Here is a 72089-nt window from a genome sequence, read left to right as displayed (position 1 = left end):
AGATGGATTCAGACTCTTTAGAACTCAAACAATTGGTCTGTGTTTTGCTGTATAAAATCCTGTCACAATAGACACAGAAAATGTCTTATGAATCCTATAAATCTCTTCTCCCTATTCCATTTTGTGTATAGCTTAAAGGTAAAACAAAATCAGTGATGAAATCATGCGATCTGAAATAAAAATGTTAAAAGTGAATAGACCTACAACAGACATTTGGTTTCCTGTCATGGATGGCCCGGCCTGGGCCAGCTTCTCGACTTAGCGTTGGCCCGGCTGACCTGGCTTGTTCTGTGAGGTCCGGACAGCTGTGATTGCGGTAGAGATTTCACACAGTGTAATTACCACACTGACACCAGGGACTGAGAGGTGGGGGGAGAGAAGGAAAAGTGGGCTCTACTCTACAGGTTATTAGCACTAAACACGGAGGGAAATCAAATGGCGGAGTCAACGCGTAATTTGAAGACCTATCGAGCCTCATCAGGAACAGCGGGGAGGAGAGTGCCTCACTTCATCAGCTCCCTCTCCGACTTCTAGGGGAAATTACAGTAATTAAAATTGCAGCTAAGTACTGCAGCCGGGCCTGGCAGCCAGGGGATCCTTTCTTCGCCCATCACCTTCAGCTTGGGCGGTTGATTTTGCATGACCTTCCTATCCCCTGGCGCTGGCCTGGCGGGCACTGGATCTTTGTCTGTGTGGCTATAGAGAGAGAGCGAGAGAGAGAGAGCGAGACCGAGAGCGAGAGAGAGAGAGGGAGAGGGAGGGAGAGAGAGGGAGAGAGAGAGAGAGAGAGAGCGAGAGCGAGAGTGAGAGTGAGAGCGAGAGCAAGAGAGAGAGAGAGAGAGAGAGAGAGAGAGAGAGAGAGAGAGAGAGAGAGAGAGAGAGAGAGAGAATGGAGATAATTACTGGGCTTTGGGCTGATGCTGTATTGATCAGGTGAAGAGGTGCCCAGGCAAAATGAGAGTCCCAACACTGTGGACCTCGGCGAATCGAAAGGTAATTCCAGCCTTGGTACAACTCGGCTCTTCTCTCCCCTCTCTATCTCTCGCTTTCTCTGCCCTTCGCTCTCTCTACCCTTTCATTAGAAAGCAGCTGTGATATTGCCAAATCAATACACAGCACTGGATTGATTCTGCTGTCGGCGAGCCTTTCTTTGGGAGACAGGCTCAATCAGTGGCCTCTGACTTACGGCCTCTTGATCCTAATGTGTGCTACTGTATGAGTGCACGTGAGTTTCTCCTCTCCCGGGATGGGAGTGGCGAAGGAGGGGGAGAAAATAACCCCCGTACCTGGCCGGATGATGATGCTGTTGTGGCATTTTAGCCCTCTGTCAATATTCCTTTTATTTACTTCACTGGAGAAGAGATGCAGGCGATTGGCTATAATCATATCATTGTGGATGCTTATAGAACCTCTGGTCAAATGACAGCAAAGAGAGATGAGCTCAAGTGAAAATTCCCCCACAAATCAATGCGACATATCATGTATTTTTTTTTCTCCAGAGGTGATAGGCTGTGTTTGAAAAGACACTTACACAAGACATGCATGCAATAAAAGATTAGGAGTCCAACAACCTCTGTCAAAACACTGAGGACGAGCACATTCACTGAAGGGAATCTTAATTAGCTGGTAACAAATGCAGTCCATGCCTCGCTAACACTGTAATTAGAATCACTCCGGAGTGGGCTTTCATCACCTGTCTGTACTCCTAATAATCTGTTCACCAATGGCTGCCCCATATGTCCATGTGGATTCTCTGAAATCCAAATGAATTTCACAAGCTGACAAAAAAAAGCTAAAACTTCTCACAACAAATAAAGAGTTGCTATAAGTGTAGTTTTAAGAGTGTTAGAAGTTGTGATTCTCTGCTAAAAGGTGCAAATCGGTATTCCCCTTCCCCCAAGTCAAAAAATCAAAGCAATCCGAATGAACAGTCTTTTTGGTGTACAGTATTCTGACATTACGATTTCGACATCTTAACTTTGTGAGTATATGAAGAGCTTGGGCCTGAGGTCCAGACAAGTATTTACCAGACCCTCATGACACAACCTCATCCTAGGCTGGCTTTCACAGTCTAACATCGCCATGGCCGAAGCTAATGAAGAGACGTGTCCGTAGCAGAGGCCTTACCAATCCTCTTCACAGCTGAAGAGGCCTTGAGGGGCGTCGAGGGGCCAAGCAGCACTAGAGGAATATTTAGACAGAGCCTCTTAACTAGAACAAAGGCCTCTTCATCTCTTCAGAGTGGCTCGTCATTACTGTCTCCAGCTACTGTCTTTGAGAGATCAACAGACATACTCCCTATTTTCCGATTGGAATATGGGCTTTTAAAGACGGGCTCTTATTCAGGGCCGGCCACAGCTGAATAGAGTGCACGTCTTAGCTCGCTTATTGAGGGATAAGAGGGGAATCATTTTAGACTCACACTACACAAGTAGAGGAGGTAATTAAAATGGCTGGCCTGCTAACGAAAGTAAAAGGCCAGTGTATAGAAGGGAGAGCTATTATAGACATCTTACAGGTCTCCTAGACTATGACTCCTCACTTATGTCAGCAAGGATGATTACGTTGGGAAAACTTTTTTGAAACCGAAAAATGGGAGGAAAATGTATTGAAGTGGGGTGACTTCGTCCTTTTGTGTCACCATTATTGGTCTTTATTTAAGGAATCGATTCATATGACTGTATAAGGAAAGCACCAAGAAGAGTTCAAAACAAAAGGAAATGGCATTGCTACATCTACAAAACATTTGAAAGAGATGAAAGCACATAAAAGAACGATCCCTCTTTAGCATTTTCACTGTCAGGCATTATGAACGATACAAAACTCATCTGAATCCAAAGAAAAAAGGACATCTTGATTATACAGTGGCTTATAGCTGGATATCATTATGAACACCATTAGACACATGAGTTAATAGCATCCCAAACTCCAAGGGATTATGTTAAAATACATCAATTATTCAGGTCAGCAGAGGTTTTTAACTGTAATTGAAAACAAAATAGCCCTTAATCCCATAATATGCTTTCTCCCATATCTTTCTCTCTTTCTCTCTCTCTCTCTCTCTCTCTCTCACACACACACACACTCACACACACACACACACACACACACACACACACACACACACACACACACACACACACACACACACACACACACACACACACACATTAAACATAGACATATAAAGGCTTACTTTGGCATAACTATATTATAATTGTTGCCTGGTTTTGGCTACGTATAAGTGTGACGTGGTAAGTAACTATGTGCGGCATGTTTTGCAGTGGGATGGGAGTGGTAATAGTGCCCCCCTATACTCTCTACCCCACCCTGTCCCTCTTTTCAGCTCGGCCTACTGCAAGTGATTGGGGTGATTCTGCGCCACTCTATTGAGACCATGGCAGGTGTTCACTCAACATCCCCTCTCCTCTCCCTAGGAGCCACTAATCCCATTCAGGAGGTCTGGCTACAACCCCCCCCCCCCCCCAGCCCTCCCCGGCCCCGGCCCACAAACAAACACCCACAGCCGCTGGGCTTTGATACCCACTCCCCAGCCCCGCACCGTGGACCTGGGTGAACATGAGAGAGACTGGGCGGAGGAGCAGAGCGGGTGGAGGGGCCACAGGCTGGGGTTTAGCTAGATATACTCCATACTTTCATCTCGGAGGGCAAGGCATCATACATTGAGAGCAGTTTTACTGTTTGATCGAGATGTTATCGCTGTATATGAAACACTCCATTAACATTGATGGTGTTAATAGATTTGAGTAGTGCTCTAAGACTCTTACATTGGTAATGGGAACATCAAAGCAATGACAAATTCAAACACATTTTTTGACCCACGCCAATCATTCAGTGTGATGCATACTGTGTGCAGGTGCTGGTAGGTATACATACTGTAATCTTCATACTAGTAAGTATATCTATAACACTCCAAAAGATCGCTTGATAGGCAAGAAGGATACATGTCAACCACTTGGATTTCAAGCTATCCTCGTATCAGTGGAGTCTCCTCAGAGGAAGGGGAAGACAAAATTGCTAAACATTTAAGGAGTTATCCTTTTTAGGTAAAACTATACAAAATATAATTACGTCACCAAATAATTTATTAAAACACTATTTTGCAAAGAAGGTCTACAGTAGCCTCATCAGCACTTTGTAGGGTAGCACCATGGTGTAGCTGGAGGGCAGCTAGCTTCCGTCCTCCTCTAGGTACATTGACTTCAATACAAAACCTACGAGGCTCATGGTTCTCATCCCCTTCCATAGACTTACACAGTAATTATAGACAACTTCCGGAGGACGTCCTCAAACCTATCAGAGCTCTTGCATCATGAACTGACATTTTGTCCACCCAAACAAAGGATCAGATAATGAATCTAGTACTGAAAGCATAAGCTACAGCTAGCTAGCACTGCAGTGCATGAAACATGGTGAGTAGTTGACTCAAAGAGAGTGAAAGACAATATTTGAACAGTTTTGAACAAATTAAAGGAGAAGCAAAGTGAAGGAGAAGCAAGAGAGAAATAGAGAAAGAGAGAGAGATTTACAAAAAAATCCCCTTTCACTTTCACTTACTTAGCTAGCTAGTTTAGCCTACTGAAGCACCCTACTCAAACAGAGGGATGCTATGTTAGCTAGCTGGCTATGACTTTCCAACACAACAATATAACTCTTCCAAGTCAAGGTAAGCTTTTGGTTTTACTCATTTACTGCCAGCAGGGCCCACCGGTGTAACTGCTCTGACTGTACACTGTAACATTACTGCATGATTGTAGCAGGTTTACTAACGCGTTATTTCTATTAGCTAAGCTGACCATGATGTTAATTTAGCTAATATGGTGACAATGATGTAGGCTGTGTGTAGAGGTTTGGCTTGGAAAGTTTTTTTTTGCCTGGTCACATACAGCTGATGTGTTGTGCATTGAAGTCCACAAATGAAGGGAAAAGGTGTGAGGAGGAGAGTGCATAGATGCGATAAGGAATACAACGTGACTGCTATGAATGTGAACTGTGTTTATGTGTGATCAGGGGTGTATTCATTCCACCAATTCTGTTGAAAAACGTTTCTTAAACGGAAGCAAATGGAACACAACGAGGATAAACATACCTGAATTTGTCCAATAGAAACTCTTGTTTGCAACTGTTGGACTAAAGATTACACCCTATATCAGCAAGATGCAGGCAAGAGTGTGCAAGGTGGTATTGAATGACACTGTCTGTCACCTAAAATGTGTCTCTCAATATGTTGTAAACTTTCATTCATAGGCTAGGTTGTAGCAACCTCGTGATGGCTATAGGAAAATTTCAAGTACCATGTAGTAGCCTAAACCTATTGCTGTTACATTGAACTGGGTGAATGGAAAAGGGAAAGGGGGATACCTAGTCAGTTGTACAACTGAATGTCTTCAACTGAAATGTGTCTTCCGCATTTAACCCAACCCCTGAATCAGAGAGGTGTGGGGGACTGCCATAATCAACATCCATGGTGCCCAGGGAATAGTGGGTTAGCTGCCTTGCTCAGGGCAGGAGGACATATTTTTACCTTGTCAGCTCGGGGATTAGATCCAGCAACCTATCGGCTACCTTCCCACCTGAATATGAATGAGAGTCATCCAATATGCTGTCATAGAACGTTCTACCACCTAAATATTGTTATTCCCTGTTTAACCTGACTACTTGCCTACTTGAACTGTTAAGGTGCTCTCGGTCTCCAGACACTCCCTGAGCTGTGAACACTGCAAAACACTACCCAGGAGCAATTATGTATTTTATATCTGACGGCCACAGAGCCATTATCATAGCCTGTCAATCACCATGTCTCAAATTACAACTGCAGCCGTGTGTTTGCAGTCATAATAATGTGGGAGTATCCACAGCAAAAGTTGTCAATATATATATTTTTAGGCCCACCCCAAAAATTAACATTTGTTAATAACACTTGTCTGCTTGTGCATTAACATATGGAAATAAAGCAGGGAGCTAAATGGTGAAAATGGAGAGGGGATTCATGCATGGCACCCAGATTTTCCCCTCCTGCTGGGCAATATTAATGTTGCTTCTTCACACTTCAGAGGCTGCCATTGTGTTGACAAAGAGGCCACTGTCAGGACAACAAGGAGCAGGTCAAGCAGAGACGCGGGGAGGTTTCCCAATCGTCTGCTGGAAGACACGTCTTCTCTCTGTCGTTAGACCATCTATACCTTTTACCCCCAAAACACACACAAGCACTCACTTCTGCGTGCATGTACACACATGCAACGACACACACACACACACACGCACACACACGCACACACACACACACGCACACACACACACACACACACACGCATGCATATACACAACCTGCGTTTAGCTCTCCCTATTGTTTGTTGGCCTTCCAAGTCATTTGACCTGAAATCAATATAATTTGTCGACTAATAATTACATCGCCATTACTAGTCCATGAGAGAGCTCAATAATTGTTTGGATGTTTTGTAAATCGTGGTTAACAGGCTGCGCTTTAGGAAAACCGTTTATACACCGAGTTTAATTCATCTTTTTTTTTTTTTTTTTCATTGTTACATTTTACAAACAAATGATAACACCCAAGTTCTCTGTAACAACGTATGTTTTTACTTCTAATAATAAATAAACAGTAGCCTGGCCATGTCATACGATTTTCACTGCTGTTCATTTTACTTTACGAAAAAAATTGAGTGAGTTTCCTTACTGGTCAATCAATCAATATGCCCCAATGCACATTGTTTGATATGCCAAGACACACGTAACACGCCATGCAACATATGTACACAATTCATACAATTCTACAGTTGAGATATTTCTTAGGGTCTCACTTCACTGGACCGTGATAACAGAGCTGATCTCAGTGGACGGAGGCAGTCCGAGCCTGGGTGAGCGGGGAATAATATGTTTTAGAGATACGCAGGGACTCAGGCTCCAGCTGAACCTAGCATATGCACCTGGTTAGGAAGAGAAGACTGCTAGTATGGACTGATGACCCAGTTGGTCCCCTACCAGCCACGACAGACCCAAGGCCATCGTCACCCATCTGGTCAAGTGGATGATTCAAACACAAATATAACGTTACCATACAAAACACTTGTTTTCCCTATTACAATACTGACATTTCACTCAATCACACCAGTCAACCAATGATTGAGTATTAACGTTACTATACCTTTACAGGACTTTATTGGTCTGTGAAATGCAGTTAAAGCTACTGTACAGTACAACTCTTACACCATCCCTAGCATTTCCCCCGTGAAAGAGCTTTTGACTCCCTCCTCCACTTTGAGCGCCAGCTGACAGAACTGGAGACAGGATCTGCTGTATGAGGAGTATGTCACATGGCGGATGGATGCTAATTGTTGTTATGTTTCAGGTCTAGCAAGCATGCCCCCCCCCCCCCCTGCTGCTCGGAGAATGTCTCTGACTTTTGATCCTGACATCTGTGTCGAACAGGAATTTCACTCTACCTCCACTTCCTTCTGATGTTGCTCCAGGAACTAATGGATTGTGAAAAAGCTGGCAGGATATCATCTCAGAACACGTTGTTCTTTCACAATCAAGTATGTGAGAATAACTTGACAGCTTCACACAACTCTTGGCAAAGAAAACAAGTGACTTGGAAGTTTTGGAGGTTCACAACAAGTGGCAAAGGTGATGGTTGGCGGTCAAATGTCAACTTTAAGTTTGGAGAAATGTTAATAAATTAAAAATGAAAAAAGGATAACACGTTTAATGTTTAATCATATATATCAAAGCACACTGTACTATTCTAAGCAGGAAGCTCCTTCCATAATCCCACCAACCTGTGACTCTATAATGAGTCTCCATAATTATCTGTCTGAGAATTTCCAGTAGACATGCTATTCTATTTTCTCTTACAAGAGGAGTAATAGGGTTTGAATTCATTCATCTGTTTAAAAAGAACATGTTGGATGTTATGCTTTTCTTTCCATTCGTTTTAATTATGTAATTAAACAAAGCAAGTAAAAAACAATGCATGATCGTCATTGTAGAGTTCCTGTCTTTCCCAATCCCAATCATTAGCACAGACATGTAGCCAGTTTTGTTCTGGACATGTCGTTGATGTCAACATACTAATGAGTTCAGATAGCCTTAGAAGGACCATGCAACGGTAATACCAACAATGGAGCGAATAAAATATCCATCATTAAATAATACAACATAAATAGTCATGTTTACTACTTTTTATCTAATTAATTGATGAACATGAAATTAGAACAAATAGCTCATTATTTCAATTAGCTTATTATGTATTTACTTATAATATCTGTTAATTATTGACGACAGGCAGCTTTGCGCTACTAATAAAGAATGTTTCGGAGGCATTACTGAAAATCTAAATAATACTAGTTATTTAATAATGATAATAATACATTAATACTACTAGTAATGCATATTTTAGATTCATAAGGTCAATGGCTATGCTAAAAAAGCAGCATATTCCACAGTGGCTTGGCCTACATATTTGACGTAAAGACAGATATGTGAAATAGCCTCCAGCAAACATCTGCTTACTGATTCTCCACCACAATAACCCCCAAATGTAATTCGCGAATGAATTACCCTTCCGCTAATTAATAATCCCTCTTACTTATACTGCCATTGCTATGATTGTCTCCACAGTCCTGACAAAGTGATACACATGGTCCTATACACAGGAACCGAGCAGAGGAAGAAGCTGTATCTTCAACGCGCTACACAGGCCACTGACAGACTCTGTCTTCCATGCCCTCCCTGTTAAAAACAAACAAGACCTCTGAACAAATCGGCTTTCATTTTGGCCATAAACAGTGCAGGACTGGGACAAGTGGAGTAGACCGAACGCATGCTGTGGCTGACAGGGTGACGGGGCTGAGCTGCGGTGCGATGACCGTGTTTGTATGGGGACCGAGGCTGCCCTGTGACCCAGACAGCCATCAGGCAGTGTTTGACGGAAGACTTGGCGACGGATTCTGATTCCCCCAGGTGCTGTAGAACGTGCTGGGAAGTGACAAGCAGCAGACGGAGCCCATCTCCTCTTATGCCCTTCTCATCCCAACTACAAGACTTAAACTGGTGTTAGCTCAATTGGATGACAGGGGGAGAGCTAAGCTGCCCTTTCGCAATGTGTTGTCGTGTAGGCCCTAAAACAGACCATGAGGAACTAAAATGTTTAAATGTGAATGAATATCATGGCTATAGAAAACTAAAGAAAAAAACACATTTCATCTCGGCTAAATAAATTCATTATTCTGAATTCTTCTCATGGGGGTAATACCCCCCAAAATATCAATAGCAAGCACATGCCGGTATCAGAGCATACTTGTCAGTCAGCTTCCTAACTAACTTCAGTTTAGTTCCATGCCTCCCTGACAGCTTCAGCTAAATAAACAGCACTTAAAAGCCTTACCCTCTGTCCCTGCTTGGGCCCAACACTATTGTGCTCTTGACGTTTAAAAGACAATGTCATTTTGTTTTCGGCCTGCAGCTGGGGATGAAATGACCAGTGAAATCCTTTGGCTGGTGTGTTATTTCACACCCTGGGACACGACTGCACGTATTTATTTTCCACACAATGGAGACTGAGCCAGCCTGCGCTTTCTTTCATTCAGTTCCACGGGGTGTTAAGTCTCCACAGAGTGCAATTAGAGGTCGTCACTTCCCCATCGCACCCCATGTCCCTCTCCAGTTAGACAGCATGGTAGTGGGCCGCTGGGCCGGCCTCCCCACAGCCTGACATTGATCCTGCGGAAACCCCCTTCTCACATCTTAAGACTGATACCACTAAGTAAAAATGCAAACAGAGCTATTTTTTTTACTAAGAATCTAAATAGCAGTTATTTGGAGCACGAACTCTGATATCCAGTTGAAAAGAAAAGTATGCTCCTGTAATGTCCATTGTGTGCTCTAAGTGAGATGGGTGTTGTTGAGTTGCTATCTGCATCATGGTTAGTTTGCTGAGAGTTTTTTTTTTAAACATGCCGGTCCAGATGGACAATACCGAGGCTGACTACTTGGGATTGAAATGACGGCGAAGCTGACCTCTCGAACAACGAGGAGGTGTGACATGTAGTTTACAGAACATCCGTTTGGCACAACGGTGGAGAGCAGCATCGAACTGGGTTGTTATGTTCAACAGAAAGAACAGTAGCGTCTTAACAGGTGACTGATCAGATTTTGGGCTGCTGTAAGTTATCAACTGACAACTTTACAACTTACAACTTTTGAGTGTACAAATAGCCTGATGTGGAAAGGTGTTCCAACATCCTGTCAAAAGCCTGGCTCAGAGTTATTATTAACACATAGCCCATCTTAAAAAAAAGTGAAGTTGAACAAATGTCTACATACAACGATTGTATAGGAATAGATCTTCGGAACTGACTGTGATCTTCTCATGCATTCGAACTATTCTGCTCCTCAAAGTACTCTGTGCTCACTGACATTTTGCTGCCATCCACCAGACACACTACATGGCCAAAAGTATGTGGACACCTGCTCGTCGAACATTTCATTACAAAATCATGGGCATTAATATGGAGTTGGCCCCCCACTTTGCTGCTATAACAGCCTCCACTCTTCTTGGAAGGCTTTCCACTAGATGTTGGAACAATGCTGCGGGGACTTGCTTCCATTCAGCCACAAGAGCATTAGTGAGGTCGGGCACAGATGTTGGGCGATTAAGCCTGGCTCGCAGTTACCGTCTGAATTCATCCCAAAGGTGTTCGATGGGGTGGAGGGCAGGGCTCTGTGCAGGCAAGTAAAGTTCTTCCACACAGATCTCGACAAACCATTTCTGTATGGAACTCACTTTGTGCACGGGGGAATTGTCATGCTGTAACAGGAAAGAGCCTTCCCCAAACTGTTGCCACAAAGTTGGAAGCACAGAATTGTCTAGAATGGCATTGTATGCTGTAGCGTTAAGATTTCCCTTCACCAGAACTCAAGGGCCTAGCCCAAACCATGAAAAACAGCCCAGGACCATTATTCCTCATCCACCAAACTTTACAGTTGGCACTATGCATTGGGGCAGGTAGCATTCTCCTGGCAGCCAGATGGTGAAGTGTGATTCATCACTCTAACTGCTCAGCCATGGAAACCCATTTCATGAAGATCCCGACGAACAGTTATTGTGCTGACGTTTCTTCCAAAGACAGTTTGGAACTCGGTAGTGAGTGTTGCAACCGAGGACAGGCAATTTTTACACGTTACACGCTTCAGCACTCAGTGGTGAGCTCTTTTTCTGTGAGCTTGTGTAATGGCCTACCACTTAACAACTGAGCCGTTGTTTCTCCTAGACGTTTCCACTTCACAATGCCAGCATTTACATTTGACCGGGGCAGCTCTAGAAAGGCAGACATTTGACAAACTGACTTGTTGGAAAGATGGCATCCTATGACAGTGCCACCTTGAAAGTCACTGAGCTCTTCATTTAGGCCATTCTACTGCCAATGTTTAGCTATGGAGATTGCGTTGCTGTTTGCTCGATTTTTTTCACCTGTCAGCAATGGGTATGGCTGAAATAGCCGAAACCACTCTTTTAAAGGGGTGTCCACATACGTTTCGCCATGTGCATACCATTGCTGACACTATATATATATAGTGCATACCATTGCTGACACTATATATATATAGTGTATACCATGATATATATATAGTGTTTACCATGAACCCGGGTCTCCATGCCACCTCTGAACATCCATTGCCACCTTTCCCCCTTTCCAATTGAAGGAGAGAATATCTGACAGAGCATGGCAAGGCCACACAAAGTCTACAGTCAAAGACAAAGATAAAGCCACCCAATATATCAGAACCAGAAGAGGAAGGATAGCATATCTGATGCATCTGTACAACAGGTTCAGAGCTTGACGACACTGTATCAACAGAAGTGCTAGTTAGAATGGCGAATGCACATCATGAATCGATGGCGACACATTAATAATCTTAGACAGGGAGGGTTCACATGTCCCCTTCAGGTAGACACTTGAACCCTTTAAATGAGAGCTAAGATAAGTTGGTGGCCTGTGAGGATGAACACTTGCGCTGTTCTGGTTGGGCTTTGCCCGGGGACGCACAGTAAAAGGAGTGGATGTGACATTTGGCACTAAGAGTTGAAGACCCTCTGTGCCTCCGACCTCTTCTCACAGTGGAGCCGTCACCAGGCTGGACGTGTATGGAGAAAATTGAACCCGGAATGATTCCTTCTGACCAGGGCTACAAGGCCATGACTGTTTAGTGACTCACAAAGCCCACTGACCACAAGATGTGGCATGTTACAACAGCCAGAGAGGGTCCTCTGGTTTTAATGGAATTCACACATGATCTACTGTATGCCTTTAAACATATAGATCAACCTAAGATCCTACAAAATACAACTACATAAGGACACCGTGGAGAACAGACTATAGGCTGTGTACTGTATAATCATTCTTTATATAGACATCGGACTCAGCTGCCACAATAAATGGCAGATGTCTGGCCAGCTCCCTTCCTTTGATATCTCATTCTATGTGATTGTCCTGTGTATTTGTCTCTGCCCTCTATGGAGGCATGAAAGCCTGGTCCCTCCGAGCAGATGGCCTTCCTTACCTATAACACCAGGGTTCCTATGGCCGCTAATCAAACCTAGAGCCCTCTCTGGGCCTCGGCTTTAACCTGCCTCCACCTCTCAGCCCTTCCCCATCAGCCCCAGAAACCCACCACAACCACAGACCCCATCAATGGCTCCATCCTCTCCCACACACTGTGGAGGATGCTGCTTCCCTGCCTGTGACCTGTGAACTGTGAGCTAGTTGGCACAGGGCCCAAATACCTTTCGTTTCATCTTCAAAGCACCAGAGCCCATCTACAGGGTTGGCCCAGCTGAGCTTTGTTCCTGGACTTGGAAATCAGGTTTCCTGAAGCTCCTATGTTGCTCAGACCCGCTCCCTGCCTCCCTGCCTGGCCTGCTTCTCCCCCTCTCTCACCTGGGTTAATCACGGGATCAGATGGAATGAGGTGTGTTTGCCCTGATTCCGTTGCTGGATGGCTGAGTTCACAGTCGTCTGTATTTGGTGGCCACTTCACCACCTGACAAACCCTCTTGTGTTCCTGTGAAATGAGTTCATGCTCGGCCCCAGAGAACCAGCATTGACTTGATGACTGATGGAAAAAGTGCAACATATATTTGATTTTCTTTACAGACTTCATCTAATAACACAGCTCTCATTGATACAACAGAGCATTATAAAAGTCCATTACAACGGCAGATTAAATTGACTGTCCTAATCCATTGTGTTCTATGTTGTACTGCTATATAATACTGACTGAAAGAAGTCTCTATTCTGACGCATGTTTCTCTACGCTTTGTTCAAAGGCCAAGCGAAATCACTTTTACCAACCAACAACAAGCAACAACAAGCCATTCAAGAATTCACAAAACATGCTAAGAGCAGGAGCATTACATAAACATCGCAAGTGTCTTTTACTTTCCGTTTCGAGGTGAAAAGTAAGTGAGAAAGAGAGCAGCTGTCTCGCACAGACGGTGAGTTTCTGTTGTGTAGCCGATCGCCTCTAGGTGGCAGTATTGTCATGTAAGCGGCGTCAGAAGTCCTACACCATACTGACACTTTGAGAGACCGAGATCTATACCCTCTCACGACAAGACCAAAGGAAGCGCGAGGCGATGAAGTCTTTCATTGATCACATATATCACACGTTTTTTTCTCTCTCTCTCAAAAGCCCTTCTCTTCTGTCACGGCAAATATTCACCTTATCCACTGAAGCAAACTGCCGACACCTTTTTAAGAAGTGACAACTGTGTAGCCTATATTTCATGATCACAAATTCCATTTTCATATCAAGCCAGACGAGAATGCAATTTTCACTTCATTTAATCGGCGTGGGGACTTGGGTGGGTTGGGGCACTCAGACCTGTCAGAAGTTTAAGACAGCCTGATGCTGTCGATCTCTCACTTCGATACCTAACGAGCTAGCGGCAGTTCCAGCCGGCGTTCCTCCAATAAGTTTGCTAATTAAGCTCCACACCAGGGTTTGGCGTATGACGACAGGGACAGTAAAAAGGACACCACCGCAGGAAGAGACTTGCACAAATCCACGAGCAACTGCACGCAATCTTAATATCTAGCGATGGACTTTTAGGACTAAAAATATGAACTTGGGACAAGATAATATACATGACAAGCTAAAGTAAACTATTTCTATTGGACTTATGAAAAGCATTTATTTGAAAATAAGAGACAGGTAAGGGGACTGTGCATGCTCGAATAATCCAAGACACGTGTCATCTTCCTCTGAATAAACGATATGAGACAATACTACCCTGTTTTTAAACCATCTTCACGGGTCTACTTGATGCACCTTTTTGGTCATATTTTAGGGTGAGAAACATAACGGAATACCATGTCTCTTTTGCCTCCCCTCCCTCTCTCCCTTTCCCTCTCAATCCCTCTCTCTCTCTTTGCCTCCTGGAGAACGGAGCATTGAGTGACAGCTCCCCAGCCTGAGAGAGGTGGTCCTCCCCAGCCCCTTCCATTCAGCGTCAGAGCCCAGGTCCTTTCACACTCACCCCACTGTGGGCCTGTTTGTCCCCAAACATTACCCACCAAACCCCACAATGGCATTCCGGGCGTCTCAGAGCCTCCATTGCCAGCCGTATCGTAATGGGAATGTTAATGTGAGAGGACAGCCCATGTCACCAAAAGTGTTAACTCATTTAAAAAAAGAAAAAAAATCCTACAAACATGTACATACACACACACTATATGGATGACTAGACACATACGTAAACTCACACGCACACACTCCCAAACAGTCACACCCTGGCATAAACATGTTCAAAATAAGACTGTGGCCTCTTTTTCTCCCCGTCACACTGGAGACAGAACTGAAAAGAAAATGCAACAGGGTTGACACAAGGAGGAAGTCCTGTCTGTCTGCTTGCCTGCATGTCCCTCTGTCTGTCAGTCATTGTGGCGCTCCAAGGAGCTGAGACGAGGGCCACTTGTAAAATTAGAGGGATAGCCAAAACAAACTATGATTCATTGACATATTTCAGTATGGGAAATGTGTTGATTGGGATTTTGTTTGATGAAGGTTCTCTGGAATCTTTGCACCCATAATACAAATATTGAAATAAATCTGCTAAAATATGAGTCACTCCTATCTGAAAGGCTCTACTGTGACCGTTAAGTTCCCTGACCCTTGAACTTGTAAAAGCCAAACAAATGGAAATTAATATATACACTTATATCGCAAGTGAAACTCATCTCAAATACCCTGAATATTTTAACCCTGAGGCTTTTCATTCACAATGAATAATGTTTCTCCTCTGAAAGAAGTAAAATCATAATTGCATGGAGATTTGCAGAAGAGCTACTGAATGGTTGATTAAGCAAATTTAAAATGCACCTAATTTCCATCGCGCAATGTAAATTATTTTTTCCCCTGACCTTCCTTGCCAAAATAATCTACGAGGTAATCATATTTGAAAGTATTAGCATCTCAGCTTGTAAGCCACTAAACCTCCGTTTACCTACGCTATTCTACATACAGTACAGTCAAGGAAGGCAGCTCTATTTGGAGAAAGGGTGGGAGGACAAAATGACGGAATTACCTGTGAGATAGGAAACCAATGAGGCAAAAGAAACAAGCCCAGAATAAAACAAAAACCCAGGAGAAAAAAAGAGAGGAGCTGTAACATGAAAGGGAAGACAGACACTGCTAGGTTCACCTACAGTAATCCAGTTCACTCCACAATAGAACAGTAATCAAGGCCAAAACCATGGCAACGTGGTGCAGCTGAATCTCTCTCTCCTACTCCTTCTCTCACCTGTGTGTTGGTTGACCGCAGCCTTGCCCGCAAGGCCCCCTGGATGTAGAGCCTGACCCCGTCTGGGCTGAACTTCTCCCTCCCCCCCTGGACACCCACAGTGGCCCCCCGCAGCAGGGTGAGGGAAATCTGCAGACAGCCATCCAACAGGGAAACTGCACCATCAGGAGAAACACATGTACAGGCAGATGAGTCCACTCTGCCCTGGTCTGATCCACACATCTCCTCTGGTGCTGCTTAGGGAACAACCTACGGTCCAGGTTTGCAGGCATTTTAGATACCACTGACGCAGTGGGGCCTGCTGCACACAAAAAGATGAGCATAATAAGGAGAAAACCGAATAAAGTGGCCACCATCAGGGGTGTGTGTTACATATATATATATATATATATATATATATATATATATATATATATATATATATATATGAAGGCTCCCCCAACCGTAGGGCTTCACAAGCACACCTGAGTGGTCTCAAAGTGTGCCTAACTAGCTGCACACAGTGTCATGGTGTGCACTGATTGCCTTATCTTCTCATTTATCACAGTTGAATTGGAACCAGCCTTGCTGAAAGCTCCTTTCATTGTTGGGCTGGAAACTGTGTGAGTCTCGGTGTGCATCCGAACAAGGGGCCTCCTGCTCAGGAACTCTTAGTGGGAGAGGAAAGGTGAATGGGGAGGGAGAGAGGGAGGGAGAGAGAGGAGGATGAGAGACGAAGAGAGTGAGAGCAATGATAGATCAAATAAAATAGAGGTGAAACATGGGATTATATAAGCCTCAGAGGTTATCGAGTGTGTTCCTAAAAGGTAACAAGAGCCATGATGCTTAACAACCAGCTCCACTCAAACCAACCGTGGACCAAGTGAGCATGTTTCCGCTAAGTCAACCCCCTGCTTAGTTCCCAAACAACTGCTTTCATTGGCTAAAACGTGACGCGGGTTGCTCCCACAAGACGTGAGGTGGATGTTGATAGGTCTAAGATCTCATACAGAATATTTATGATGTTCCACTGTGCTCCAGTCTACACCCATCTCACTTCTTGGCAGGTTTGTGGTTGAAATTGAACTACTGCTGAAAATGTCAAATACATGCTTTGCTACACAGTTTACGGGTACAAGAGGAGGAGATACTTAATTGAAATATTTGAATAATCATAATATGTAAATATATAAGTACAATTACATCCCAGACTAGAAAAGCAAAAATAACTATGCAAAAGGCCAGATCTTCAAGATGTCTGGAGTCCCAAAACAATTCTACATCCCTCAGTCTAAAGACACTAATTTGACAGCTGTTCTGTTTTGTTGACAGTTTCCGCGGTGGCCCTATTGTCCCCAGGTGTTTGTTTTACTGCTTGTTTCTTAAACATTGATGCCTCTCTCAATCTGGATCTCCGTGGTGACGAGCGGAGTGACAAGTGCACGACGGACGTACTTGAAGCAATCTCTCACAGCGGCTTTGCTTTCCAGTGATCCCGTTCAATTGACAGCGTTCACCCGAGGGGGCCAGCAGAACTGCAGTACAGTCTACCACAGCAAGCTAGCGATTTGCACATTGAGACCTAATGGGACATACCGTAGCTTTATCCGCATGGTATAATTATAAAAGCAGAGGAACAACTAATGGTAGAGAATCAATGGATGTGGTCTTTTTATTGTACCTGGGAGCATGTTTTATAATTGGATGAGGAGTGTTCTCTGCAACTAATTGATTAGTGGGAACTGGGAAGGAAACTGTGTAACCCTCTTCCAGTGCTATAGAATTCCTCATGAGTCACGCGTTCCTTTAAATTGAGTGAGAGAGTTGTGCATTAAATATGCCGGCTGATCTTCTGCTCAGGCGAGTGGACTGAAAACGATGGGAATTCTTAATGCATTGACGCCTCAGTTCACGCCTGGTGATTGATCACTTGCAACTATATCCACTTTCTTCCATTAAGTCTGGTGTGTGTGTGTGTGTGTGTGTGTGTGTGTGTGTGTGTGTGTGTGTGTGTGTGTGTGTGTGTGTGATAATAGGTTCATCAGATTTCGGCTTAAATTGAGAGTGAAGGGGTTTGCTGTGTGGGGGAACAAGAGGGGACATGTTGGGGCCCTGCCTCTAAGCAGCATGGGCGCAAAGGGAGACATTCAGAGTCACTCCACCAATCACACGCTCCCTGAACCCCAATGGGACCCAAATTACAAGGGATGTGTGGGGCTTTTCCGACATATTTATATCTTTTACTCCTTACAGACCCACTCAAACGGGTTTGTATGGTGATGGGGTTTACAAACAGGGACAGTTCTGTGGCGGTATAGGGGGCTGGAGAGTGGGGGTTAAGAGAGAAGTAAAATAACGGACATTTTTACTTTGGGAGACATGGCACTGTCTTATAAATTATTCATGCGAGTGTATATCAAGGGGGGGGGGGGGGGTGAGCTGTGACTTGTTGCATTGTCTTTGATTCTATAGGAAGGCGAGATTGACAATCTGTTTTATTTTCTCACGAAGGTAATTACTAGAGAGTGGGAACGAACGAAGAGTTTATTTCCAAAAACAATAATCCACCAATTTTTCACAGAAATGAATGCTTATGGGTACCTTTATGTGTGTGTAAAATATTACTGTCCTCAGATTTTTTAATTCATAGGAATATGATGTGTATTACAATTGAGTTTGTTGCAAAACGCTATATATCCATTGTTTAGCTGGAATGGAATCTTCGTACCCTGTATATTTAACATATAAATTAAACACATCATAAATCGAGCCTCATACTATAGTGTTTGGTCAGAGTTAGGCCTTGTCCCAAATGGCACCCTATTCCTATATAGTGCACTACTTTTGACCAGAGCCCAGCTCTCTTATTATTGTATTGATTGATTTTTAAACATATACATTTTAAAATATTGATGTCACAAATGTATAATTTGAACAGTTATTTATTAAAATTGTAATTATTTGTCACATTTGACAGTATAAAACCTTGCAGTACTACTTGTTTCTGAGAGCGAGGCGGATATACAGTATGTTCATTAATTTGGCTATTTCAGACAAATTATGACTACATTACAGATGTATATACTATCAAACAATATTTCCCATGCTTTTGATCCATTTCGATTAGATTTGAATAGAATTTCATAGTTTTCTTCACACAATGTTCAACAATCTTGCATTGTTGCATTTTTGCAACATTTCCAGAAAATAGTTTAACAAACTTGAAATAAAGAATATACATTATTGTCATAATCAGAGGCCTATTGCAAGTAACATGTTTTCCTCATTCGGATCTATGCTTTGGTCTAACAGGGTTAAATAACCTCATGGCAAGATTCATAGGGAAAAAGACACACCAACCTCTTTCTTATTAAACAAAAAAAGCTAATTAACCAATATTTCTGTAAATGTATATTTATCATTCCAAAACACTATACATCATTTTCATAAATCTTGGTAATTTAGCTTTTTTTTTGTTTAAAGAACATATGAAAGCGATTGATGTGTTTTTTCCCTATTTAATCATGTATTTTATATATTTAATATATAAAGGACACACCAATATACAGTCAAGTGTCTTAATAGGGCGTTGGGCCAACCAAGCCGCCAGCACATCTTCAATGTGCCCTGGCATTGATTCTATAAGTGTCTGGAACTCTATTGGAGAGATGGAACACTATTCTTCAATGAGAAATTCCATCATTTGGTGTTTTGTTGATGGTGGTGGAAAACGCTGTCTCAGTTGCCGCTCCAGAATATCACATTTTTATACATGACCCTAAGCATGATGGGATGCTAATTGCTTAACGTGATGCTCCAGAACTTTTGTATAATTTCAGCCAGTAGTTTTGAAAGTGGTGCTCATGAGCCAAAATGGGTCCCCATTTTTTTGTATACTACGTCATCCATTTCATTTGATAGGTTACTTCCTGCTAATTCTAGAATTTTTTGGTCATTCATATGATATGTTACGAATCCAATTCGTACATTATGTTATGAATTTGTTGTGCTTTGAGATCCCCGATTGCATCTTTAATTAACTCAGGAACTACACCTGTGTGGAAGCACCTGCTTTCAATATACATTGTATCCCTCATTTATCCTTACAACTCTATTTCTATCCTGGGATGATATTGCATCCTTACATCTAAAGAAGAAACACAGGCACTGCCACTTCTCATTTAAAACATCAAGGGGACGCAGCATGTGTGTGGCGTGGCAAAAGAGACTGAGAACAAGACCAAGAAGTGTGAAGACCAGAGCAGGTGACAAAGTACAATTCACAGTGCCAAATAGCACTCGAAGGAATTAAAATCAGAGGTTTCTGGGTGCGTGTTTGTGTGTGTGTGGGGGGGGGGGGGCTACTCCAGTCAATAATCACATTCACACTCTGCTCCAGGGCAACTAAGCGTGGCAGGCAGGGCAGTGAGAGACGGTTCAACTCCCATATGTAGCTCCACGCTGTGGAGGCGCTATGCTGAAGTGTCAGAGAGAAAAAGAGGAACCCTGGCACAATACCTGTTCATACTGAGGGCCTCTCCTGACATGCAAGGCACAGCGCTTGTGGCCATCACAGCAGTAGGCAACAAAGATGGCCCCTGGCCACAGTATCCACAGCAACCACTTTCATTAGATTTTTTTATATTTCAAGTATAACTAGACCAGCATTTCCCCAAACTCGGGACTCCAAGGGGTGCATGTTTTTGTTTTTGCCATAGCACTACACAGCTGATTCAAATAATAATTTAATCATCAAGCTTTGATAATTTGGGAAACCCTGAGCTAGGCTGTCTGAACAGTGACATGTTCAGCCTGAGAGGGATTTGAAAAATCGAATTTGTGGAATTGTTGGGGATAATATTGAATTGGGAATTTAATTCCTGGAATTTACCTAACATTGGAATTGAGAAAAATTCAATTATTCCTGAATTCAAAGACTGATCTAGAATTTGAATTGAATTCAATGGCATTTACAGTGAGACTTTGTTTTAAATCATTAGGGTTTACCAGCGACGATGTACAACCTAATGTTATTCTCTGATTTATTTTCTTTCACATGGTCAAATAACTTGAGCGTAGATTGGTAACTTTTTTCTAATTTGGAATGAGGCCATGAGTAACTTCAACATCAAAATGAATGGCACCTTTGATTTGATTTATTAGGATCCCCATTAGCCGAAGCCAATGGCGTCAGCTAGTCTTACTGGGGTCCAACACATAAGGAAAAATACATTACAAACAAAATACTTTACAATTGACATATATTTAAAAACATTAATATGTAGTGTGTGTGTGTGCATCTATCAGTTACCATACACATCTGTACATACACACAACAAGTAGGTCACATGGGGGAGAGGCGTTGTGCCATGAGGTTTTGCTTTATTTGTTTTTTGAAACCAGGTTTGGTGTTCACTTGGGCTTTATAAGATGTAAGGGAGTTCAATGCTTCCATGGCCAATGTTCCCTCAAATTTCTTTCAGCACAGAGTAAATTTCAGGTCTGGTTAGCACAAACTTGAACATTGTGAAAATTCTGTGCAACTTCCAGTGCGGGTTTACTGTGAACACTGAGGCTGTACCTGCTTAAAGTTACAGTTTTAATAGTGCCCAAGTAGGCTACTGTAGCTATTTGATCATAATGTAGGCCTACCAGAGTGGCCTACCATCAAAAATAATGGAGAAAATGCATCCCTATACATTTTAACATGGAAATAGCTGTTCTATCATTCACTTTCAGCCTACAGTAGCAGCCAATGTGTGTTGTTCAATGTGGAGTAGGCCTACATTCCATGAGACTTTTGAAAAAAATATGCAGGGCTTGACATTAATCTGTGTTCTACTTGTCCCTCAGACAAGGAGGTGACAGAAAATGTTGTTGTGTTGTTTGATGCAAGACACCACTTTACAAAATAAAATGCATTATTATTCCCATACCATTATAACAGAGAATCAGACAAATTATGCAACCCTCTGCCTATTGGCTACTTAGCTTAGTCAAGCGTGTCTCAAAATACAACACCCCCTTTAGGACAAAAAAAAAGCTCTATACCTGACTTGCTTTCCAAAGATCTAGAAATGTACACGTTTTGTGCTCTTGTAGGAAGCAATCACTCCCCTTTTGCTGACTACAAATTATCTATAACTGGGCTAATAACTCGCAAACTAACGAGCAAAGGATCTCGCTTTGATCTTAAAACAAGCGGATCTACTCACAACCGCTCATGCTGTAAACACAGTCCAGTTCAAAGTAAATGGCACAGATCCATATATGGAAAATATATATTTGCATATTTCCCTAGTGCAGCTCTGATTGTTTATGCCTCACCGGTCTGTGTGGAGTATGGGCTGAGTTATATGTGTCAATGCAATAGAATCCTACTTCGACGCATTCTGCCTACAACAAAATCTCTTGCAGTTTGCTTTGTTTTGGTATATTGCATTGAAAGTGGCTAATATTGCGTTGATTCGATCACAATAACCACAGTAAAGGGAAAACGTGTTAACAGGGAAAACTCTAGAACATTGGTCACCAACCTTTTGGGAGTCAAGATCACTTTCTGAGTCAAAAAGCAAGCTAAGATCTACCGCACAGATTTTTTTGGAACAAGATTTTAAAAAACATAATCCCATGCAACATTAACCAATTAAAACAGTAATGTAGCAATGAGGTTTGTGCAGTATGCTATAGGCCCAATACATTATCACAGCATATTGGCTTTGCTTGAATTGCCCTGCCAATGCATTGTTGTTTGGGCAATTTAAGTAGGCTATACAATCACACCGGTTAATAATGTGCTTTTTATTTTTAATTTACTGGGCTGATGGTGCCTGCATCTGATGGTCATTCTCAGTGGAGGGAGAGAGCAGCAGACGGAGGGTCCGTCTCTCAACATCCCTCCGCACTCCCTTTCCTCAACTGACAATGACCAAAAAGGGACCCCGTCTTCCAGCTGATGGCGAAACCCGAGTCGCTCCGCATTATTTCTGCCTCATGCACAAATTCATGTTGTTACTCCTAACAAGAATTGACACAGTCAGTCTTTCATTAACTCTTAGCCAAGAGCGACTGGCATGCATAGTATCAATATTAGCCCTCTGACTACAATGAAGAGCAAGATGTGCCGACTCTGTTCTGGTCCAGCTGCAGCTTAACTAGGTATTTCTTTGCAGCACTTGACCATATGACTGGACAATAATCAAGATAAGTTTCCAAAAAAGCAAAGCATCTCTTTATTACGGACAGACCTCTCCCCATCTTTACAACCATTGAATCTATATGTTTTGACCATGACAGTTTACAATCTAAGGTAACACCAAGTAATTCTGTCTCCTCAACTTGTTCAACAGCCACACCATTCATTACCAGATTAAGCTGCGGTCTAGAATTTAGGGAATTATTTGTACCAAATACAATGCTCAGGACCAGTTTATTACTGGCCACCCATTCCAAAACCGACTGCAACTCTTTGTTAAGGTTTTCAGTGACTTCATTAGCTGTGGTTACTGATACGTGTATGGTTGAATCATCAGCATACATGGACACACATGCTTTGTTTAATGCCAGTGGCAGGTCATTGGTAAAGATAGAAAAGTGTAGAGGGCCTAGAGAGCTGCCCTGCATTACACCACACTTTGACATTAGAGAAGCGTCCATAAATGAAAATCCTCTAAGTTCTATTAGATAGATAGCTCTGAATCCACGATATGGCAAAGGTTGAAAAGCCATAACACATATGTTTTCTCAACAACAGGTAATGGTCAAAAATATCAAAGACTGCACTAAAATCTAACAGTACAGCTCCCACAATCTTCTTCTTATTAATTTCATTCAACCAACCATCAGTCATTTGTGTCAGTGCAGTACATGATGAGTGCCCTTCTCTATAAGCATGCTGAAAGTCTGTTGTTAATTTGTTTACAGAGAAATAGCATTGTAATTTGGTCAAACACAATTTTTTCCAACAGTTTACTAAGAGCTGACAGCAACGCTGCTTTACCACTCTTTGGAAGTGGAATGACCTTGGCTTCCCTTCAGGGTAAAGACTTTCCTCCAGGCTCAGATTAAAGATATGACAGATAGGAGTGGCAATCGAGTCAGCTACCATCCTCAGTAGCTTTCCATCTAAGTTGTCAATGCCAGGAGGTTTGTCATTATTGATCGATAACAATAATTGTTCCACCTCTCCCACACTAACTGTACAAAATTCAAACTTGCAATGCTTTTCTTTCATTATTTGTTTTTTACGCATGAGTATGATGGCTCACTGCACAGATTGGCCTATACAGGGCGCTGTTATAAGCAAACTCACTTAAACCCTCATATCCGTCGCCATGTTTGACCTGAGATACTTTTTATTTAGGTGTCTTTTCTCATGCTCAACAAATTTGCCTCAAGGACCCATAAGTTCCATCAGGATAGATTTTCCACCATCTTGGTAATTTTGGGGAACCTTTGAAAAACATATTCTCATGAACCTCATGAAGTCCAAATAACGAAAGCATCTCTTAACATCTCTTAACTTAGTTTTAGAAAAGCTAAGGGAGGGGTTAAGAGATGGCCATTGATAAATCAGGAAATCGGATTGTATGTGTCCATTTGAATCCTTTGTAAATCCACTCCACAATGGCCTATCATCTTGAAACTTTTTAGGGTCATCAAAGACATTACCATGATGAATCAGGATTAGTTTGGCATTGATAGGGAAAATACAGTATAACAATTCACTTTTTTGACTATGTAACGCTAATGCTTAAAATAATCATAAAAAATCTTCTTCTCATGTACAAAAAGTCAGATTCACTCCAAATGTGGTGTTTGGAATCATCACAATAGTCCCTAAATCATTTGAGAAAATAATGTTGATGGATTCAAAGAGGGCCACTCTATACCAGTAGATGCATATTAGCACATACACTAATATGTGACCTGTTTTAAGAAGCTAGGCATATGTCGCACGCCACTACTTCACAAGAAAGGTATTTGAATGTATTTATTTATTAACTTTTTTAAAAATCAAAATGCGTTTTTTGCCAGAAATGTCTTCTGGAATGTGAACTTTGATGTGCCTTAATAACAAACTTGTATGCCATTTGTAAGTACAAATACAATTGTTAAATTACGAGCCTAGTTGGTTTAGCCACGGAAAAAGACAGGAACCTTCACGCTAGTCATGATTGACTGAGATAATGGATGGGCTGGACATGCCGAGAGATGAGTTCTACCATGGAGCAAGCTTCTGTCTATAACATCAGCTGCTCAGTATGTGCAGATAATCCTTGCTACTGAAGATTTTTAAAGATCTAAGGTTAGCATGGAGAACCTCAAAAGTGTTGCTACTGCTCTCAACAACATTGCTGCCCAGAATTTAGCAGGAGCTATCAATGAAGATCAGTGGGAAAAAGTTGTGATGGACTACTTTCTGCACTTGGTCAGTGTGAACCAGAGTGTAGCTAGCTACAAACCAAACGTAAAGACACACTGGCGTGAAGCATTCATCCACGTATTCGGGTAAGAGTCTAGCTACATTTAAGCTATAAAGCCAGAGGGGGTGTGGTATACGGCCAATATACCATGGATAGGGGCTGTTCTTACGCACAAAGCAACACGGAGTGCCTGGACACATTCCTTAGCCATGGTGTATTGGCAATATACCACAAACCCCCAAGGTGCCTTATTGCTGTTATAAATTGGTTACCAATGTAATTAGAGCAGTAAAAACAAATGTTTTGTCATACCCATGGTTTACGGTCTGATATACCACGGCATCAGCCAATCAGAATTCAGGGCTCAAACCACCCAGTTTATAATTTCAGATATTATACGTTTCTAATTTGGTCAGAAAGTAGTTTTCATTGCAAGTTAAAGCGTACTGTTAGCTAGCTTAGTGAATGTTAGCTTGATGGCTCGCTAGCTAAAGTTAAATGTATGATCTGTGTTGTAATATTATTTGTATCTCAGAAAACCATTTGCATTGCTTTTAATAGCGTAATCTTAGCTAGCTAGCTAACATTGAATCTAGTTAGTTAGCTTTAGCTACCTGCAGATTCATACGCTAGCATTTCATGCATGGTGGCTAGCTATGACAATCTGTTTGTACTGTAGCTATGGGTTGGGATTATGTTTCATTGTTTAGCTAGCTAGCATGTCTAAACAAAAGACTACACTTCGCAAGAGAATGATTACACTACCCATCAAGTTAGCCAGTTGTGTCTGGGGGTGATTACGGCCATATATTGTATTTCATAAACATGTGTACATGTCTAGACAATAGTTACCCATCCACTTACCTAGATGTGGCTGGGGGTGGTTATAGCATTTCTTTCACATGACCTAACAATTTAGACAATTGTCTGGGTAAGCATCATATAATTATTATAAAATATGTATACAATATTTTTATCTGGACAATTTCAAAGTAATATTAGGATGTAGGCCAAGGACTACATAAAGTGTATTTTTACTTGGAGTTTTCCCTTATTATAGGCTACTACTTAAACCACTTTTCGTCTTGAAATCTTTGGATGTTTACTACACAACCTTACTCACTCTGTTTAGCAAATGGCCTTATATGTGAATCCTTAAAGAGATGGGTGGGGCTAAGGCTTAAGAGGGTGTAAACAATACTGAATAGCTCAAGACAAAGAAGAGCTCTCCAGTAGGTGTACCAAAATATTCAAACGCCATTTTCTCAAAAGTGGGGTTACAAGTTTATCAACTGTCAAAGCACAATAACTTTCCCATTGTTCCTCAACTGTAGTGTATGATATACCATGTTCTAGCTCTGAGTCTCTACTTCTATCCAATGTAAAACAATTATAACAATGTTGCTACATAAGATCGAATCGAGGCGGTAGGTTACGTGTGCGAAAATATGTGTGCTGTATGTCTCTGTTGAGCATTCTTGCTGTGTAAGGAGACAAAGCTGCTAATGTATCATTTAGCATACAGTACGCCAAATCAGCAGTAATTGCTTTAATATGGTCACTCATTTATTACAAGCAAATGTCCAGTAAATGTAATATTGACAGTGGGGACTACATGGTAGAACGTGAGGTATACTGTACATTGACTGATGTCCTTCATGTGTCTCCCATCCCAGTCGTAGACCAGCTTAGCCACAGAGGTGAGATGCAACTTGCTGGTGCACAGATCCAGCAACTGCAGATTAGGGAGAAGAGCAGCATATCATAAAGCATGCACTATACTTTAGCAAAAAAAAATTAAAAGAGCCAGTGTTTCACTATACTGTCTGTCTGGCAGCCCAGGCTATGATAGCTAGAATATAGGATAAAATGTTACTGTGTAGCATGGGACTGTGGGGCACCATGCAATTAAGACTTGATGCTTTCTCTCTCCCTCTGTCTGTGTGTGTGTGTGTGTGTGTGTGTGTGTGTGTGTGTGTGTGTGTGTGTGTGTGTGTGTGTGTGTGTGTGTGTGTGTGTGTGTGTGTGTGTGTGTGTGTGTGTGTGTGTGTGTGTGTGTGTGTGTTAGTCAGTTTTCAGGGCCCTTAGATGTCAGTGGATGAGGCCCTGTCCTCTGTGAAATAGTAATTCATCCTCCGGGATCCCACAAAAGGTTGCAAATTATCCCTTGAAATTCATAGGTCTGGAAAAATTGCATTACATATCAGGGGGCCACGGCGCTAGCTACAGCAGTAGCAACCTTGTGCGGTGGATACCACAGTGAGAATAAAGCAGTGTGGTCGAGCAGAAGGAATGCGAGGCATCAGGGAGATGTTCTGCTCCATTTTAACGCATGCTGAGGAGAATCCTCACCAAACTCTCGGAGGACGCCAGACAGAATGGACGTGAAAATTGACTGGCAATGGTTGCAGAGGCAGTGTGAAGAAGTCAAACACCACATTCTCCCAAAGAGCTGTTTGAATTCCTGAAATCCACACTTCAATATCCCACTATTGTGGTCCTGTCTACACTTAGAGAAAAAGGTGCTTTCTAGAACCTAAAAGGGTTCTTTCCACAGAGGGTTCTACATGGAACCCAAAATGGTTCTACCTGGAACCAAAAAGGGTTTTACCTGGAACCAAAAAGGGTTCTCCTATAGGGACAGCTAAAGAACCCTTTTGGAACAATTTTTTCTAATAGTGTAGGAAATGTTTTAACACACACACACACACACACACACACACACACACACACACACACACACACACACACACACACACACACACACACACACACACACACACACACACACACACACACACACACACACAGACTTTGTTCTAGTTGGATCCCCTCAGTCGGTTAATGGACTCCATTAGGCTCAGATTGGGTTAGTCCACTGGAGGAAGAAGAAAAGGACAAGAATCCTATCACCCTGTAAATTCACCCACTCAAACCTACAGTAGGATCAGATTACCCCAAAAAGAGGGGTTCCACTTCACAGATCAAAGCTCTCCATTACATTTAACTCGTTTTATCTGGGGCAGCTCCGTGGGCCAGGGGATTTCCTTCGTTGCACAGAAAAATTAATTGTGTTTCCCCCCACGTATGTTGTAAATGATAACATGAGCAAATATGTGCACTTCAGTGTGATGATTAACGCAAATACCACTACAACAGGAATACACACATCAAAAACATTATTATTCGATTGGCACCTTCTTAATTCTACAAAACATATTTGAACAAGACAAATGACTCCCAACATGCAATGAGCCCCAACCTGAGCTAGAGTAAACACAACCCGAGTGATACTCCTCTAGTCCTCATGCTGTGTGAATGTGACTACCTGTTCTAAGTGGTCAGTGACAGAGGACACCACGCACCCGTTGCTGCCCGTCTCGTTCTGAAAGACCCAGGACCCTCAGGGTGGCCGTAGCCTGGTACAGGCTCTTCATCCGCCTGGAGAGACTGGCTTTGGTGCGACCCCGCCCCTGGTCCATAGGAAGCTCCACCCCCTCCAGCGTCCAGCTTGACTGCTCACACAGTGACAGATAGGCTGGGGAAGAGGACAGGTGAACACACACACACACAGTTTGGCTAGAAAATCAGTAAACTGCCCCCTCGCTTTGTGATCACTCCATCTTAACGTACACAGGCCATCCTACACACGGTGGTGCTTATCGTAGCAGCAGTACTGTCGTCTCTCACTAAGTTTAACATAAACTGCTGCAGCAGGCTGGCCGCACTGATAGGGACCATAAATCACTAACCCTGAAGGGAGCAGATGCCGCTGGTATCGGGGAGTATTACCACAATTTAGCCCTAATTAAAATCCACCTTAGCATGCCTCTGCCACTAATCAACTGATTATTTCCCTCTGATTCAATATTGTGTTTGTTGAAAGGGACTCCTCCCCGCTAACCCCCCCTGCTCCCCTAACCCTCCCTCCCATTGTGTGTGGAGTCATCCCACGTGAATACCTGAACACGTCACCACTGCAAGAGGCCACACCGTCTTTGCGGAAACACCTAGCCACTTACAACACACTGTTTGTCACATCTTTGTACATTGCATTGCATACACAGTACATCTCAGTCAGTGGCCTCTTTGTCAACATCCAACTTGGTGTATTTTTGCATGTCATTCTCTTGTTTCGACTATACCGCAGTTTGCTTACAGAAGAATCAGGTCCACCTGCTTCAATGTTGTGACAAGGGGTTGAATTCTTATCGGATTACAGATTGTACCTCTTGAGGAAAAGGTAACTGACACGCGTAGGCTTTTGTCTGGAACACTGAGAACACTATACAGGTAACTGCTAAAATAAAGGAAACACTAACTTAAGGTGTCTTCATAGGGCGTTGGGCCACCACGAGCCAGAAAAGCTTCAATGTGCCTCGGTATAGATTCAACAAGTGTCTGGAACTCTTTTGGAGGGATGCGACACCAATTTACCACGAGAAATTCAATCTTTTGGTGTTTTGTTTATGGTGGAAGAAAACACTGTCTCGGGCGCCAACCCGGAATCTCCCATAAGTGTTCAATTGGGTTGAGATCTGGTAACTGAAACATGGCATATGGTTTACATTGTTTCCATGCTCATCAAACCATTCAGTGACCACTCAGGCCCTGTAGATCGGGGCGTTGTCATCCTATGGGGGCATAGCCATGGTAGCCAAATTAATAGGCAACTGGGCCTGCCCAGCATTTTTATACATGACCCTAAGCATGATGGGATGATATTTGCTTAGGAATTGCTTGGGAACCTGCTTTCAATATACTTTGTATCCCTCATTTACTCAAGTGTTTTCTTTATTTTGTTACCTGTAGGTGTGTGTCTGATTGAGAGATACAGTACATAGGGAAACTACCATGGGCATGGCCAATATTTGTCTATGAGAGGGAGATTAAAACAAATAGAGGCCATAAAAGGTTCATAGAAGAGTTATGGAAGCCCTGAGGCTTGACTTGTGAGAATGCTGCCTTTAATAACTTGGCATGGTCTCTAGGCCTATGGGACTGACATTGCATTCAGGCCATCATTATTAGCAGCCCATTAGCGGTGCCAATCAGCTTGTCAGATGGAGCACAGAGCCGTAGCATTAAAGGTAGGAGCAGCACATTCTTTAAAAGCTTTCCCAGGTGAGCCTGCCTGCCTGTCTAGCCCCAGACAAGACAGTTGTGAGCCTTACCTCAGACCTAGTGTCTTTCACATACACACAAGCATGCATGCCAGATGAGGCTTGAGGGGAGGATGGCTCTTATTAATGAATAGGATGGAGTGAGTGGAATGGTATCAAACACATGAAAACCAGGTGTATGATGTGTTTGAGACCATTCCGTTTATTCCGTTCCAGCCATTACTACGAGCCTGTCCTCTCCATTTAAAGTGGCACCAGCCACCACTGATGCACGCACGCACACACACACACAGGCATGCACCAAATACACAAATGCGCATACAGGCACGCACACACACACAGATACACACACAGCCTAAATGACAAACTAATCACTATCAAAGGATAACATTTTGCCAAAATTCTACACGTATCATTACACCACCAGCCAATACTACTTTGATGGAATCAAACAAACAATTACGTTTCAAGTGAAGAAGTTTCTTTCTAATATAAGAAATAAGAAACAAACATACTGTATAACAAAAAAAGCAGGCAATTTGTTCTTTTGTGATGATAGAAAAGGTCATGACCCCCAGAGTGTAGGAAAATAAATGTGTGGCACCATATTGCAATTACGCTCCACGTGAGTGTCTGTCTCACCTCACCTCTTCTTACTCTACACACCGCTTCATAAAAAAAGAAGTGGAAAACATTCTGGAGAACATTTGCTGCACGAGGCGGGAGTAAGCCATGCTTCATTTAGCAGCACCCCGGCTCTTCGTGAAGTACAGGAAATGACAGAGCAATTAAACGTTGCCTGTGTGTGACGCGGGGAGTATTACAGCACTACCTGGCTCCCTGACTGCCGCTGTTCCGAAGTCGAAATAAGTCAGCAATTAGAGAGATGTAAACACGTCGCTTTCGCCGACAAAACAGAGGACGGCTGCAGCTTGCCAGTCACACCTTTCCGTGTCAATCCCGGCCTGTCAAAATACATCAGCTCCGTGGGCAAAACAGTGGAAAACTCTTCCTGACAGCCAGGCCTGTTTCTTACAGTGTTACGCCTCACACCTGTGGTAGCCACTTTCCTTTACTGTGGCCCTGCACTCAGCCCTGAGAGGTTCCAACACACGTCATACATATACTTTTCATTTGGAGTGAATTCAAGTTAAAGCCTCAACTTTGACTAATTTCTTAAATTATATTATCTTTGAGTTATTCATAATGTCTATGAGGGCAAGTCCACGCCAGGACAGCCTGAAAATATTTTGAGTATCTCAGATTGTTTTGCCACTGACCTAAACACAATAACCCATCATGTCAAAGTTTAATTACATTTTTTATATATATCTTTTTAATTCATAAAAAATAAAAGCTGAAATGTCAATAAGTATTCAACACCTTTGTTATGGCAAGCCTAAATCCATTTAGGAGTAAAACTTAACAATTAACATTATGTGAATTGCTTAACAATTCACATAATAAGTTGCATGTACTCACTGTGTGAAATAATAGTGTACCCCACACATACAATTATCTGTAAGGTTCCTCAGTCTAGCAGTGAATTTCAAACACAGATTCAACTACAAAGACCAGGGAGGTTTTCCAATGCCTCACAAAGAAGGGCACCTATTGGTAGATAGGTAAAAAAAAAAAAAAAATTAAAGCAGACATTGAATATCCCTTTGAACATGGTGAAGTTATTCATTACACTTTGGGTGGTGTATCAATACACCCAGTCACTACAAAGATACAGGCGTCACTCCTAACTCAGTTGCCGGAGAGGAAGGAAACTGCTCAGGAACTTCACCATGAGGCCAATAGTGACTTTAAAACAGTTACCGAGTTTAATGGCTGTGATAGAAGAAAACTGAGGATGGATGAACAACATTATAGTTACTCTACAATACTAACCTAATTGACAGAGTTATTTTATTTCCAAAACTTGCATCCTGTTTGCAACAAGACACTAATGTAATACTGCAAAAAAACTGGCAAAGCAATTAACTTTTTGTCCTAAATACAAAGTGTTATGTTTGGGGCAAATCCAATGCAACACATTACTGACTACCACTCTCTATATTTTCTAGCATAGTGGTGGCTGCATCATGTTATGGGTATGCTTGTAATCGTTAAGGACTGGGGAGTTTTTAAGGATAAAAAGGAAACGGAGTGGAGCTAAGCACAGGCAAAATCCTAGAGGAAAACCTGGTTCAGTCTGCTTTCCACCAGACACTGGGAGATGAATTCACCTGTCAGTAGGACGAGTTGTACACTGGAGTTGCATACCAAGAAGACAGTGAATGTTCCTAAGTGGCCAAGTTACCGTTTTAACTTAAATCTACTTGAAAATCTATGGTAAGACCTGAAAATGGTTGTCTAGCAATGACCAACCACCAAATTGACAGAGCTTGAAGAATTTTTTCAATAATAATTGACAAATGTTACACAATCCAGGTGTGGAAAGCTCTTAGAGACTTATCCAGAAAGACTCACAGCTGTAATCGCTGCCAAAGGTGGTTCTACAAGGTATTGACTCAGGGGTGTGAATACTTATGTAAATTAGATATTTCTGTATTTCATTTTCAATAAATTAACAAACATTTCCATTTTTTTTCTCACTTTGTCATTATGGGGTATTGTGTGAATTTTGAAATCAGGTTGTAACTGTGGAATAAGTCAAGGGGTATGAATACTTTCTGAAAGCACTGTATACATGCCTCCTGTAAGACCCTAAGATTTAAGAACCAAACATGATACAGACATCTGGATGTCATTATACTCTTTATAGTGTGCTCTCAAATATGGAGTATGTCTCGACTCTGAAAAAAAAAAAATCTCAATTCATTTATTCAACATTCAATATGTTCATGTGAATATCTCAAAAGTACCCTTTTTGATTTAGCTTATGATGATGGAAACAGTGGTTTTCCGAATACATCATGATTGCCAAATCATTTAGAAGGTATGCAGGGCACGTGATGTCAATACAAGCTCAACTCCACATTTAATTTGAGATGCTTACTGCCTGCTGAATGCATTTTTCAACCATAACAATTGTGTTTTTTTGCAGGACCTTTCAAAAATGGCTGACTATTTTGCAATACGTTTGCAAAACCAAGAGACAAGCGGGTTGATACAAATCATCATGATATCATATAATTCTGCCACTTAGAAATGACTGTTTCGGTGCTAACTGGCTATACACAGTGGTAGACACAAGCAATGTTTCCATGAACTTGTCCAGTGATTTTTTTGGTCGACATTTAGAAAGTTTGCATAGGAAATAGACAATTGCCTGCTAGGGTGCATCAAATTAAAATGTAGTGGTTGAAGTGTTTCCATTATCCATTTAGGCAAATTGCGCATTAATATATTGGCGACAGCCTGTATGCCCTCCCACCTATCTGTTTATGTCTCAGGTAGATCGCAAAAGCCAACATGGATCAAATGCAATAATTGACTAATATTTGCCATATTCTAATAATTCCCATCGGCCAACCAATTGCCACGGTACGTGCCATGATGAAACTTGCACTGTCAATAATTGGATGGTAAAACTTGCATCCAGTCAAACAGAAAATAAATTAATACGAAGCAATTCAGCCATTTTTGAAAGATCCTGTCGATCTGACATAATTAGATGGTGAAACTTACCAGCCAACCAGAAAATCAAGGCGAATCCATTCAGGCATTCTTGAAAGTCAGGACCCAATCCTTGTCCTGCAAAGAAACATAATTTTTATAGTTGAAAAAATAGATTTTGCAAGACGTAGGCATTTAGAAATAATTGTTGAGGGGAACTTAAAATGACACAATGACATCACGTGCCCCTCATTTCTCAGTCGGGGTTTTAACTTACTGTTGAAAGTAAGAATAGTAAAATACACAATGTGAAAGTTCGTAATGTGGTTGTGCATCAGAATTTTTTATCATTTATGCCAGTAATCTAAATGTGTGGTAATCATGGCTGAATACCAACTGGGCACACGTGCCCAGGGGCCCTGGCCTCCAGTGGGCCCCCACTGATTTTGTTAGTCACTCTCACTCAGATATCATGGCATAAGCCATAGCAAAATGGGTAGAATTGCAGGAAATGTGCTTTAAAATGGCATAAATGTCTCTCTGCCCACTGTAAAATGAGTAGAAGTGCATGAAATCTGCTTTAATATTGCCATATGATAAAACATGTAGCACTGCAGATCTCTGCAAATCTCGCTTAGGGCCCCAAAAAGGCGAGAGCCATCCCTGTTCTTTACATGTAAGCTTTGGATTGAACCAATCAGCGCTAGATTTTTTTCTCTTGGGCACTCAGAAACAACTGCACAGTGAAGCCTATCATTACAACAATTCTTATCTGGGTGATTTATATTCTGGTTGCACTGGGTGCTCCCAAAATAAAATGTCAGGTCACACAGAAAAATATCTAGTAGCATATGCAAACTAAATGGTTGCACTTACTGGAGGCATGTATACTGTAGGTCAAAAAAGGCCTAAAATGGCCACTTTCATCTTGATTTTCTTTAAAAGTCTTTGTGATACAAATGTACAAAGCATCCTCCCTCCCAATGAAGTTTATTTGTGAAAATTGCCAGAACAATCTGAGACACCCAAAATATTTTCAGGCTTTCCTGGCTTGGAATCGCCCATGATTAACTTTGGTCCTCTTTGAAGCCCTTTAATGTCACTGAATCAATATGGAAAATGAATCCAAGACCATTATCAAAAGAGAAAATGTCTTAGGTAATTTCTCCAGACACAGTACAAGAAATCAAAAGTTAATTTAATTTATAAAGTGTCCAATATGCATGACACCACCCACTGGGCATACACTGGTTGAATCAACGTTGTTTCCACGTCATTTCCATGGAATTACTTTGAACCAACGTGGAATAGACGTTGAATTGATGTCTGTGCCCAGTGGGCAGACCATAGGCCTTGTCTTGTCACCCCAGTTAACTGTGGTTTATTGTCTGAATTATCCCCTACTCTGAGTTTGCTAGGACCCTCTTCTCCTCCCAGTTCCTATCTGAGGTGTGCTAATTCTGGGCTGTGCCCTCCACTTTGCCCGGCCTGGGCACACACACACACTCACAACTAGCGGCTTGGGTCTCTGCAGACAGGGCCCATCTGCCACCTGCTCCACTCCCTGTCCCAGTGACAACTGTCGAGGAGCGTGCAAGATTGATTATGAGTCAAAACCCATCGTGCTGCACCAGATTTCGCTGGGTTAAGCTTGCTGATCCAGCAAAGAGCCGGTGCAAAGCCTTGGTGCGTCCTGCCAACGGCGCCGGCATCATGGCGCTCGGAGAACAGCAGTGCGTGTCGCCATGAAACCCAGCCAAGGAAACACAGCTGCAGCACAGAAGTTCCGGGCTTCAACTTGGCGCTCAACAAAGGGTTCATAAATAAACTTAGCTGTCGGATGGCAGTTTTAGCATCTCCAGGGGCAGGATAAATGGCACATGAACTTTTGAAACCCCTCTATAAAGAAAAACTAGAGGAACATCCCAATAGGGTTCTAATCAGGTGTTCTCTGTAACTGAATGTATGGCATTTTCTTTGATTTGAATGTCATTCATTGTTATTTACAAATAAGCAAATACAAAAAGAATAAACGTGTAAAAATGTATACCTAATTTTGTCTTGTGCATGTTATTTTAAGAAATACAAATATCATTTAGATTCAAATCCAATCTGATGCTAATAAGGCTATTGTGTTAACCTCAGCAGAGCTCCTTGCCCAAAATCTTGTCATCTCTTCAGCTCCCCCATGGCTGAACAGGGATGAACCACTATTCCCTATGGATGAAAGCAGTGCTGTGGATTTAGTTTGCAGCTCCATACCTCGGATTTCTCTCTGTGGTTCCAGGAAGGCCTCTCCCATTGAGACGAACACCTCTGAGTCAATGGCCAGGTCCTCAGCTAGAGAAGCCTCTATACCGTCGGACAAGAAATATCCTTCTGGCTGCAGAGTTCAACTTCAGTTTAGATGTGCACTCCTCCAGATGCTGAAACATCAACAAGCATCATTAGGATTCAAGGGGGCTTTGGAGAAATTCAAAATGTCAAGGTCTTAGTCTTTTCAAGAAAACATTTGTGAATGAGGTAGAGAGGAACTTCATCGTGGTAATGTTAGAAGCTGTGACTTTAGCAGAGGTTTGTCTTGTCCCATTCTTGCAGGAAATCACTCTGATGGTTTGCGGCAGGCGCAGGAAGATGGGAGGCTTCCCGGCAGATATGATTCTTAACTTCTTGGTGACGGGGCAGTATTTTCACGTCCGGATGAAATGCATGCCCAAATTGAACTGCCTGCTACTCATCCCCAGAAGATAAGATATGCATATTATTAGTAGATTTGGATAGAAAATACTCTGATGTTTCTAAAACTGTTTGAATCATGTCTGTGAGTATAACAGAACTTATTTAGCAGGTGAAACCCCCAGGACAAACCGTTCAGACTTTTTTTTTGGAGGTCACTCTCTTTTCAATGGGGTTTCATTGGGAATCCAGATTTCCAAGGGACCTTCTTGCAGTTACTATCGCTTCCACTGGATGTCAACAGTCTTTAGAAATTGGTTGAGGTTATTCCTTTGTGTAATGAAGAAGTACGGCCATCTTTAACAAGGGTCACTTGAAGTGTACTGTTAGATAGAGGCGCGTGACCAGAAAGTATGCTACAGTTTGTTTTCTTCCTGTATTGAACACAGATCATCCTGTCTTTAATTTTATTGATTATTTACATTAAAAAATACCTAAAGTTGTATTACAAAAAAGTAAAAGTTTGAAATGTTTTGGCAAAGTTTACAGGTAACTTTTGAGATATTTTGTAGTCACGTTGCCAACATGTTGGAACCGGTGTTTTTCTGGATCAAACGTGTCAAATAAATTGACATTTTGGATATATATCGACGGAATTAATCGAACAAAAGGACCATTTGTGAAGTTTATGGGACATATTGGAGTGCCAACAAAAGAAGCTCGTCAAAGCTAAGGCATGAATTCTATTTTTATTTCTGTGTTTTGTGTCGTGCCTGCAGGGTTGAAATATGGTTTCTCTGAGGTGCTATCCTCAGATATTAGCATCGTTTGCTTTTGCTGAAAAGCCTTTTTGAAATCTGACATGTTGGCTGGATTCACAACAAGTGTAGCTATAATTTGCTATCTTGCTTGTGTGATTTAATGAAAGTTTAATTTTTATAGTAATTTATTTGATTTTGGTGCTCTGCATTTTCCCTGGCTTTTGGCCAGGTGGGACGCTAGCATCCCACATATCCCAGAGAGGTTAATAAATAATAGAGAGAAATAAAACAACTTTGCTACACACACACACCATGCCTACTGTACACGTCATGTCAAAATGTAAAATGATCCTAACATTTATTTTAGTACATCAAGTTAATATTTTGAGGATTTGTTCTTTAGTATTGTAAAATCGAATCGAATTGCTGGATTTCATCTCCTCCTACACAGTAGGTGATGGTCATACGTGCAGTACTACACTACCCTACAGTAGATGGGACTTGGGGATGGTATAGATGAGGTGGAAAGACAATATAGTTCTGGGTACCTGAGTCCAAAGACAGGGGTACTATGGGTTCTTCTTCCCTGGGTGGGGGTCCTGAACATGACTGCTTCTTTAACGTGTGCATGCCACTCTCTTTAAGGTCAAAGGTTGTCAGAGCATGGTGCTTTCTCCTCCTCCAAGAGCCCCCGTTGCCAGCGTATGGGGAGGAGGATTCCCTGTAGTCAGAAGAACACAAGACAATGATAGATTGTACCTTATCTCATACTGTACTTTACAAAAGCTATGAGACAATCCTTTACATTTAAACACGTTTTTGTGATTAAGTGTGGTGAAAAGGAACACTTCGTACATGAATTAAAGTTCATGGGATTTTGCAATAATAGATCACACCAGTCCTTCCTTTCTATAAAAGCATTCCCTCACATGCACCACACAGTGGTTGTATACCTAACCCCCACTCTAGTCAGTTTGCCTGCTCTCCGGAACCATTCCCTCATGAGGTCAGAGATTCCATTGAAAAACAAAACAAAAAGAGAAAGTTGGCTCCTCCACTGTGACAACTTACTCCAGGACAGGTATGCAGTTTGGGCCTATGAGGCAGCACTCTGGTGGTAAATTCACTCCATGGATAATGATAGTTGGCAGGGGCGCAGCCATTCCCCCTGGCTCCCAGGCAAACGGCTGTCGGTCAAACTCCCCTCCTTTGCCTCTCCCTTCCTTCTGCCGATGGATCTATTGTGAGAAATTTGTAGTGGCTGGTAATGCTGTGTGGACACAGTGTTTCACGCTGCGACATAACTCTTTAATCCGTCATTACTCACGTGTGTCCCTTTCTCTCCGTGCTCCGCTGGTCTACCTCGGTATCATCGCAGGTGCTGAAGAGACCTTTGCAACAAGTGCATTCTCTCCTCGGTCCTCTTTCACTCTCTGACAAGTAGGGGGTATGCCATCTTGTGTTACATTTCACTGTAAAGGAGAAAAGCAAAGGGCCTCCCGTCCTGACGGAGACATCAGCCGCATAGCCTGGCAGCCAGCCAAGACCTCCACATTCCTCCCCCTCTTGGATGCTGGGGCAGGACATAGACTTTTCTTTCTTTCTTTCTTTCTTTCTTTCTTTCCAATCCTCCCAGTGTCAGTAGAGGCCCTCCACACAGCCTGAGTTAGGGGGCACGTACGTTGGTGAGAAACAATGGGAAAACTGTGGTACAAAGCTGCCCACTCTACTTGAATTGCAAGTGGTTGGTACTCATCGTGAATAATAGGTGCTTCAATGGCCTATTCAAGAGGCACCATCAATCCTCACCTTAGGTACAGGCTCTGCCGTATTGGGCAGAGACACACAGGCTGATAAACGTTCACAAACAACCCGGAGTGGCAATCTCATCGTAATTACTGTACAAACAGCCTGGGTCTCTCTGGACATGTTGACCTGGTTATGTTGTGCTTACACACAAAAGCCTGGGCATTATAATGCATTTGGAGAGATTTGCCAACTTTGCTGATTAAAGGCTAGCAAACATCATAGGACTGCTCTTGGTCAACCCAGTTCAGAGTACCAAAAAGTATATTTAAACTACAGCATTAGGACAAACTCTATAATTTGAGATGCAGCGCACAGGGCTCTTAGGTAATTCTCAGGGGAATTGGGAGAGATTCCTCTATTCGAAATGGAGTTACCATGTAACAACAGCACCCATGTAACAGCACATCTACTGAATTCAATTTACATTACAAAAGACTGCACTCGCAACTCATCTTCTATGTGAGGGTGTGAAGATGCTGCTTTGTAGGAATGACATCAGAGCAGGTGACCCGGGGCAGATTGAGGGGAGAGGAGGATGTCAGAGGGCTGGTAGTTGTGCTGAAGCGCTGGCTGTACTCCTTCACCAGCTCTTCCTCTAATGTGTGCCCAGGAGAGGAGCATAACATGCTGTTTCTTCTACTCCAACCCGAGTCTTACCAATGGCTGCCACGGGCGCTGCCGCTACCACTGGCCGCCCTTCTCACCTCAGCTATCACTGGAAGGGAGATCATCATACCGTCATCATTATTGTCAAAGACATTCACAACATATTCTGTTAACAGATGTGTTTTGACGGAGACAGGTTTAGGCAGGCAACCTGTAGGCTTACCTTCTGCAAAAGAGTAAATCATTATACCACAATCAATGGTATACAATTGTAGCAGCATTTCTACAGTATAAGTATAGGCCTTGGCTATGTCAACCATACTGTAGGTCATGTTTGTGTAACAGTGAACCATAATTCCACAAGCTAGCCTTATGTTTCCACTGTGGACATGAATATAAAAAAAAAAGGGCTGATATGACAGCATAATAATTTGGTGGGCGCTTGCCAAACCATCTGCATTTCACCCCTCTAAATGGTTTCATGCGTGTTTGTCCTAATATTTTATAACTACAGAAGTATGTGGACACCCCTTCATATTAGTGGATTCAGCTATTTCAGCCACACCTGTTGCTGACAATTGAGCACACAGCCATGCAATCTGCTACACCAGACAATAACATTCTAGTTAGGTCGGGCACTGACCAACACTTTACATGTTGTCCAGTTTTGTGGCAACAGTTTGGGGAAGGCCTTTATGCTGTTTCAGCATGGCAATACCTCTGTGCACAAAGCGAGCTCCATAAATCAATTGTTTGTCGAGATCGGTGTGGAAGAACTTGACTGGCCTGCACACAGTCCTGACCTAAACCCCATCAAACACCTTTGGGATGACCTCACTGATGCTCTTGTGGCTAAATGGAAGCAAATCCCCACAGCAATGTCCAACATATAATGGAAAGCCATCCCACAAGAGTGGAGGCTGTTATAGCAGCAAAGAGTGGACCAACTCCATATGAATGCCGATGATTTTGGAATGAGATGTTTGACAAACAGGTGTCCACATACTTTCGTAGTGTATATCAACACCGTTAGTCAGACACCAAAAATAGGCCCATAATTGCCCCAAAAAGTGGCACACGTTGGCCCATAGGTGGCACTGTAATAAGCATTCAAGGTCTAAGGCTCAGCCCCGCTGCCCGGTTTGACATACAACCACAAAACATGGTATATACAGTCCATTCGGAAAGTATTCAGACCCCTTCACTTTTTCCACATTGTGTTAAATTACAGCCTTATTCTAAAAGGGATTCAATTAATTAAATCGATTGGACATGATTTGGAAAAGCACACACCTGTCTATATAAGGTCCCACAGTTGACAGTGCATGTCAGAGCAAAAACCAAGCCATAAGGTTGAAGGAATTGTCTTTAGAGCTCTTTGTCGAGGCACAAATCTGGGGAAGGGTACCAAAACAATTCTGAAGCATTGAAGGTCCCCAAGAACACAGTGGCCTTTATCATTCTTAAATGGAAGAAGTTTGGAACAACAAAGACTATTCCTAGAGCTGTCCGCCCGGCCAAACTGAGCAAACGGGTGAGAAGGGCCTTGGTCAGGGAGGTGATCAAGAACCCGATGGTCACTGACAGAGCTCCAGAGTTCCTCTGTGGAGATGAGTGAACCTTCCAGAAGGACAACTATCTCTGCAGCACTCCACTAATCAGGCCTTTATGGTAGTGGCCAGACAGAAGCCACTCCTCAGTAAAAGGCACATGACAGTCCGCTTGGAGTTTGCCAAAAGCCACCTAAAGGACTCTCAGTCCATGAGAAACAAGATTTTCTGGTCTGACGAAACCAAGAATGAATTCTTTGGTCAAGTGTCACGTCTGGAGGAAACCAGGCACCCTCTCTGGATTGAGGGAAAGATGAACGGAGCAAAGTACAGAGAGATCCTTGATGAAAACCTGCTCCAGAGTGCTCAGGACCTCAGACTGGAGCGAAGGTTCATTTTCCAACCGGACAATGACCCTAAGCACACAACCAAGACAAACCAGGAGTGGCTTCGGGACAAGTCTATGAATGTCTTTGATTGGCCCAGCCAGAGCCCGGACTTAAACCCGATTGAATATCTATGGAGAAACCTGAAAATAGCTGTGCAGCGACGCTCCCCATCCAACCTGACAGAGCTTGAGCGGATCTGCAGAGAAGATTGTGGAAACTCCACAAATACAGGTGTGCCAAGCTTGTAGCATCATACCCAAGATGACTAGGATGTAATTTCTGCTAAAGGTGCTTCAACAAAGTACTGAGTAAAGGTTTTGAATAGTTATGTAAATGTGATATTTCCGTTTTTTTTCTAAAAACCTGCTTCTGCTTTGTCATTATGGGATATTGTGTGTATTCCACGTATTTACTACATTTTAGAATAAGGCTGTAACGTAACAAAATGTGGAAGAAGTCAAGGGTTCTGAATACTTTCCGAATGCACTGTATGTGTTTCTAATCATAAGGAACAAATTTGCCTCAAGGAACCATGAGGTCCGCGATATTGGATTTTCCACCATATTGCATTTTTTAAAATAAAATCTTCACAAATCTTTTTTTCCTTGAACCGTACACCCAATGATTTTTTTGAATCAAGCCAATTATAACTAAGTTTGGGGAAAAAACGAAGTGATACACAAATTGGCTCATAGGTGGCACTGTAATAAGCACTCAAAGGCTAAGGCTCATCCCCGCCACCCCGTTCAACGTACAAGCAAAGACAGCACAGTATGAAGGTAGGCAGAAACTGCTTCTCCAATAGAAATCCCAACAACGCTTATTGGCGATGCCATGGCGACGTTGGCTAGCTAAGGTCATGTGCAGAAACACGTCATCGGGTCTAATGCTGGCCTCTTCTTCTCCTAAACCATAGACACATCTCAATGACTCCAACCTCAGCAGGTATGTTAATCATGTCTGTCTTCGGTCAGTTTGAGGAAAAACCAAGCAACACATCCAAAGATTAGAGAGAAAATAAACCCCTCAAATAAATCCTAATAACTCCACTTCTCTTCGATCTATCAACGTAACATTTGCACATAGAGTGTTTTGAATTGTTACATGTGTATGAGGAACGATGTATAAAACTTCCATTACTTACTTTCAGCCTGCTCATAATTCAACACTCCTTTTATTGCTGCTTGTCATTTTCCGAAGCCTTACCGTTAATTCTACACCACCGTTTTTTTGTTATCTAGCTAGCTGTGTTGTCGAGTTAGCATGTTGGGCCAAATTGAGGGCCACATATGCTCCAATTAGAGGTGAGTCCGTGGGGGAGGTCCTATATATACAGTACCTTTGTGGAATTACCGCCAAGCTTTTGCCAGTGTTGGATTTGTGATAGGAAGGCTGGTTAGAGCCCAGTAGACTCTTTTGGCAGGAATACCTGCTTAGGCCTCTTCTTTTACTTTATGTTCAGTCTTTCGTTTGTTTTTGCCAGTCTTTTCTAAATATTTTGCTGACATTAATTGCGTCAATTTATTATTTAATAAACCTATTTTTCAAATGTTTTACTTTGTCTCCTGCTGTGTCATGCCCTTAAGAAACAACGACTACCCTATTCACTACGCCTATTCCGGCATGTGATGCGATGGCCATGGCACACGCACATCAGTGTCAAAATCACACAGCTATTTCTAATTTGATCAGTAGCCTGCATTCAAATGATTTCACACGATTGAAGCGAAACTCCACTCATGGTACTTTTCCAGACAAAGACTGGCTTGCTCCTTATTTAATTAGTGTCTTGGCATTCACAGGATCCATCAACCTACGCATCTGCTCCTGAAAATGAATACGTTTGTAGGGAGCGGCTTTGCCTCCCTCACTCTGGGAAGAGGGTCAAATTGAGCACCACCTGACAGTTCTCTGGTTCGCCCTGCACACCTTTGCAGACACCTAGCCCACGGCTGTGCCACGCTCACAGCTTCAACAATTTCTGCAAATTGAGACGGGTAAGATGTGTGATGTACTGTAAAACTGACACCTTTCTAAACTACTTCAATTTTCAGAGACAAAAACATCTGCAAGCTAAATCTTTCAGGTCTCACTGTATTTGGTTTTTAATAGCTCATTAAGCCATCAACAGTAATGCTAGTTAAACTAATGCAAACTTTAATGCTATAAAACTAAGTTTGTGTTTTGGAGATTCCCATAAATCTATGCTAGATTTATATTATCATATTATTATCAAATGTTTCCTTGAAAGAAACAAATACATTCCTGTAAGGACCTTATGAAAAGGTTAAACTGAAGGGGATTTCAGACATGAACCAAACTACAGGTGGGAGAGAAATCCAGTCCAAGTCCAACAACATTAAAAATGGATGCATTCTTGAGTCATGGACACCACAGGTGATGGATGTCATCCAATTTCCAGAGGCCAACTTTCAGAGAGATTTATCAGTGTGCAAATATGTTTTATGATTCAGACATCTATTCACTCACCTGTGATTTTAATTTAAAATGTTAGTTAAAAGTTAACTTGATCTTATCAAATGACAAAGAAAATAATGAAAGGTATTTTGATGCACAGTACTTTATAAGTACTTTGTTTGTTTCAGATGCAAGTAAATATCCTGCCAGCAGCATAATCAACATATGACCAATTCAGTACAGTAACTAATACAGGCACGGAAAGTGAAACATCCTTTCAATTAAAACAGAAGAAATATATGTATATATATATATTTTCATTGCCAACTGAATGACTCAATGACTCATGGGTCAGTAATTCCATAAGTGACTAGATGTCTGAATCATAAAACATATTAGCACACTGATAAATCTCTCTGAAAGTTGGCCTCTGGAAATTGGATGACATCCATCACCTGTGGTGTCCATGACTCAAGAATGCATCCATTTTTAATGTTGTTGGACTTGGACTGGATTTCTCTCCCACCTGTAGTTTGGTTCGTGTCTGAAATCCCCTTCAGTTTAACCTTTTCATAAGGTCCTTACAGGAATGTATTTGTTTCTTTCAAGGAAACATTTCAGACGTATGATAATATAAATCTAGCATAGATTTCTAAGAATCTCCAAAACACAAACTTAGTTTTATTGCATTAAGTTTGCATTAGTTTAACTAGCATTACTGTTGATGGCTTAATGAGCTATTAAAAACCGAATACAGTGAGACCTGAAAGATTTAGCTTGCAGATGTTTTGTCTCTGAAAATTGACAAGAACACAAAGGACAGTAATGAGGTTTATTAGTTAACCTTTACGCTTCCCTATTAGCATGCACAATTCCTGATCAGAATCACTTCGATCATTAGTCAGATGTAAACATGTCACAAATGAACAGTGGGTGTAACATTTATTGACAATTTCGATACCTTCTGGAAACAAAGCTTGTTTTAAAAGGAGGATGGGATCCACCCAAATCATTTGGGTTCCTGGATTCTTTCACAGCATTATAAGGCTGCGTTGAGACAATGACTTATCAATGACCCAAACCCAGCTCAGTTAATCCCTACTGTTGTGTCGCTGAGTTGTCATAATGCTTCAGCAAATACACATTATCCCAGGGGCGTTGGAAGACACAATGTAAATAACCTAATTAATGTCCATCTAACTGCCCTGAAGGCCTCTGCTGATCCTACAGCTATTGTATGCAGTTATCATGTGCAAGAGTTATACTGTTAGCACTGAGGTTGTGTGCCCTAGTAGGAAGTCCACTGTGTGCAGCTCACCCTGCACTAACATAAATAACATGAGCATGTCTAATTCTGCTAAGCTTCCCAGTAAAGCAATGCAAATAATCAAGCATCCTAGAAAAGTGAAAAAATAGCCCATGTTAACATATGTAGCTTAAGAAACAAGGTTCATGAAATCAATAATTTGCTAGTAACAGATGACATTCATATTCAGACAATCTCCGAAACTCTTAGATACTACCTTTGATGATACAGTGGTAGCAATACATGCTTATAACATCTACAGAAAATACAGAAATGCTAATGGTGTTTCTGTTTATATTCAGAACCACAATCTTGTAAAGTTTAGAGAGGATCACTGTTGAAGATATATGGCTACAGGTTAATCTGCCTCACCTAAAGCCCATTCTGGTGGGAAGCTGCTACAGACCACCAAGTGCTAACAGTCAGTATCTGGATAAAGTGTGAAATGCTTGATAATGTATGTAATATCAAAAGAGAGATATATTTTCTGTGTGATTTAAATATTGACTGGTTTTCATCAAGCTCCCCACTCAAGAAAAAGCTTCAAACTGAAACTAGTGCCTGCAACCTGTTTCAGGTTATCAGTCAACCTACCAGGGTAGTTACAAACAGAGCAGAATCATGAACACGTATTGATCACATCTTTACTAATGCTGCAGAAATTTGCTTTGAAGCAGTAATCACAATATACAGTGCATTCTGAAAGTATTCAGACCCCTTGACTTTTTCCACATTTTGTTACGTTACAGCCTTGTTCTAAAATTTATTAAACTGCCCCCCCCCCCCCCCCCCCAACAATATACACACAATACCCAATAATGACAAAGCAAAAACAGGTTTACTGAAATTTTTGCAAATGTATTCAAAATAAAAAACGGAAATATGTAATTTACATAAGTATTCAGACCCTTTACTCTGTACTTTGTTGAAGCACCTTTGGCAGTGATTACAGACTCAAGTCTTCTTGGGTATGACACTACACTCAATTCTTCACTGCAGATCCTCTCAAGCTCTGTCAGGTTGGATGGGAGTGCCGCTGCACCTTTATTTTCAGGTCTCTCCAGAGATATTCAATCGGGTTCAAGTCCGGGCTCTGGCTGGGCCACTCAAGGACATTCAGAGACTTGTCCCGAAGCAACTCCTGCATTGTCTTGGCTGTGTGCTTAGAGTTGTTGTTCTGATGGAAGGTGAACCTTTGCCCCAGTCTGAGTGCTCTGGAGCAGGTTTTCATCAAGGATCTCTCTGTACTTTTCTCTGTTCATCTTTCCCTCGATCCTGACTAGTCTCCTAGTCCCTGCCGCTAAAAAACATCCCCGCAACATGATGCTGACACCACCATGCTTCACCATAGGGATGGTGCCAGATTTCCTCCAGATGTGACACTTGGCATTCAGGCCAAAGAGTTCAATCTAGGTTTCATCAGACCAGAGAAACTTGTTTCTCATGGTCTGAGAGTTCTTTAGGTGCCTTTTGGAAAACTCCAAGCGGGCTGTCATGTGCCTTTAACAGAGGAGTGGCTTCTATCTGGCCACTCTAACATAGAGGCCTGATAAGAGGAGTGCTGCAGAAATGGTTGTCCTTCTGCAAGGTTTTCTCCACAGAGGCATTCTGGAGCTCTGTCAGAGTGACCATCGGGTTCTTGGTCACCTCCCAGACCAAGGCTCTTCTCCCCCAATTGCTCAGTGTGGCCGGGCATCCAGCTCTAGGAAGAGTTTTGGTGGCTCCAAACTTCTTCCATTTAAGAATGATGGAGGACACTGTGTTCTTGGGAACCTCCGATGCTTCAGAATTGTTTTGGTATGCTTCCCCAGATCTGTGCCTCGACACAATCGTGTCTCTGAGCTCTACAGAGAATTCCTTCGACCACATGGCTTGGTTTTTGCTCTTACATGCACTGTCAACTGTGTGACCTTATATAGACAGGTGTGTGCCTTTTCAAATCATGTCCAACCAATTGAATTTACCACAGGTGGACTCCAATCAAGTTCTAGAAAGCTGTTTTTATGAATTTTAGAATAAGGCTGTAGCGTAACAAAATGTGGAAAAAGGTAAGAGGTCTAAATAGTCAAATAGCTGCCTTGGCAGCAGTTAATCTGGGTAACTAAATGCAAATACAAAAGAACAAAAAATGTTATGCTATTGAAAGGTTATGCCATATCTGAGTTTCTCTACATTTTGAAACGTAGGCTACTCCAACTCTAATCATTTCAGTTTACATTTGGACGTGCCAGGTTTCTTCAATAGTCAGGGGCAAGTAGTATGCAATCATACATGTGATGTGTCTGTTTGCATGCTATCATGACAACTCTCTCTGTGCTATTAAAACAAACAGATCTTGAGAGTTCGGCCTAGTAGCTTCACCACTAAAAAAAAAGTATTTATAAAGGTGGATGAAGAGTCCAATACATGATTCTAAACTAGCAATAATACAAGTGTTACAGTGTCTCAAATGTCTATGCTAAAAACATATAGAAAATAGCTATAGGAAGGTGCCTACAATGCTTATATGAAGGATGTTAACAGTGCCCATTCTCAGGATGACCCTTTCTTGCCCCACATCCCTATGGATGGCATTCAATGTGAGGAGAATATTTTGTCACCTTTCTAATTGCTCTGTAATTCACCCAAAATGAGGAAATAATTAAAGGCAAACAATATGCCACTTGTCTGCTACATGAGTTATCTATCTATCACAGTGCTAATTAAAGCATTTTGTTAATGAGCTACAAGAGATGAGCTGAAGGTGTGTGTGGGATTTTTTTGCCCTCTGTATCACCTTCAAATATTTCCTGTTACTGTATTCCCAACTCAATTAACAAATTACAGCTTTTCTGTAAAATGCAATAGGATTGTCATGGTTTGCATTAGCCTAAATTTCAGAATAAGTGATTGGTGTCTTATAACAAATAATTGATATTTAATCAAATATACAGTACAAGTACAAGTTCATCTGATATAGAAAATACGTCTGGGCTGAGATGATGCAGGCCAACCCTCTTGCATGTCAAGTCTTATTTGATAAAACCTAGTTGGTTATTTAGATTAAATAAATGTACATTCCAATCAATTCAGCTATTATCTATTCCATTTTGTATTAGCTGTAAAGGCTCAATTCAATCCTTGATTTGAGGATTTACACACTACATATTTGTGTTGACAAAAACAGCTGATGCACATTTTGAGAGCTTGAAGGGGGTGGGCAGGAAGGAATTTCCTATTCTATTGAAAGCCTGGAAATCCTAAAAATATGTGGCCTCAAAAAAAAAAGGCAATTCCTACAATGTGATACCAGTTGGACCTCAAAACTTTTCTGGGGGAAAAATAGATTTTTATTTGAAAAGGGATATGAAAAGGGACATGAAAAGGGACATGTTTGACTTTCAGAAAAACCTATTGATCAAGTTCAGGCACTTAAACATTTTTTGGGTGAATTTTCCAGTTCATTAGGAGCATAATCCTAACATGGTGGAACCTAACAGGGTGGACATTTTGAGCCTAAATTAGCCATAGCGCTATGAGTGAGCAAGATTGAGCTAGCATAATGGTGAACATTTGAACAAGATTTTAACTTCTCCATTAAAAATATTATATTATAGAGTAAATAAGTTTTTTTTTAAATGCAAAAAAAATGTATCTATAATTTAGATGAACAAGGTGGACATGTATGAGTGGGACTAACAACATGAACAATGGACAAACAGATAAAACTGAGTGTTGATATTTATTTCGCTTTGCGCCATAGTTTTCCCACCAAATAAATGATTACACTTCCTGAATGTGGGGTTGTTTTCTTAAATGGAGAATTACAACAAACTAGCAGGGTGGAAAGAAAATCTTAAATAAAATAATAAGTAAATACAATAATCGTGAAAAAAAAACGTTATTGATGAAAAATACTTTAACTAGGACTATAAAATAATGAAGAAACATTTTATGGCTTATGTTTCTTGTGGAAGTTAAATAAATAACACCTGGGGCCATGGCAAAACGCCTAAACCCACTGATAAAATTCCAGTTCAGGATCCACATTGTGGTGTTTTTAAGGTAAAGGCTTATATTTAAAACCTTTTGGAATCCACATGTTACAATAAATTAGAACTGATATTTCCTTGGGACAGAAAAGGCACCGCATACTAGGAAAGATCTTTTGAAAAGGAGTGAGAGAGAGAGAGAGCGAGAGACAAGGGAATATTTCCCTGTTGAATGAAACATGAGCATGCACACTTCTTTGCATATGCCTCGTACTCAAAACAAATGCCATTTGCAGAGACATGCACTTAAATTGCATGCAAAGTAATTCCTGATTTTCGAAACGTTTACAACACAATGGAAAGATGATAACCCGATGACGGAAGTTGTTGTTTTTTACCCCAGATTTGCTTGGCGTGTGCCATGCTTTGTTACTAGTTTCCATGGAGATCCTCTCATTCGCGTTCTTACGTCTGTGTTACAATATTTACTATTCGTGTAGAAAAAGGAAATATCCCGTTCTCTTAGAGTGAATGGCTAAAACGGATGATAAATTAGTAGTTGTACAAATATTATATTCCGTTTCTATATTTATAATATATCATATTTTACGCCTAAAAAGCTATAAGACATGTTTCCGTGGTGCTGTGAAAACGGATGCACATGTTGACACCGGGGCATCACGTGACACAGCTGGAACTGAAACGTGCCAAATATTTGTGTGATGTGCTCGTTTCAGCTTGCTACATTTCAGTGCTTTTGCGTAAACCATTTTTTTTTCAAGTACGATATCCAATGCAGTTTAACAAATTCATATTCTGGTGTCATGTTTAAGAAAACTAATGTATGATTTGGTTAGCCTGCGACGAACACGTGGACGTTGTTAGCCTAATTGTGGCTAGCTAGCTACTGCGAGTTGGTAGCTGTCATTCATACGTGACAAAACGATTATTACATACTATTCTGGTAACACAACTACTTCGCTAGGATCACATATTCCACTAGAAATATATTGTTTTCTGAGCATGAAAAGTGAAGGCAGATCTCAGAAAGGCTGGTAATCTATACTTGAAGCCAGTCCATTGGATGGGGTGGGTATAATTTGTGGATCGTTCCAACAGGAATCTGTTCCAAAAATTTAGTAAATAACACGGTTGTAAAGCGGCAGATTAAGATACTGGGTAGGGAGTGGGCAATTTAATTATGTTTTTCACTTACCACGTTTATTCCGAAAAAAGTCTGTCCTCACTCTGATAGACTATGGACAAACATTAAGAATAAGCTACGTGGTGAGTTGATGCCTATTTGGCATCTAGTTAACTAGGTGAATTGATCATGCTACTTTGTATGCATTGTCTGTTGGCATCCTTGTACTTTACAAAGTTTTTGGAACAGATTCCTGTTGGAAAGTTCCACAAATTATACCCACGCCATCGGATGGGCTACAAGATCTTTAACATAAGTACCAAAGACTGGCTTTATTTGTATGTCTAAGCTCTTTAGCTTTACAATGGCGTTCTCCTGTGTCAGTTGTACAGATGAATAAACTGCAGTTAGGTTTATTTGCATCTTGGTGAACCATGTCCAAAGAGGTTCCAGGAATTGAGAGAGAAATTGAGAGAGACAGTAGCTTATTGTAACATCACTGTTGCAACATTAGCCCGTTGCTATTATTTCTAGAAATACCATGTATGTATGTATATGTATATAAGCACACCCTTTCTACTAAACATCATATGTGTAACGACTGGGTTTTTATTCTGGGTCATCTGTGCAACTCAAGACTACATTGACCCACTGGTGCAGCATAGGGTGTGTTCATTAGTCATAGACTGTTTACTGTTTCCCAGTGTTGCCAGAAAAAAAAAATCTGTGAAAATTGCTATTGGCTCCTTGATTTGTCGCTAGATTAAGTTGTCGTGACATCATAGCACCAATTTGCCTTGCTGTGGCACAACCTAGGTCCCGACATTAACGTTTTCGCTCTCTCTCCCACCTCACACCCCCTCCCGTTGTGCCTCTCTACCTGTGTGTACACTGTTGCTGTGACTTCTGTTGCACAGACAACTTCTCCCACTCTTGTTTGCATCAGAATTTAGTGGGAAAAGTCATTAAATGGTATCAAAACCATAGAAATACTTTTGTCAAAGGGCATTTTCACACGAGATTCTGTACGCTGATTCAGTTCCCTGGAGCGTTTGTGAGAATTTTACAGAGTATGTTTTGCTTTCACAAGACCTGAAAATAAAAAGTGCAATTAGTAAGACCCACCAACATTCTACATGTTAGCGAACTAGCTTGTTTACAACGGGCAAAAAAGTTCCATGTGACTCAAGCTGTGGCGTCACAATACCTGCCACTCTGGTCCTGGACCTTGTACCCACTACTCAAACAGTTCCAGGATTTGTTTCTGCCAGGGTTTGTTTGCGATTTTCACACATGTTTTATAGAGCGGATCAGGGTACCAAACATTGCATAATCCGGATCATAAGGGGATATGTGAAAGCGCCCTCAGACAAACGAATAGGTCATGATGTCTGGGAGTGTCTTCAAGATAGGTCTTCAGTTGTCAGGCTAGCTGCTATTTGCAACACTAGTGTATTTACACTACAGCGTTGCTTTCTATTGTTGCACAAAAACTAAATTCAATTTCAACTTTCTGTGCCAGTGGGCAGGACGGTTGGTCATTAAAATGGGGGAATCTGCTTACCGTGTCAAAATAAAAGTCCTGCACGTTCGCCATATGTGGACAAAAAAGGAATAACTTGTGGGGACTTTTATTTTGACATGAGGTAAGCAGAGAGGAAGTGGGTCGACAACAGACCCAAGTTTGGAAAGTGTGTTTAATAATACGTTCCTTTGGATATTTTGTCTCAATCCCCCCCCCTGTTTTAATGACCAACCATCCAGCCCACCGGCACAGTACGTTGAAATGGAATGTTATTTAACTTCTGGCTTCCCACACTGTTTTTGTGCAAACCAATACAATAGGGTGCTAGTGTAGTGTAAATACACCAGCGTTGCCAGTAGCGAACTAGCTTGAAGTAGAATGGCACCGGAGAGGACGTTTTACGTGCTCGTAACCAACTGTGTTATTTTGCTAGTTTTTCTTTTCATTGCTTGTAATTTATTTTTTTTACTTATTTCGTGCACAATGTTGCTGCTACCGTCTCTTATGACCGAAAATAACTTCTGGCCATCAGAACAGTGAATAGTCACCATGAACTGGCAAAAGCTTTTTCCTTTAACGAGTTCGACGTGAAGGATGTACTGCTTCCCCGGGAACAGACCCAAATCCCCGTAATTTGTGTGAAGAGAAGACAGAGAAAAAGGGGGCTGAGGTTGGACTGCCTTCTGAGAATTCGTAGGCGAGCGAGTAAACCTCCACTTGTCATCCGTTCTATTGGCAAACATGCAATCATTGGAAAATAAAATCGATGACCTATGAGCAAGATTAAACGGTAATATCTAACATTTCACTGAGTCGTGGCTGAACGACAACATGAACAACATACAGCTAGCTGGTGGTTTTACACTGTATCGGCAGGATAGAAAAGCAATCTCTGGTAAAACAAATATGCATACAATATTTACAAATATGTATATTTGTAAACAACAGCTGGTGCAAGTTATCTCATGATAAGCTGTAGACCACACTATCTACCTATTTTTCGTAGATGTCTACATACCACCACAGACCGATGCTGGCACTAAGACCGCACTCAATGAGCTGTATACCGCAGTAAGCAAACAGGAAAATGCTTACTGCTCTTACTACACCGGCTCCGACACTTGTTGGATGTGGCAGGGCTTGCAAACCATTACTGAGAGCTGCCCAGTGACACGAACCTACAAGACGGGCTAAATTCTATGCTCGCTTTGAGGCAAGTAACACTGAAATATACATGAGAACGTCAGTTGTTCTGGACGACTGTGTGATCACGCTCTCAGCAGCCGATGTCAGTAAGACCTTTAAACAGGTCAACATTCACAAGGCCGCAGGGCAGATTACCAAGACGTATATTCTGAGCTTGCGCTGACAAACTGGCAAGTGTCTTCACTGACATTTTCAACCTCTCCCTGTCTGAGTCTGTAATACCAACATGTTGCATGCAGACCACCATAGTGCCTGTGCCCAAGAACACTAAGGTAACGTGCCTAAATGGCTACCGACTTGTAGCACTCACACCTGTAGCCATGTAGTGAATGAAGTGCTTTGAAAGTATGGTCATGGCTCACCTCAACACCATTATCCCAGAAACCCTAGGCCCACTCCAATTTGCATACCGCCCTAACAGATCCATAGATGATGCAATCTCTATTGCATTCCACACTGCCCTTTCCCACCTGGACAAAAGGAACACCTATGTGAGAATGCTATTCATTGACTACAGCTCAGCGTTCAACACCATAGTGCCCTCAAAGCTCATCACTAAGCTTAGAACCCTGGGACTAAACACCTCGCTCTGCAATTGGATCCTAGACTTCCTGACGGTCCGCCCCCAGGTGGTGAGGGTAGGTAACAACACATCCGCCATGCTGATCCTCAATATGGGGTTCCCTAAGGGGTGCGTGCTCAGTCCCCCCCTGTACTCCCTGTTCACTCATGACTGCATGGCAAGGCACAACTCCAACACCATCATTAAGTTTGCCGATTACACAACAGTGGTAGGCCTGATCAACGACGAAACAGCCTATAGGGAGGAGGTCAGAGACCTGGCCGTGTGCTGTCAGAACACCAACCTCTCCCTCAAAGTGATGAAGACAAAGGAGAATTATTGTGGACTACAGGAAAAGGAGGACCGAGCACACCAACCTTTCTCATCGACTGGGCTGTAGTGGAGCAGGTTGAGAGCTTCAAGTTCCTTGGTGTCCACATCACCAACAAACTAACATGGTCCAAGCACACCAAGACAGTCGTGAAGAGGGCACGACAAAACCGATTCCCCCACAGGAGACTGAAAAGATTTGGCATGGGTCCTCAGATCCTCAAAAGGTTTTACAGCTGCACCATCGAGAGCATAGGTTGCATCACTGCCTGGTATGGCAACTGCTCGGCCTCTGACCGCAAGGCACTAACAAAGGGTAGTGCGTATGACCCAGTACATCGCTGGGGCCAAGGTTCCTGCCATCCAGGACCTCTATACCAGGCGGTGTCAGAGGAAGTTCCTACAAATTGTCAAAGACTCCAGCCACCCTAGTTATAGACTGTTCTCTCTGCTACCGCATGGCAAGCGGTACCGTAGCGCCAAGTCTAGGTCCAAGAGACTTCTGAACAGCTTCTACCCCCAAGCCATAAGACCCCTGAATATCTAATCAAATGGCTACCCATACTATTTGCATTGCCCCCTCCCCCTTTTACATTGCTGCAACTCTGTTTTTATCTATGCATGGTCACTTTAAGAACTCTATCTACATGTACATACACTTTCTCCATGCTTCATGGTGGGAACCACATATGCAGAGATCATCCGTTCACCTTCTCTGTGTCTCACAAAGACATGGCGGTTGGAACCAAAAAACTGAAATTTGGACTCCAGACCAAAGGACAGATTTCCACCGGTCTAATGTCCATTACTCGTGTTTCTTGGTCCAAGCAAGTCTCTTCTTATTGGTCTCCTTTTGTAGTGGTTTCTTTGCAGCAATTCGACCATTAAGGCCTGATTCACACAGTCTCCTCTGAACAGTTGATGTTGAGACGTGTCTGTTACTTGAACTCTGAAGCATTTATTTGGGCTGAAATCTGAGGTGCAGTTAACTCGAATGAACTATCCACTGCAGCAGAGGTAACTCTGGGTCCTCCTTTCCTGTAGTGGTCCTCATGAGAGCCAGTTTCATCATAGTGCTTGATGGTTTTTGTGACTGCACTTTCAAAGTTCTTGAAATGTTCCAGATTGACTGACCATATCTTAAAGTAATGATGGACTGTCATTTCTCTTTGCTTATTTGAGCTGTTCTTGCCATAATATGGACCTTGTATTTTACCAAATAGGGCTATTTTCTGTATACCTTGTCACAACACAACTGATTGACTCAAACGCATTAAGAAGAAAATATATTCCACAAATTAACTTTTGAATTTTTTTTTTAAATTAAAATGTTTTTACCCCTTTTTCTCCCCAATTTCATGGTATCCAATTATTTAGTAGCTACTATCTTGTCTCATCGCTACAACTCCCATACGGGCTCGGGAGAGACGAAGGTTGAAAGTCATGCGTCCTCCGATACACAACCCAACCAAGCCGCACTGCTTCTTAACACAGCGCTGTCCAACCTGGAAGCCAGCCGCACCAATGTGTCAGAGGAAACCGGCTTTTTTATGGTGGTTTTGGAGCAGTGGCTTCTTCTTTGCCAAGTTATGTCGATATAGGACTTGTTTTACTGTGGATATAGATACTTTTGTACCTGTTTCCTCCAGCTTCTTCACAAGGCCCTTTGCTGTTGTTCTGTGATTGATTTGCACTTTTTGCACCAAAGTACGTTCATCTCTAGGAGACAGAACGAGTCTCCTTCCTGAGCGGTATGACGGCTGCGTGGTCCCATGGTGTTTATACTTGCGTACTATTATTTGTACAGATGAACGTGGCACCTTCAGGTGTTTGGAAATTGCTTCCAAGGATGAACCAGACTTGTGGAGGTCTACAAAAAAAATTCTGAGGTCTTGGTTTATTTCTTTTGATTTTCCCATGATGTCAAGCAAAGAGGCACTGAGTTTGAAGGTAGGCCTTGAAATACATCCACAGGTACACCTCCAATTGACTCAAATTATGTCAATTAGCCTATCAGAAGCTTCTAAAGGCATGACATAATTTTCTGGAATATTCCAAGCTGTTTAACGGCACAGTCAACTTAGTGTATGTAAACTTCTGACACACTGGAATTGTGATACTGAAATATAAGTGAAATAATCTTTCAGTAAACAATTGTTGGAAAAATGACTTGTGACATGCACAAAGTAGATGTCCTAACCGACTTGCCAAAACTATAGTTTGTTAACAAGAAATGTGTGGAGTGGTTGAAAAACAAGTTTTAACTTCAACTGTAAATCATCCATATATATCTACAGAAATAAGACAGAGCTTGCTACTGTTGCCCGTTTAAGTGTTTGTTTAATAGCCTACTGATTCCGTGAGCACCAAGCCCCCTGCAATGGCAAAATGTAAAATAAAGTAATTTCACAGATTGGGCTGTTTTTAATCTTTGCTGTGCTTTAATAAAGGCTTCACATTTTGGGGGGTTAGAACAGACTGTTATTACCTATAATTGATTTAGTTTTGTTTACACTGTTCCAAACAGGAAGAAAGATCATATTGTAATCTAACAGCAGCTGTTTGTCACACATAATATGCACACATCTCTTGCTCCTATACCCTATTTTTTCTTAATCGCCTTCTTATTGTTATTATTACAATAATTATTATGATCATTATAATAAATAATGTCATTATCGTTAGTGGTCTTTGTATAGTAGCCTTGTATAACCAAAATTGAGCTGTAGGCTTAAGAGCGCGTCCTGTTTAGTCTTAATACCGTAACTTACTTAGGCCTATATTTCAATATATAGGCTACTGTATCATTCCATCATTCATTCGTTCATGCCATCATACAGCATACGAGACATTCATACTTTGAAATGCAATCAAGCATTTTAGTTAGATTTTTAATTTTGAATAATTAACCTAAACAATAAATAAACTGCAATTCACGAATGCATGCAACTGTTTTTAGACTGCTGAAATAAAGGCTTTATATATTTATTATTTTTCGTTAGAACAGACTCTCTGGTACACTTCTTTATTTAGTGTAGGTTACTTTGTTTCAAGTGGTCATATTTAAAAAAGAAAAAGTAATCTAACAGCAACTGTTTGGCACACATAGTATTCACGCTCCTATACTCTAATTTTTCTTGGTCTTCAGTAGTTTCCGCAACTAAGTCAAATGTCTTCCACATATCTGACTTCCCCTTTCCCTCCTGAGCAACCAGTAAACATTTGCCCGTTTTCAAGTTTATTTTTCACGTCCTGTGCATCCATTTTGCTGTCACGTGTTACTGTGTTTGGAGTTTGTTATAACCAATTTATTGATGTGATTATGATAGGCTATAGGTCAAGCCTTATTGGTCACATGCATGCGATGCTTACATGTTTCATGTAAAGACAGCAAAGGTTGAGGGATTAGGGAATGTTTTCCCTAAACAAAAGAGGGATTTTGGTAACAGAACCTTTCAGTTAGAAACAAGTAAGTAACTAAATTGCTGACATGATTTTGCAGCTTCAGCATGGACAGCGTAATAAACACTTGCTGTGCTGTGGTGCCTTTTCGCAGCAGAAGGGAGGAGAGCGAAACGACGTGTGCCAATCACTCACTGTCATTTTTTTTAACACAGTGGTACCATCATGGGACCATCGGGCTTTCTTCATTTGTGTGTCTTATTTAATCAAACCGTGTGCTTAAAGATTCAGACAAGCTCAGTGCATACATAGGGTGTCTATATATGGGAAAATAAGGTTAATCAATTGGTCGAAAGAACAGGAAAAATAAAGAACAGGAAAAATAAACCTTGGCTTTCTTCCTGGGAAGGAGAGGCGCACCAAAATGCAGCGTGGTTATAGTTTATGATTTTTTAATAAGAAAACTCAAACATGAACAAACTACAAAACAATAAACGTGAAAACCGTAACAGTCCTAACTGGTGCATAAACCACAAAGACAGGAAACAATCACCCACAAAATACCCAAAGAATATGGCTGCCTAAATATAGTTCCCAATCAGAGACAACAAAAAACACCTGCCTCTGATTGAGAACCAATCTAGGCAACCATAGACTTACCTAGACATCTAAACTGAACACAGCCCCATAAATCTACAAAAAACCCTAGACAAGAGAAAACACATAAATCACCTATATCATACCCTGGCCTAACCAAAATAATAAAGAAAACAAAGATAACTAAGGCCAGGGCGTGACAGTACCCCAGGACTCCCGGCTGCACACCTACACCCATAGGGGAGGGTTTGGGTGGGCGTCTGTCCACGGTGGCGACTCTGGCGCGGGACGTGGACCCCACTCCACCATAGTCTTAGTCCGCTTTTTTAGCGTCTCTGGCGGCTCCCGGCAGACTGGCGCGTCTGACGGCTCCCTGCAGACTGGCGGCTCTGGTGGCTCCCTGCAGACTGGCGGCTCTGGTGGCTCATGACAGACGGGAGACTCTAGCAGCTCTGGACAGACGGGAGACTCTAGCAGCTCTGGACAGACGGGAGACTCTAGCAGCTCTGGACAGACGGGAGACTCTAGCAGCTCTGGACAGACGGGAGACTCTAGCAGCTCTGGACAGACGGGAGACTCTAGCAGCTCTGGACAGACGGGAGACTCTAGCAGCTCTGGACAGACGGGAGACTCTAGCAGCTCTGGACAGACGGGAGACTCTAGCAGCTCTGGACAGACGGGAGACTCTAGCAGCTCTGGACAGACGGGAGACTCTAGCAGCTCTGGACAGACGGGAGACTCTGGCAGCTCTGGAGAGGAGGAAGACTCTGGCAGCGCTGGACAGACAAGGCGCACTGTAGGCCTGGTGTGTGGTGCCGGCGCTGGTGTTACTGGGCCGAGGACACGCACCTCAGGGCGAGTGCGGGGAGGAGGAACAGGGAGTACTGGGCTCTGGACACGCATAGGAAGCCTGATGCGGGGGGCTGCCACCGGAGGGCTGGTGCGTGTAGGTGGCACTGGATAGACCGGACCGTGCAGGCGCACTGGAGCTCTTGAGCACGGAGCCTGCCCAACCTTACCTGGCTCGATGCCCACTCTAGCCCGGCCGATCCGAGGAGCTGGAATGTATCGCACCGGGCTATGCACCCGCACTGGAGACACCGTGCGCTCCACAGCATAACACGGTGCCTGCCCGGTCTCTCTCGCTCTCCGGTATTCAGGAAGTTGGCGCAGGTCTCCCAACTGGCTTTGCCATACTTCCTGTGTGCCACCCCCCAAGAAATTTTAGGGGCTGACTCTCAGGCTTCCTATCGCGCCGCCGTGCTCGTTTCTCCAACTCCATTCTCCTGTAACCTTCCTCGCACTGCTCCATCGAATCCCAGGCGGCCTCCGGCACTCTCCTTGGGTCGACCGCCCACCTGTCTTTCTCTTCCCAAGTTGTATAGTCCAGATTCTGCTCCCATGTCCCGAAATCCTGACATCGCTGCCTCTCCTGCTCCTCGTAATGCCGCCTCTCTGCTTTCGCTGCCTCCAGCTCTGCTTTGGGGCGGCGATATTCCCCTGGCTCTGCCCAGGGTCCTTTTCCGTCCAACTCGTCCTCCCATGTCCATGAGTCTTGTGATGCTGGCTGCTTCTCCTGCTGCCGCTGCCTCTCCTGCTGTTGCTGCTGCTGCTTTTCACCACGCCGCTTGGTCCTGTTGTGGTGGGTGATTCTGTCACAACTTTCTTCCTGGGAAGGAGAGGCGGACCAAAACGCAGCGTGGTTATAGTTCATGGTTTTTTTTATAAGAAAACTCAAACATGAACAAACTACAAAACAATAAACGTGAAAACTGTAACAGTCCTAACTGGTGCATAAAACACAAAGACAGGAAACAATCACCCACAAAATACCCAAAGAATATGGCTGCCTAAATATGGTTCCCAATCAGAGACAACAATAAACACCTGCCTCTGATTGAGATCCAATCTAGGCAACCATAGACTTACCTAGACACCTAAACTGAACACAGCCCCATAAATCTACAAAAAACCCTAGACAAGACAAAACACATAAATCACCCATATCACACAATGGCCTAACAAAGATAACTAAGGCCAGAGCGTGACATAGATAGAACAGGACGACTCTCGGTTCGACCAACATTTATTTTAGTGGGGACAGCCCTACATCTTCGTCATAGGAATCATTGCAAAACCTCTTGCATGATCGTATTTGGAACTTTGTTTTTTCTAGATATGGGAATTATATTATGATCACTACATCCGATGGGTGTGGATACCGCTTTAGAGCAGATATCTGCAATATTAGTAAAGATGTGATAATTTTGTAATTACCCTGGTATGTTGACTTCATCCAGATTGCAGGCGCTGGTTACAGCTTGGAGCTTCTTTATGAGTGGGCAGGTTGGTGACTACCAGTCAATATTTAGGTCACCTAGAAAATATACTTCTCTGTTGATGTCACATACATTTTCCAACATTTCACACATAAGGTCCAAATACTGTCTTTTAGCACTTGATCTATAGCAACTTCCTATGAGAATAGGCTTTAGGTGAGGCAGATGAACCTGTAACCATATTACTTCCACATCATCTGACATGAGATCCTCTCTCAGCCTAACAGGAATATGACTCTGGACATACTGTACATGGCAACAGCTCCTCCATTTGCATTTTATCTGTCCTATATATTCTATAACCATGTATAGCTACTACTGCATAATCAAAGGAATGATCTAAGTGTGTTTCAGAGATGGCCAGAATATTTAATGTTTTCTGACGGTAATAAGTTGTCAATTTCATGAACCTTGTTTCTCAGGCTACATATGATGATAATATGGGCTATTTTTTGTCATTTTCTGGGTTCTTCCTTGTTTTTAGTACTATTCTCAGTGACATTTACATTTGAGTCAATGGTACTGAATGGGCTGCCCACAATGGGCTTATTCCTAAAGCAGACTGTTCCAGTGCAAACAGTGGAATTAAATTCTATCTGTGTGTGATTATTGCAGACATTATCCTCAGAGCTAACAGTTAAAGTAACATTGATTAGGTTACTTACATTTACTGCACTTCTATTTCTCAGGGATATAATACGATTTCCATGTCCTCTGTTGCTTATTATGACAGGGAGGACTGGAACACTACCAAACAGTCTCTTAAGTAGTTCACTATGTTGATGGAGATAATCCTGGAACCCCTGCAGTTAGGGTGAATCCCATCTCTTTTTTAAAGAGTTTTGATTGCTCCCACTCCAAGTCAAAATTGTCACAGAAGGAGACATTCCTGTCTTTGCATTGTTTCTTTAGGAACTCGTTTAGGGCAGCAAGGCGGCTGTAACGTTACGAAACCCTTCTTTGGCACGGCAGGGGGCCAGAGATGACTGTTCTCTTCCCTGTGCAAACAAGGGTGTTCAAGAGAATGTTGTAGTCCTTCTTCAGTTCCTCAGAAAGTGAATGTTGTTAAATCCAACGTGAGTGACAATGGTGCCAATATTAGAGAAGTTGGTTAGAACTGTGGGCAGGAGGAAATTGATGTCTTGGACACGGGCACCTGGTTGAGAGTGGACCTGTCCACAGACCAAAGGCAGGCCAAAATCTCTCATCATCTACCTGCCCATGACAATAATGGTCGTGATGGAATCTGATGGGGACAGACAGAAACTAAAACAAGAGGCTCCCACGCTGAGGTCTGTCCAACGCTGGTCCGACCAAGCTGACTCCACACTCCAAGACTGCTTCCATCACGTGGACTGGGAGATGTTTCGTATTGCGTCAGATAACAACATTGACGAATACGCTGATTCGGTGTGCGAGTTCATTAGAACGTGCGTTGAAGATGTCGTTCCCATAGCAACGATTAAAACATTCCCTAACCAGAAACCGTGGATTGATGGCAGCATTCGTGTGAAACTGAAAGCGCGAACCACTGCTTTTAATCAGGGCAAGGTGTCTGGTAACATGACCGAATACAAACAGTGCAGCTATTCCCTCCGCAAGGCTATCAAACAAGCTAAGCGCCAGTACAGAGACAAAGTAGAATCTCAATTCAACGGCTCAGACACAAGAGGCATGTGGCAGGGTCTACAGTCAATCACGGACTACAGGAAGAAACCCAGCCCAGTCACGGACCAGGATGTCTTGCTCCCAGGCAGACTAAATAACTTTTTTGCCCGCTTTGAGGACAATACAGTGCCACTGACACGGCCTGCAACGAAAACATGCGGTCTCTCCTTCACTGCAGCCGAGGTGAGTAAGACATTTAAACGTGTTAACCCTCGCAAGGCTGCAGGCCCAGATGGCATCCCCAGCCGCGCCCTCAGAGCATGCGCAGACCAGCTGGCCGGTGTGTTTACGGACATATTCAATCAATCCCTATACCAGTCTGCTGTTCCCACATGCTTCAAGAGGGCCACCATTGTTCCTGTTCCCAAGAAAGCTAAGGTAACTGAGCTAAATGACTACCGCCCCGTAGCACTCACATCCGTCATCATGAAGTGCTTTGAGAGACTAGTCAAGGACCATATCACCTCCACCCTACCTGACACCCTAGACCCACTCCAATTTGCTTACCGCCCAAATAGGTCCACAGACGATGCAATCTCAACCACACTGCACACTGCCCTAACCCATCTGGACAAGAGGAATACCTATGTGAGAATGCTGTTCATCGACTACAGCTCGGCATTCAACACCATAGTACCCTCCAAGCTCGTCATCAAGCTCGAGACCCTGGGTCTCGACCCCGCCCTGTGCAACTGGGTACTGGACTTCCTGACGGGCCGCCCCCAGGTGGTGAGGGTAGGCAACAACATCTCCTCCCCGCTGATCCTCAACACTGGGGCCCCACAAGGTTGCGTTCTGAGCCCTCTCCTGTACTCCCTGTTCACCCACGACTGCGTGGCCACGCACGCCTCCAACTCAATCATCAAGTTTGCGGACGACACAACAGTGGTAGGCTTGATTACCAACAACGATGAGACGGCCTACAGGGAGGAGGTGAGGGCCCTCGGAGTGTGGTGTCAGGAAAACAACCTCACACTCAACGTCAACAAAACTAAGGAGATGATTGTGGACTTCAGGAAACAGCAGAGGGAACACCCCCCTATCCACATCGATGGAACAGTAGTGGAGAGGGTAGCAAGTTTTAAGTTCCTCGGCATACACATCACAGACAAACTGAATTGGTCCACTCACACAGACAGCATCGTGAAGAAGGCGCAGCAGCGCCTCTTCAACCTCAGGAGGCTGAAGAAATTCGGCTTGTCACCAAAAGCACTCACAAACTTCTACAGATGCACAATCGAGAGCATCCTGGCGGGCTGTATCACCGCCTGGTATGGCAACTGCACCGCCCTCAACCGTAAGGCTCTCCAGAGGGTAGTGAGGTCTGCACAACGCATCACCGGGGGCAAACTACCTGCCCTCCAGGACACCTACACCACCCGATGTCATAGGAAGGCCATAAAGATCATCAAGGACATCAACCACCCGAGCCACTGCCTGTTCACCCCGCTATCATCCAGAAGGCGAGGTCAGTACAGGTGCATCAAAGCTGGGACCGAGAGACTGAAAAACAGCTTCTATCTCAAGGCCATCAGACTGTTAAACAGCCACCACTAACACTGAGTGGCTGCTGCCAACACACTGACACTGACTCAACTCCAGCCACTTTAATAATGGGAATTGATGGGAAATGATGTAAATATATCACTAGCCACTTTAAACAATGCTACCTTATATAAATGTTACTTACCCTACATTATTCATCTCATACGCATACGTATATACTGTACTCTATATCATCGACGGTATCCTTATGTAATACATGTATCACTAGCCACTTTATACTATACTATGCCACTTTGTTTACATACTCATCTCATTTGTACATACTGTACCCGATACCATCTACTGTATCTTGCCTATGCTGCTCTGTACCATCACTCATTCATATATCCTTATGTACATATTCTTTATCCCCTTACACTGTGTACAAGACAGTAGTTTTGGAATTGTTAGTTAGATTACTTGTTATTACTGCATTGTCGGAACTAGAAGCACAAGCATTTCGCTACACTCGCATTAACATCTGCTAACCATGTGTATGTGACAAATAAAATTTGATTTGATTTGATTTGGGGAAGGAAGAGGAGGAACCGAACAGGCCTGCCTTCGGGCAGGGGGGAGAAGGTGTGCTTCGACTCATGCCAGCCTGACTCACCAGCAGCAGCAGATGGCGTCTGGAATCCTCGGGTAGATGGAGGGCCCAAGACCTTGTTTCCTTTGGTCAGTGACCGGCTCAGCTGTGGAGGAAACCCCTGGATGGCTGCTGGCTGTTGGTGTACTCCCAGGATCAGAGCTGACTCCCGGGATCGGTATCTCCACCTCCAGTGGGGCATAGCTGTTTAATAGCTGGGTCTTATCTTCTAGGATATATGGAGGTGAACCAAACTGCCTCCCACCCGACCTCCTTCGCCTTGCTATTGTCCAGTCTCCCTCCAGCCGCAAAGTTGAGCTCACCATCTGTCCAGTGGATTGGAGCAGGTCAGTACTGCAGGTCAGTACGGTCACAGCCCCACCCTGTGCAATTGGGTCCTGGACTTTAAGATGGGCCGCACCCAGGTGGTGAAGATAGAAAACAACATCTCGACTTCGCTGATCCTCATTACTGGGGCCCCACAAGGGTGCATGCTCAGCCCTCTCCTGTACTCCCTGTTCACCCATGACTGCTTGGCCATGCACGCCTCCAACTCAATCATCAAGTTTGCAGATGACACAACAGTAGTGGGCTTGATTACCAACAACGGCGAGACAGCCTACAGGGAGGAGGTGAGGGCACTCGGAGTGTGGTGTCAGGAAAACAACCTCTCACTCAACGTCAACAAAACAAAGGAGATGATCATGGACTTCAGGAAACAGCTGGGGGAGCAGATCCACATCAATGGGACAGTAGTAGAAAAGGTGGAAAGTTTTAAGTTCCTTGGCATACACATCACGAACAAACTGAAATGGTCCACCCACACAGTCAACATGGTGAAGAAGGCGCAACAACAGAAGGCAGAACAAATTTGGCTTGTCAGCTAAAACCCTCACAAACTTTTACAGATGCACAATCAAGAGCATCCTGTCGGGCTGTATCACCGCCTGGTACGACAACTGCACTGCCCTCACCCACAAGGCCCTCCAGAGGGTACAACGCATCACCGGCGACAAACTACCTGCCTTCCAGGACACCTACAGCACCCGATGTCACAGGAAGGCCAAAAAGATCATCAAAGACAACAACCACCCGAGCCACTGCCTGTTCACCCCGCTATCATCCAGAAGGCGAGGTCAGTACAGGTGCATCAAAGCTGGGACCGAGAGACTGAAAAACAGCTTCTATTCCAAGGCCATCAGACTGTTAAACAGCCATCACTAACACAGAGGCTGCTGCCAACATACAGACCCAAATCACTGGCTACTTTAATAAATGGATCACTAGTCACTTTAAATAATGCCACTTTAACAATGTTTACATATCCTACATTACTCATCTCATATGTATATACTGTATTTCATACCATCTATTGCATCTTGCCTATGCCACACGGCCATCGCTCATCCATATATTTAAATGTACATATTCTTTTTCCATCCCTCTACATTTGTGTGTATAAGGTAGGGGTTGTGAATGTGTTAGATTACTTGTTAGATATTACTACACTGTCGGAAACTAAAAGCACAAGCATTTTGTTACACTCGCGTCAACATCTGCTAACAACCATGTGTATGTGACCAATAAAATTGGATTTGATTTGATATCATCTAGCGCATTTGATCCCAGACGTACAGTAGACACAAATACCACTGGTGTTTTGACTCAAGTACTGCTAGCGTTATCTTGCTCTGTTGACCACTAACTATTGTGTTTTTTTTGAAGGAATCCGGGCCTCAAACTTGCGGTCCCAGCCGAAAAAGCTAACCGCATCTCGGAATCCTTAGTTATCAGAACTTCCGATGGTTAAAGATGTTGTTGGCATGATTAAAAATTATTGAATGAAAACCATTTCATAAAAACAACAGACCGAGTGTAGATCTGTTTTTATAATTTCAATTAAATTATCCATCTGACATTGTTACATACAAGGATATACCATGAAATTTCAAATGATTCATTTAATAAAACAAACAAAATATAGTTTTTATGATGTGCACCCCATAAAAAGACTGGTAGCGGTAGCCTTCAGGTGTGTAGCTTGTTGTTTATGTTGGCCAATCAAAGCGGCACAAAGGCTTAATGTGTAGCAAGTGGAGTGGAAGTTCACTATTGCAATGCAAGACGTAATGAAATTGCAGTATTGAAAGTTAACAAGATGAGAAGGAGTAGTCTTCAACGAGCAACAAACAGGTAGTTGAGGGAAAAGCGCAGCATGATGCCCTAATTAGCCTAGCTAGACATAGATAGCTTCTCCAGGCTACTCCAGTCACGACAGGCACTGTTATATGGGATGATTAGCTAGTCTTGGCTGTAGCTGGGTTGCCTTGGCTGCTTCTCTCTCTCCCTCTGTCTGCTCTCTCCCATCTGATCACACACCTCTCAGCAGCTGCAGCAATAAAGCGCCAGCCTCTCGCGCAGCAGTGCTCAGGTTAAAAACATAAGTTAAAAAAAATAACCGCTTGTATTTCGAATGTTGGGATATCCAACATAAATGTATGATACTGTTCAAATAGTGAAATTATTTCAAACCCCACCATCCTTGGTGTTTAGGTTACAGTACACATCCCTCCCATTAGGCTCATCCTGTCACGTCCTGACCTTAGTTCCTTGATTACGTCTCTATTTTAGTTTGGTCAGGGCGTGAGTTGGGGTGGGCATTCTATGTTTTGTGTTCTATATTTTCTATTTCTATGTGTTTGACCTGGTATGGTTCCCAATCAGAGGCAGCTGAGTGAGAACCATACTTAGGCAGCCTGTTTTCCCACTATGGGGGTGGATAGTTATTTTCTGTTTAGTGTTTTTGTTGCACCTTGCAGAATTGTTTGTTTGTCGGTTTGTTGTTTTTGTTTCCAGTATTCATCTTTATTAAAATCATTATGAATACGTACCACGCTGCTCTTTGGTCCTCTTCTCCTTCTCCCGACGACAATCATTACACCTGCTTGAGAAATTGCATTTAGATAAGAAGCTATTTTTTGTATCTTTTTGAACGTTTTAATGGAAAACAATCATAGAAATGATTTGATATTGAGATAAAAACAGCTGCATTGGACCTTTAGTACTTGACAGAAGAGTACAACATAAACTAGATTTGTATAATCCAAAACTCTTTTGAATTACTGCAATCACCTATTAACTGCCAAATCAATAATTGTATTCTAATCACTAGGTTATAACTTGGAAGACTCTTATGGTGTTGATGTATAGAATAATGTTTGTCTGAAAGTAGCCTCACAGGGCTTTGAGCAAGAGTAGGTTAGGTCTAGTAATAAGGAATGTTTATTAGGTCAGTAGGATAGGCCTAGGGCACAGATGCCACCATTAACTAATTACTGGGTATTATTTTGTCAGACTTTCTGGATTCAAGGTGCTATAGGTTTTAACATAAACCATAGGCTCTGTTCTTATCAATTGTAAAAACACACAACAAACCTCAAGAAACTACCATTGATGTCAACAATAAATAAAATAAAGAGATTATTTCTATCCAGCGTAACTTTTAATCAAACAACCTAGACTTGGCTGGAGGCAGTTTGAACACAAAGCTTTCCACCTTCCCCCCTTAGTAATGCCCGCTGGACTGTCCAGCCTCCCTCAGACATTAGGGGGCAGTAGTGTGATGATGGTGGCCTTTTGCTCTGCCCCCTATTCCTCTGCTTTCCTCTCCCATACCCTGAATGCCTGCACAGTAGACGCATCAGCCTCGTGGTAGAAACAGGCAAGCTTGATACAGCAGAGCACAGAGACAGTGAGAGAGAGGGAGATGTATGTTCAGAAGCACCTAGTGCTCCGAATTGCCAGCCGTTTATATTATGTTTCTGCCTCCAAGCTCCATTAGCCCCAGTAAATTAATATTTTACAGTGCGTGCAAAGAGACAGCAATTAAAGCACGTAACTCCAAGGGGAAAGAGGGTGGGACATTTTATTAGAGCTGGGTTTTTTCATTGGGTTATGTATTTATGACAAATACCTGGGCTGCATAAGGACTCAGAAGTGATGGAGAATAACAGGAAAAAGGTTTGTTGCTGTAAAATATAGTTTTTTTATGCAGTAGATTAAAATATTTGTTGAAAACTGACAATCAGAAAATAGCATTGGCAAATAGTTGAAATCACCAGGCTAAAGGGCGATTCCAAGCCAGGATAGCCCAAAAATATTTTTGGTATCTCAGATTTCTCTGGAAAGGATGTTTGACATACTTTTTACATATGTGTCACATTTTTTTTTAAATTCAAGATAAAATGGCGATAGGAGGTCCGATACATAACTAAACAAACATTACAGACAAAATACTTCACAATTTACGTACATTTAAAAACATGAACATGTAGTGTGTATATTTGTGTGTGCATCTATCAGTTACACTTACATGTCAGTACATACACACAACAAGTAGGTCACATGAGGGTCGGCGTTGTGCCATGAGGTGGTGCTTTATTTGTTTTTTGAAACCAGGTTTGCTGTTCACTTGGGCAATATGAGATTGAAGGGAGATCCATACACTCATGACTCTGTATAATGTACGTTTCTTTGAATTTGTTCTGGACCAGGGGACTGTGAAAAGACCCCTGGTGGCATGTCTGGTGGGGTAACTGTGTGTGTCAGAGCTGTTATTAAGTTGATTATGCAAACAATTTGGAATTTCCAACACATAAATGTTTCTTTCTAGTCTTTCCTCAACTCTTAGCCAAGAGAGACTGGCATGCATAGAATTAATATTAGCCCCTGATTACAATTAAGAGCAAGATTTGCGACTCTGTTCTGGGCCAGCTGCAGCTTAACTAGGTCTTTCTTTGCAGCAGTTGACCATATGACTGGACAATAATCAAGATAAGATAAAACTAGAGCCTGCAGGAATTGCTTTGTGGAGTGTGATGTCAAAAAAGCAGAGCTTCTCTTTATTACGGACAGACCGCTCCCCATCTTTACAACCATTTGAATATAACTGTCGGACTCGGGGTAATTTACCGTTAATTACCATAAACACATTTAGCATCTCCTGGCTTCCACACATAGCCACTGATGCGGACCTTCGGAACATCTACATTTTAAAAAGTCTAATAAATCCATTTAATGTAGCCTACATCTTCACAATAAATCCATTATTTATTTTAGACAGGTCTAAGAAGCATGATATGAAGAAAATGTAGTCTATTTCAGAAGGACAGAACAACATACTCTGAGTTGTCCTCATGTTAGGTCCTGATCTGGCCATGCCAAATGGCTGTGGGCTACTCTACTGTAGTAGACAAGGTTTGCTTAGAATTCCGCTGCATTATTTTATAGTATGAAGAATACAATTGAACAAAGATGATTTGAGGGAGTACAGCTATTCTGTGTTGAGCAGTTAACAAAGAAATAGGTATTCCTATATGATTCATTTAGAGTTATTAATGTAACTTTAGTTGTTCTACAAATGTTGGTCTAAATGTTTTGATTTTTAATACATTGTAAGGCTGCATGATGCGACTCCAATGATGGTTTGAAAGTTGCTTGAAAGACATGAGTTCTGCTTTGTTTTTTGTGCAGGCTGTACACACTACATCAGTCACTCATTCACAATTTGACAAGCACTTGATAATGCCTAGAATTTCACGGCAGCATCCCCTTTGTGTGGCCGTAATGCACCCTAAGAAAATCAATGCTTTTTGCAGCCAGTGGCCATGGTGCGCTTCTCCCCGAGTGCTGTGCGCTCCATCATGTTTCTCACAGGCTACAAGTGAAGACAGACACATCGGGGACATAACTGCACACCTTATCCAATTCCGAGGTGCATGTTGAAGATATTGGTAGAACTGTCCCCATTTACTTTTCGTCAGCCAACAATATGAGTAGGCCTAACGAACAGCAAAAGCACTAGCCTATGTCATTCTACTATTCCCCATAGTACAAAGGTCTACCTATTATATTCTGTGCGAGAAATAAATGTTCCAAACATAGTCTGGGACAGTTGTGGGATGTTATAGATCCCAAATTAATACAACCACTAGCATCAAAAACACTTTTTTAGCTTAAAATGTTGATAAACTATTAGGCTATTTCTTCACATTATAAGCACAGCAATGCGCACATGGTAGTAGGCTATGAGCGCAAATGTTCTATTAGCGGAAAACACCAAAAGTGACTGCAAATGTAATTATGCATGTAATACTTTTATTATAAAGGTGCATTTTTATGGTGAACATTATTTACCCTAACTTGAAACTCACACGCTGCTCATGTATGCCAGTTAGGCTCTACACCCTTGGTAAAGCGGATTAATGTCCTTAATTTTAAGAACTTATTTGGCCACCTATGGGCTAGGCTACATGATGTGTGCGACTATGACTCGAAAAAGTCACAAAAACAAGGAATTGTTTCTTATACTGAGCATAATTTGCAAGTGCTAATATATAATTCACAAGCGATATGCTAATATTGTCACCCATCAGACTATTCTTGATTTAATCTTGTCTTTACAAATACTAAATAATATGTGTGAAATTTCTTTTGATTTATAATGGGGCTATTATCATGCACCTGTATCGAAACAGGGTCAGTGGGGAAAAATACATGTCATCTACGCACTTAAATAGAGAATGAAGGACTCTTTTCCCTATGGTTTATTTTCATGCCAGCCAGGTAGGCTATACTCTTGTTGTAAATATTATCAATGTGCTTAATATTAGGAAAGTTTAAAAATAAATATAGTATGCCTAGCCAATAGAAAGCTGATCCTCCTATTTTTAGTAGAGGCCATCACTCTGTTTTCTCGCACAATTACATAGCCGATTGAAATTTTGCGCAACTTGAGCTCATGAGCTCTCATTAAGTGTTTGATTAGATTTTCGAATACATTTGCATTGATGTCAGGGTGATTAGAGGGACAATAGAGTGCTGAGTACCAGGCAGTTAGCAAGTTTGGTAGGCTACTAATGACCATCAGCGGCATCAGAGCTTAGAGAAGCCTAATTACCGTGACTAAATGGTCACATGGTATTTGAGTGCCTTCATGACTCGTGACCGCCGGTGTAGAGGTAATACGGGTCTCCTTAACTGCCCTAGCCATAATACATACAGTACCAGTCAAAAGTTTGGACACACTTACTCATTCAAGGGTTTTTCTTTATTTTTACTATTTTCTACATTGTAGAATAACAGTGAAGACATCAAAACTATAGCAACCAAAATAGTGTTAAACAAATCTAAATATATTTTAGATTAGATTTTTTTTAAGTAGCCACCCTGATGACAGCTTTGCACACTCTTGGCATTCTCTCAACCAGCTTCATGAGGTCGTCACCTGGAATGCATTTCAATTAACAGATGTGCCTTGTTAACAGTTAATTTGTGGAATTTCTTTCCTTATTGCTTTTGAGCCAATCAGTTGTGTTGTGACAAGGTAGGGGTGGTATACAGAAGATAGCCCTATTTGGAAAATGACCAAGTCCATATTATGGCAAGAACAGCTCAAATATGCAAAGAGAAAAGACAGTCCATCATTACTTTAAGACATGAAGGTCAATCAATCTGGAAAATTTTAAGAACTTTGAAAAAACTATGAAGCGCTATGATGAAACTGGCTCTCAAGAGGACGGCCACAGGAAAGGAAGACCCAGAGTTACCTCTGCTGTAGAGGATACGAGTTCAAGTAACACACACATCTCAACATCAATTGTTCAGAGGAGACTGTGTGAATCAGGCCTTCGTGGTCAAATTGCTGCAAAGAAACCACTACTACTTGACACCAAAAATAAGAAGACTTGCTTGGGCTAAGAA

At 42.3% G+C, this 72089-nt stretch overlaps 1 long non-coding RNA gene across 1 annotated transcript; it reads right to left on the bottom strand.

The window, feature by feature from the left end:
* Positions 1-28673: 28673 nt before the first annotated feature.
* LOC139416332 (uncharacterized) lies at positions 28674-36349 on the bottom strand. The gene is made up of 3 exons (XR_011635082.1): positions 36198-36349; positions 34008-34073; positions 28674-28783 (listed from the first exon to the last, which is right to left on the bottom strand). It is a non-coding gene; the product is annotated as an uncharacterized lncRNA (long non-coding RNA).
* Between the last annotated feature and the right edge of the window lie 35740 nt (positions 36350-72089).

Source organism: Oncorhynchus clarkii, chromosome 1 (assembly GCF_045791955.1).
Source record: "Oncorhynchus clarkii lewisi isolate Uvic-CL-2024 chromosome 1, UVic_Ocla_1.0, whole genome shotgun sequence".
NCBI classification, from domain to species: domain Eukaryota; kingdom Metazoa; phylum Chordata; class Actinopteri; order Salmoniformes; family Salmonidae; genus Oncorhynchus; species Oncorhynchus clarkii.
This window is presented reverse-complemented; position numbering and strand designations above follow the sequence as displayed.